This window comes from Nicotiana tomentosiformis, chromosome 12, assembly GCF_000390325.3.
Source record: "Nicotiana tomentosiformis chromosome 12, ASM39032v3, whole genome shotgun sequence".
Lineage (NCBI taxonomy): Eukaryota > Viridiplantae > Streptophyta > Magnoliopsida > Solanales > Solanaceae > Nicotiana > Nicotiana tomentosiformis.
The window spans coordinates 114,406,384-114,478,472 of NC_090823.1; the positions used below are offsets into that span (position 1 = coordinate 114,406,384).

General features: G+C 39.0%; 1 protein-coding gene across 1 annotated transcript; it reads left to right on the plus strand.

Annotated features, from left to right (window-relative positions):
• The first annotated feature begins 29,578 nt into the window (after positions 1-29,578).
• LOC104105329 (uncharacterized) lies at positions 29,579-31,501 on the plus strand. The gene has a single exon (XM_009613592.4). The coding sequence runs from the start codon at positions 29,792-29,794 to the stop codon at positions 31,268-31,270; it is 1,479 nt and encodes a 492-aa protein (XP_009611887.1). The 5' UTR covers positions 29,579-29,791; the 3' UTR covers positions 31,271-31,501.
• Positions 31,502-72,089: the final 40,588 nt, after the last annotated feature.

Below are 72,089 nucleotides of genomic sequence, written 5' to 3' on the forward strand. Positions count from 1 at the left end.
ATTTGGTTTGGGGTGGGTGGGTTGGTGGGGGATGGGGGTTGATGAGGTGTAGAATAAGGTGGGGAAGATTAAAAAAGAGTTTTGAAAAATAATTTTCCCTTCTCTTGGTAGGAAAAATATTTTTCTTTAGTTGAAGGAAAATTCATGAGAAAAATATTCTCCAAAATATTTAAGCCAACCAAATATGGAAAGATTTAAAAAATAAATCCAGAAAATATTTTTGTATACGGGTAAAATCGAACTAAGAATTTGACCGAGCATCCAACGCGACAATTTGGGATCGAGAGATGGTGATAAAATCCCGGAGATCGGTTCCTGCCTTACCAAATTAGCCATCGAAACCACCAGACTTGCCTTTGAGTTCACCTAGGTCATAACCGATCCCGGTCATTACAGTCTCAAGGAACATATTGCCAGCTTATCCAATAGGGGTCCGAAATTTCCGCAATTAACCGGACATTATGGTGAAAATCACGGAATATACCAAAAACGGAACCAACGGTCAACAAATCAAGCACCTTTTTACATTTTATGGAATAATAGAATAATACCTAAAAGGTAAGTTCTTCTAATATATAATTAAGGGGGCCTCACAATTCATGAAGCATATTGTAACATACAGTGATAAGCAATACATTAACGTTATTCTTTAAGTTCTTATTCTTATGGTATCTTGGTGTCAATCAAAGTGCATTCAACTTAAGGGTGACCAGCTTTCTAAGGCTGAAATTATCCAATTTGTGTGGTTTGCAGTTAATTTATCGTTATTTATTTCAGTTACAGTCTAATTTATCGTTCAATATCAAGTTAATCTGCATATCCTTTAAACCACTAACAAATTCAATTGTTATCTGATTTTGAGGGTAAACAATTTTCTTTTATACCAAACACACCCTAAGAAATATGAATGAATCGAGATCCTCTCCATTTTCTCAAAATAACAAACCTTAGTCTTGAAAATACAATGACAACACAAATGCATCACTACAGAGATTAGAGCACCAAAAGAAAATGTCATGACCCAAAAATCCCACCACAGAAATTGTGATGGCACCTAGTCTCTAAGACTAGGTAAATCGATTTCCATTACATTTTTAAAGCTATTTTTAAAAAATAAGTAATAAAAACTAATAGCGGAACAAATAAAAATATACAACCTCCCAAGAATGGTAGTACTGAGTCACGAACTCTCATTGAATACATAGAATGATCACGAGGACCGAATAAACAATACTGTTTGATTACAAGTTAACAATACAATGAAATGAAAAGACTCAAAGGGACTGCGACGATCAGGTAGCTCTACCTTAAATCCTTACGATCTCGCTTTAACTCTGCTCAAGTCCGTTATCTTCAATACCTGGCTCTACACAAAAATGTGCAGAAGTGTAGTATGAGTACACCACGGTCGGTACCCAGTAAGTATCAAGACTAACCTCAATGGAGTAGAGACGAGGTACAGTCAAGACACTCACTAGTCTAATAACCTGTGCAATATAATATACAAAATAATAGAAAACAAATAACAATAAGGGTAACATGAAACACCTAGCGATACACACAACAGACAACAAGAATATCATTAATATTATTCAACAATTAATAAGTACAATCACACCCAATTAAAATCAAGTCCTTCAAATAAATGTCTTTCACATATAATTCTTCCAAATAACTCTCTTTCAAATATAATTTTCTCAAATAATTATTTTTCAAATAAAATTCTTTCAATAAATCTTTTCAAATATAATTTCCTCAAATAAATATTTTTCAAATATAATTCCGAGTAATCTGAACTGTGGCTATTGATATTGTCTGGGTGGAGCGATAAGGGAGGCTATAGGAGTGATAAAGGTGGCAATAGGAGCGATAAGGGTGGCTATTGTCAGGGACAATATGTGATGATGATTTTCGTGTGATGTTGTGATTTTCTTGCGTTTATTTATATACCTTGTGCAATTTGTCTTGTTGTTGGTAAATTGATAACAATCTGATTTATGTTGAAATTGAGAGCCTGTGGCTATTGCCAGGCGGATTATAAAATAAAATGTGGGTACGAGGTGCCGTGAGTAAATAATGAGGATATTTGGCACATGAATTATCCATGCAGTTGTGATATAAAATGTGGGCATGGGGTGCTGTGATGGAATGATGATGATATTTGGCACGTGATTTGTCCGTGCAGTTGTGATATGAAATGAGGGCACGAGGTGCCGGAGAAATATGATGATTTAATTATGGGCACGAGGTGCCTTGAAAATATGAAAAATGGGCTGAGACCCGTGTTTACGAAAAATATGAAAATGGGCTGAGACCCGTATTTTTAAGAATCTCGTGTCGATAGTGCACTATAAACTGGAGCACCCCGAGTAATCTGATGTGCGGACTGAGCTGACCGACTGCTCGAGCCTCCGCTATATTGGGTCCTAGCGGAAGAGTAAAATCCACTGAACCCTCCAGATCTTCGAGACTTTTTGGCCTCCTTAGACTCCCTTTCCTCACCTAAAACATCCTCAATCTTCCTTGCAATCTCAACTACTTGTTGAAATGGTGCATCAATTTGCAACTCTCGAGCCATGCATATTTTAATATCATAATCGAGCCCCTCAATGAATCTGCTGATCTGTTCTCTGATTATGGGAACTAAGATAGGTACATGACGGGCTAACTCACTGAACCTGATAGCATATTCTGACATTGTCATAATGCCCCGACGCAACTATTCAAACTCTGCGCGCCACGCATCTAGGAGAGTCTGGGAAACAAACTCTTTCAAGAATATTTCTGAAAATTGAGCCCAAGTTGGTGGTGTTGCATCGGCTGGTCTACCTTCTTCATAGATTTGCCACCACCGATACGCTGTGCCTAAAAGTTGAAATGTAGTAAAGGCAACTCCGCTCACTTCCACAATACTCATGGTGCGTAGAATATAGTGACAAGTTTCTAGAAATTCTTGAGCATCCTCTGTAGCTATGCCACTAAAAGTAGGTGGACTATGCCTCTTAAACCTTTCAAGCCTTTTTTGTTCTTCTTCTGATGCCTCTGGCCTGACCTCAGGCCGAACCGGAATAACAGGTTGTACCGGTATTGCATCCGGAACCTGACCAACATGAACCTGCTGCTCTGGAGTTGTGATAGGAGTCTGAGCTACTCCCCCAATCTGCGAAATACTTGGTACAACAGAGATCAATCCTGCCTGAGTTAATGTACCAAACATACTCAGAAACTGTGCTAAGGTCTCCTGAAGTCCGGGGGTAACAACAGGTGTTTCTGGTATCTGTCCCCCAACTGGAGCTACTGGTGGCTCCTCAACTGTTGTTCTGACAGGTGCTCTAGTCGCAGCACATGCCCTTCCTCGACCTCTACCTCGGCCCCGGCCTCTTGCAGCCCTAGCAGTATGTGCGGATGTCTGCTCAACTAACCTGGTGGCACGTGTCCTCACCATCTGTGAGAGAATAGAGATACAAAGGTTCAAATTCCATAATCAACAAATCCGCACGACAGGAATGAAAGAAGTGGAAATTTCCTAACAGTTCTGTAGCCTCTCGAAGATAAGTACAGACGTTTCTGTATCGATTCGCAAGACTCTATTAGACTCGTTCGTGACTCGTAGAACCTATGAACCTAGAGCTCTGATACTAACTGTCACGACCCAAAAATCCCACCACAGAAGTCGTGATGGCACCTAGTCTCTAAGACTAGGTAAGCCGATTTTCATTACATTTTTGAAGCCATTTTTTTAAAATAAGTAATCAAAACTAACAGTGAAACGAATAAAAACATACAACCTCCCAAGACTGGTAGTACTGAGTCATGAACTCTAACTAAATACATAGAATGATCACGAGGACCGAATATACAATACTGTTTGATTACAAGTTAACAATACAATGAAATGAAAAGACTCAAAGGGACTGCGACGACCAGGTAGCTCTACCTTAAATCCTTACGATCCCCCTTTAACTCAAGTCCGTTATCTTCAATACCTGGCTCTGCACAAAAATGTACAGAAGTATAGTATGAGTACACCACGGTCGGTACCCAGTAAGTATCAAGACTAACCTCAATGGAGTAGAGACGAGGTACAGTCAAGACACTCACTAGTCTAATAACCTGTGCAATATAATATACCAAATAATAGGAAACAAATAACAATAAGGGTAACATGAAACAACCAGTGATATACACAACAGACAACAAGAATATCATTAATATTATTCAACAATTAATAAGTACAATCACACCCAATTAAAATCAAGTCTTTCAAATAAATATCTTTCACATATAATTCTTCCAAATAACTCTCTTTCAAATATAATCTTCTCAAATAATTATTTTTAAAATATAATTCTTTCAATAAATCTTTTCAAATATAATTTCCTCAAATAAATATCTTTCAAATACAATTCTTTCATATAATACTTTCTAAGTAAAAATCCTTCCAAATAACTATTTTTGAATATATAATCTTTTCAATTAAGAAGTAACCATGTGACACCTCAGGTCATAATCTTAAAAATACGGGTCTCAACCCATTTTTATATTTTTCGTAAACACGGGTCTCAACCCATTTTTTATATTTCCACGGCACCTCGTGCCCATAATTAAATCATCATATTTTTTCCCGACACCTCATGCCCTTATTTCATATCGCAACTGCACGGACAAATTACGTGCCAAATATCATTATCATTTCATCACAACACCTCGTGCCCACATTTCATATCACAACTGCAAGGACAATTCACGTATCAAATATCCTCATTATTTACTCACGGCACCTCGTGCCCACATTTTATTTTATAATCCGCCTGACAATAGCCAGAGGCTCTCAATTTCAACATAAATCAGATTGTTATCAATTTACCAACAACAAGACAAATTGCACAAGGTATAAAAATAAACATAAGAAAATCACAACATCACATGAAAATCATCAACACCACAACCCCACATCATCACATATTGTCCCCGACAATAGCCACCCTTATCGCTCCTATTGCCACCCTTATCACTCCTATAGTCTCCCTTATCATTCCGCCCAGACAATATCAATAGTCACCCTTATCGCTCCTATTGCCACCCTTATCGCTCCCATAGCCACTCTTATCGTTCCGCCCAGATAATATTCCAACAACCACAACCACAGTGAAATGCCACCCATATACCCACATAATATCAACAGTGAAATGCCACCCTTATATCCTCAAAATAATAATTAACACAACACAATAATATACACGGAAAATTATCACGGCAACATAACAAAATTAATTTATATCACAATTTGTCCAATGGCCACAACCAAATTCCAAAGCTACAATTAAGTCAATTAATTTCACAACAAATAGCCAAAAGCTCCAAACAATGTGTACAACACCCAAAAATAATCAATAGAGATAGAAATTACTCAACATAAAGCAAAACCTTTATTAATCCAACTAGGATAATTATATAAACACTTCTTTTTAAGCTTGCTTAATTAATTATTTACATATGAAAGTTCATATTGAAATTAATTTCCAAGAAATATTAAACTAATAATACTCACGAAATTTCATAAATATTTCAAGTAACAATAACATCAAATTGTCATAAAAATAACAGATTCCCAATTAGGATTTAGGCACGACAAATAGATGATTAAATATACGCCAACAATTATCCGATTTACTACACAATATGTCTAATACTTTAACTCAATAAACTTTACACATATAAGTCCAAGTACGTACTCGTCACCTCGCGTACTCGGCTTTTCACATATCACAAATGGCACATAAGACTCAATGCCTAAGGAGTAATTCCCCCACTCGAGGTTAAGCAAGACACTTACCTTTTTGAAGTTAGGCCGATATTTCAAAATAGCCTTCTTGCTTGAATTGACCTCCGGATAGCTCAAATCTATCCAAATTAATTCCATAACATTATTAAAATTCATCGAAAATAATTCCGGATAATAATACGTCGACTTAAAATTTTATTCCAAAAAGTCAACAAAAGTCAACGCGGGGCTCACCTCTCGGAACCCGACATAATTTTTATAAAATTCGAACACCCATTCCAATACGAGTTCAACCATACTAATTTTATTGAATTCCAATAACAACTCGACCTCCAAATCTTAAATTTTCGTTTTTAGAAGATTTTGCAAAATTCTTGATTTCTTCCATTAAAATACGAATTAAACATTGAATATAATCATAGATTCATGAAATATAAACACTTTAGGATATAGAACACTTACGCAAGTCAAAGTCTTGAAGAACTCCTCCAAAATTGCCCAAAACCCGAGCTCCAAAATCTCAATCGAAAATGACGAAATAACTATTTTTGGTCCTTAAATGTTTCTGCCCAGTTTCGCATCTGCAGACGCGTTGCCGCATTTGCGGAGCCGCTTTTGCGAACCAAAATCCGCTTCTGCTGAAGTCCACTGACCAGAGGCCCTACGCACCTGCGGAAGATTTCCGCTTCTGCGGTCACGTAGGTGCGGAAAATGCATCGCACCTGCGACCTTTCCCAAGTCATGCCCAGGCTGCATCTGCGATGGTTCCCTCGCTTCTGCGTGGTCGTACCTGCGCCCAAATTTCCGCAGGTGCGATCCCAACAGGTCTTCCCAGAAACAGCAGAAATCCGATCATTTTCAACAAGTCCAAATTCGATCCGAACCTCGTCCGAAACTCATCCGAGCTACCCGGGACCTCGTCCGAATTTACCAATAAGTCTCGTAACACAACATGGACCTACTCAGGGTTTCAAATTACATCACACAACACCGAAATTACGAATCGTGCGTCGAATCAAATTTTGAGTTTTCAAATCTTTTAACTTTTATATTTTGCGCCGAAACATATCAAATCAATCCGGAATGACTTCAAATTTTGCACACAAGTCATAATTGACGTAATGGAGCTATTCTCATTTCCGGAATCGAAATCCTACCTCGTCATAAAAACTTCATCCTTCGGTAGGATTTTCCAAAATCTTTTATTTTTCAACTATTGCCAAAATGCGTCGAACTGTCCTACGGACTTCCAAATCCGAATCCGGTCATACGCCAAAGTCCGAAATCACCATACGAAGCTATTGACATCATCAAAATTCTATTCCGAGGTCGTTTGCTCAAAAGTCAACTCTGCGGTCAACTCTTTCCATTTAAGCTTTTAAATAATGATTGTTTTTTTAATTAAATTTCGAATCTTCAGTAAATCAAACTCGACCACACCCGCGGGTCATAATACATATTGCGAAACTGTTCGAAATCTTAAGCCACTGAACGAGACGTTAATTCTTAAAAAGACAAGTTGGGTCGTTACAGAAAAATACGGAGCCATACCAGGTGAAGAAAGCAAATTACCTATTACAGAAGGAACACAACATTGAATGAAGTAGAAAACTCTAAAAAATATTTCGGAACTGAAGAAAATATTGGGTGTACACCAAATTGCCTAGAGTATTACGTTTTTATTCCGAAGGATTTGTTTTAAAGAAAATAATCAAATTAATTAATCAAAAATTCAAAATAGTGGAATATTAACCTTTAAAAGAGACAATCGATCAGATTGTAATCAGTTTGCATTAATGATAATTAGATATAGATATGTTATATAAAATTAAACAAAAGAGGCAAACGTAATATTATAAATCACAAGAAATGTTAGTATGACGGAACCAAATATTCTGAGCAAAGTTTATTCAATATTACTATTATACTTTTAATTTTTTATTTTTATAGTTAGAGTGTTAAGTTAATATTAATAATATTATTTTAATTTTTCTATTACATGGTTGTTTACTCGTAAAACGGTACATTTGAATTTATAACGTGGTTTATAGACAAGCGAATCGATTTGATCCCAAAATGATAAAGAAATTAAATAAAACTTAAGACTTAGCGTTGAAATCGAGATAAGAAAACAAACAACTTGATTCCGGGAGCGAGGCTTCTGAAGGCAGCGATAAGAATATCGATAAACTGAAAATAAAATATTGTTGAGCTTAGAATAATGTGTAATATCAGTTTGTCAGAATTTTCGTGTCCTACAATGGCTGTTGAAGCCACTATTTATAGCTATACCTAAGGAATAAGATCCTAGAATCAAGCCCCTCTTAAATGACAATAATGGGGGCCATTGATAAATATATAACGGCAGGCTATGGATGCTAAAATTCTCTGTAACAGATTGTATATTTAATACTGAGGAATACTCTTCATTGATTGTCATGTGGTGGCAAATATTCATTTGCTCCCGTTAACGATGTTCCCTTCGGAGTCTGCCCGGTGTCAATCGAAACTACTGTCCTCGGCCTTGGTTTCTACTTGCTTCGCCTTTTGTCTGTCTCCGGTTCCACGTGTTATTCTATCATTCGAGCATTTGATGTGAACCAATTTACCCCATATAGATAGTCCCCTTGCTTTCCGGTGGTATATTCTTATGTCATCGGGAAGTTGGTGAAGATTCCTTTCTTGGCGAGAAATTTTCTGATCCTTTCTGAAAAGTTTCTGACGCTTGATTAGATGCACGTTTCTCCGCATTTAATAACCTGAACATGTGTCACTCCATGATTTAGCAATATTTTCGCCGGTTCTCGAGGTAATCATGGCCACGATTTTAGCCGCCTATTTCCTTACTTATACGCCTCATTCTTCTCCTTTTACACCGCACAGTTCTATAATTCTCTTAATTTCTTTGCATTCAACTCGTTCTTGCTTTCACTCTTCTTCAATCTTCTTCTTCAAAGAACTCTTATTACCTTCTGCTAATCATGGCTTCTTCTTCCAAGAACTCAGGTTCTCTTAAAAACAAAAAACATACTGTTGATGCTGATCCCCATACGGTTAGCACCATCATTCCCAGAAGACTCAACACATTCAAGGATTTCGAAGAGAAGTTTCCTTCTACGAGTTCTCGTACATAGGTCGTTGGTTATACCTTCTTCCATCTGCCCTTCCAGCATTCCTGCTGATAAGGAGGATTGTTTGCCATGATCTGAACATCATCGCTCCCGAACTGGAGGAGAACCTCTCTAAGAAGGGTTTCATTGATGAGCGCAAAACACAATATAAAATTGATGCTCTCTAGCCAAAGATAGTATATTTATATTATTGTCTCCACATGGATTGAATTTAAATAGTGGTCAAGTAATTTCTAGCTTAACGCTATTCAGGATGATTAACAATTTGGTTGGGATGATTAATAACTAAAATTAACTATGAAACTAAAATAATTAACAATTGATCACAGAAAGACAAGAGTTGAGCAACACCGAAATATCAATGGGAGAAATAAGGGTCATGACATGATAGGTGCAAGATAGCTATTTGGGATCTAATCTAGTTCAATTCACTCTAAAGTTATAACGATTATCACGAATTCACTCGATAATTAGTTCAAACGTGTAGTTAAGACTCTTCTCTCGATTAAATCTTAATTCTACAAGGTGAACTAATATAAGCATTGTGAATATACATGCGTTAATGGATTAGTCTTCAGGAAAACGTCTCTCGAATATTATCCTAACTTGATTTAATCAACAATTCAACAAGCTATTTCGATTACTTAAAAGAATCACTGAATTAAACCAAACAAAATAATGCAAAGATAATCACCAAAATATTCCATTAAATAAACTAGTGAATAAAGTTGCAATCAATTCAAATTAAGCTCCATAAACGAATTCAAGCAAAGAACTAGAGTTAAAATCCACAAATGTCAATCAAAACACCATAGCCGTCAAACCCTAAGGTAAACTACACCATATTCATGGATAAATTCATCACAAATAAAATTGAATAATAAGAAAATATGAATTCAATCCAAACTCGGGTGTTGAGTTGAATAAAGAATGATGAATCCTTGTGCTTTGAGTCTCCAATGCTCTTCCAATCTTCTGTAGGTCAAAAGTACTCTAAAATTCGTGTTTATGATGTATTTATACCATGTAGGAACGGGCCCGGATGAAACTACCCTTTCCAAGTTGAATTTGGACAAACGGATCGGAAAAGTACACTGGCGCTGCGCCCCATGCGCCGCCCCAGGCGCCACATTAGTGAGGATTTTCAGAGAGTTGATTTTTTTAATCTGCAGGAATTTTGCACTAGCACCTCGCGCCCCGCTACGCATGGCGCGGCGTGGTAGTGCAATTTTCTTAGAGTAATTTTTTCCCTCACTTTTTGATATATAGACTTGGTCCTCGACCCCCGAACGTGATCCCCACTTAATTCCTTGATCTTTTACTTAGACTTCAAAGCTCCAGCTTGTTCAAATTAGCTCCAAATTATATTTAATAGCTCAGAATCATTTCTTGTAAGGTATAAAACATATAATAAGTGCAATACACCATATCCGTCAAACCCTAAGGTAAACTACTCCACATTCATGGGGAAACTCATCACAAATAAAGTTGAATAATAAGAAAACATGAATTCAATCCAAACTCGGGTGTTGAGTTGAGGAAAGAATGATTAATCCTTGTGCTTTGAGTCTCCAATGCTCTTCCAATCTTCCGTAGGTCAAAAGTCCTCTAAAATTCGTGTTTATGATGTATTTATACCATGTAGGAACGAGCCCGGATGAAACTACCCTTTCTAAGCTGAATTGGGACAATTGGACCGCGAATATACACTGGCGCGACGCCCCATGCGCTATATTAGTAAGGATTTTCAGAGAGTTAATTTTTCTACTCTGCAGAAATTTTTCACTAGCGCCTCGCGCCCCGTTACGCATGGTGCGGCGCGGTAGTGCAATTTTCTTAGAGTAATTTTTTTCCTCACTTTTTGATATCCAGACTTGGTCCTCGTCCCCGTAACGTGATCCCGACTTAATTCCATGAGCTTTTACTCAGACTTCAAAGCTCCAACTTGTTCAAATTAGCTTCAAATTATCTTAATAGCCCGAAATTACTTCCTGTAAAGCATAAAACACATAATAAGTGCAATACACTAACATTTAAGCTTAAACACAAGTAAAGTGCAGTAATTGTAGTGCAAACTATGACTAAAATACGAGTTTCTATCCTACCATCATTCAAGTATGTTTATACGTATCCATTTACTTTGGGTGCATTTTCTTTGAGCGGGGGATCGACCCCGTGATTTTGGAGTTGTGCCACAAATATTAGATTTGCTTGGCATAAGTGGGCTCTCCGGTGTGGCGAATGATAGTCTGTCTACAGCAGCTGTGCCAGGAGATGAAGGAAGAGCTCACTTTGGTCACATGATGAACCTCTACTCCCCCAAGATGTTCCGTAGGGGAGTAATAAACTTTAGCAAACATGGCCACCATGCTTTGCTCATCATCCTGGATGACGACAACGACAGTGGATGGATGGAGCGGTTCATTGTTATTTCCACCAAGGATATTAACTCGGTCACAACTCCATCTTTCCCTAAGTCATGGACTCGTACACGTAAGTTCAAAGCCCATATTTTCTAAACAAATGTTGTTTTATATTGTTACTGATCCTTTCTCTTTTCACTATTTCAGCAACTCGGTGGACACCACCAAGGATCGAAGACTTTGACCAGTGGGTTAAGAAGATTCTGGACATACCAAGCCTGATACCCGTTGGTGGAAAGAATCGGCCCTCAAATACGGGTGGAAGGTTAAAAATCATGGTAAGTTGACTCACAAAACTAATTTTGTCTTTATCTCATTTTTATGTGTAAGAAAATTAGTTAACTTCCTTTTCCATTGAATTTAAGTCTTCCGCAGGGCTCTGTTACCATCCCCGAGGAGGTTGTTTTGGCTGATCCCGCATGCTGCGAGGTTGCTGAAGGAGACCTTCACCCGAACAAGCACCATCAGATCTGATTCTGGTGCAAGTGTTTCCTCTTGGAGTCCGCGACCGAACAAAGGAGACAATGACCTTCATCATCTCAACAAAATGCTCAATCTTAAGAGCTTATAACCCCAATCAAGGATGATGCCCAAGCACTCTTAGGAGAGTACGACTTAGTAGAGAATGCCAATTATCCCTTTTCCAGTCCCAGCCGCTGCTCCCGGTACTATGAGGATGAGTACTGAGTCTCTTCCGTCTTCGGTTGGTGAGAAACCTATAACTAGCACTGCCTTTGCCGCATCTGCTTCTCAACCCACAACACCATCAGCTTCATCTCCTTCCACGCCAGTCATACGTTCATCACTAACAACTGCTACATCACCCCCACCGGCCGCAGACACCCAAGAGGATGATGTCACTCCTCCCTAGTCCCTAGACCATGGGAATTTGGGGCACAACTATTCGCCCCCTATGCAAATCCCTAGAGAAGGAGGAGTGTCTCTCTCTCGCTCTCTACCGAGTGCCATCTGTTGTCCCGACCGGTGTAGCTTGCCAATTACCTGAAGCTGCTGGCTTCAGAGAAAGACAAGAAGAAAATACACTCTCTTTCGGGGGAGTGTATGATAAACAACGCCATGCACAATGCAACAGCGGTACGATACTCATTCTTTTTACTGTCTGCTTTCTCTTAAATTGTTATGACATGATTTCTAGCTTGGGTTTTTTCTTTGTAGGCCAACTTCCTCACTTTTGAGGGCCTTTAGTAGTTGAACCTTGATAAAGAAAAGCTTACATCCTAGCGTGATCAACTACTGACCGAGAGGGAACAAGTTACTGCTCGCATTCCGGCATTAGAAGCACAAGCTGCTGAAGCCAGTGAGTTGGAGGCTCAATTGTAGCAGAGCGAGCAAGAAGTGATGGACCTTAGCCAAGAAGCCTCCTAGTTAAGTGTACAATTTCAAGAAGCCAAGGCTAAATGTTCTGAGGTCCAAAATGTTGTACTTGCTGCTACCGAGCACGAGGCTGCCTTTATTGAGAGATTGAATAACTTGGAGACAGCCTTGAACTCTAAAACTGAAGAGGCTGCTGCTGTTGAGCAGAAGCGTGCCCAGGTGGAGGAGAAGTATAATAGGGTCATGAAACACAATAAGGTTCATATAACCACTATCTGTGACCTTGATCTCAGCCTTAGGGACACGTGATCCGAACGGGACGACCTTTAACTGAGGTCGATCGGCTTAAATTAGAACTCCAGCACCGAGTAGATTCCCTCATTATTGAGAAAACCTACTCTATGTATAGCATGAGGAGAAAAACCTTGGAAGAGGCCAAAGCGGGCGTCATTGATTTTGATGCCGAAATCACCAAGCCCCGAGAGCTGGAGTTAATCGCTTGAAGGCGCCTCCTGGCTCAGCCCGACGCAACCGACTCTTCTGGTTCTGGTTTCGAGTTCTCGGGAATTGAGGAGGACCTTGAAGAGGATAATGGTGAAGGTCAAGATCCTGACTGCCGGCAGATCCGCCTACTTCTCTTGGGGGCACATATGCTTCTGTTCCCCTTCTGTTCCCCCGGGTTCTGGGGTGCTGTAGTTTAGTTTTTTTCTTTCTTTTTCCTTTGTTGTTTTCTTTTCGTATTTTTTGTACTTGTGCTACTTGGTACGTTTTGATATATAAAAGTTCTTTTCATTTAAGAATTATGTAAGGTTTACTTTTTTGCGTTGAATTATGCAAGGCTTCGGGTGCATTTTTCCCCAATAGCAATTGGTTCCGCGCATAAACTCTTTCGGAACCAACCCTTTACTGTGAGGGTTTTATAAGAGAGGGTGCTCTTACATTTACGGTGCTCTTGAAGAGAACGTTTCATGTTCATTCTGGCACTAGCATTTGAAGTACTTAACTTTCAAATGATAAAATTAATTCATCGTTTGGACAAGAAACAAGATAAAAATAAAAAGGACTCTATTTTATTTCTTCTATCTTCAAAAGTACACACGTATTCGTTTTGCTAAGAATAAAATTGCCATTACTTGTGGCTAATTTGTACAACTTGTTTCTATTAGGTTGGCTACGGAGTCCCCGGTTCTGATGAGATATTTTTGTTCCTGGATTTTGTAATCTTGGTTTCTGTGGCAATCAGGTTGTCGTATTCTCATATCATTCTCCCAGTGTTTGAAAGTGAAGAGTGCGAATTAGAACACTAGAAGTCTTGCTCTTTTGAGGATTTCACTAGTGAATGGTTGGATAATCTTTGGTCCGATTGCAAGCTTCATTTCCCATTAGGAAATTTGATACCGAGCCAAAAATTTTCTAACCACCCCTCAGTGACTTGTAGGGAAGGAGCACTTCGCGAACGGTCGAATAGCCTTTGGTCCGATAACAAGCTTTGTTTCCTGTTAGAAAATTTGCTATCGAGCCAAAGACTATCTAACCATCCCGCAGTGGTTTGTCGTTTCCATGCCTTGTCATTTAAAGGTCTTATTTATTCTGATGGTGTTTCCTTCATAGTATGCTTTCCATTGTTGTCTCGTTAAAACCTTGCCAGAAAAACCCAATTGGGACAAAATCTGGATGAAAGGAAAAAAGTACAACACATACTTTCAGTATAAGCGGTGCTCATCAGCAATAATACCTTTTGAGGAGTGCCACATTCCAGTTGCTCGAAAATCTTACTCTGTCTTGGTTTTCCAGTTCATATGATCCTTTTCCGGTGATAGCAAAAACCCGGTAGGGGCCTTCCCATGTTGGATCCAGCTTCCCTGTGTTGAGATCTCGGGTGTTTTGAGTCACTTTTCTTAAAACCAAGTCTCCCACTTTGAAATAACGGATATTGGCTTTTATATTAAAGTATGTTTTCGTCCTTTGTTTCTGGGCCGCAATCCTTTTGTGTGCCAATTCCCTGCATTCGTCAAGCAATTCTAATTTGACTAGCAACGCTTTGCTGTTTGTTTCTTCTTCTACCCGGAAGTATCTCATGGTAGGTTTTCCCACCTCCACCGAGATCAGGGCTTCTGCTACGTATACGAGAGAGAAATGTGTCTCTCTCATGCTCAACTTGGCCATTGTCTGGTATGCCCATAACACTCTCGATAACTCTTTGGGCCATTTGCCTTTGGCTACTTCCAATATCTTTTTGAGGTTTTGAATAATAACCTTGTCGACTCCGCTTGTCCATTTTCACTCGGATGGTATGGTGAAGATATGATTCTTTTGATTTTCAAATCCTCAAAGAATTTTGTGACCTTTGTGCCTATGAACTGCGGCCCGTTGTCGCAGGCTATCTCCTTTGGTATTCCGAACCTACAAATTATGTTCTCCTACAGGAAATCGACCACTTCGTGCTCGCCGATCTTCTGATAAGGACCTGCTTCAACCTACGTAGAGGAGTAATCAATTAAAATTAAAAGAAATCTTACCTTGCTGAGAGCTGGTGGCAGAAAACCGACTATATCCATCCCTCATTTCATGAATGGCCATGGCGATAACACTGAGTGCAATAGGTCCGCCGATTGGTGTACTAACGGCACATGGCGTTGACACTTAGTGCATTTCTGGATGAATGCCTTAGTATCTTGTTCCATTCGAGGCCAATAGTATCTTTCCCTAACTACCTTTAACACTAGCGATTCCATACCTGAGTAATTTACACAAGCTCCTTCATGAAGTTCTCTCATGACATAATTAGCCTCAGAGGCTCCTAAGCATTGGGACAACGGGCCTTGGAACGTCTTTCTACACAACTGGACTCCCCGGAAGCTGTAGCGAGTTGCTTTGGTGCGGCGTGCCCAAGATGCCTTCAGGTCTTCAGGAAGTTTGTCGTGCTCAAGGTAGTTGATGATTTCATTTCTCCAATCCTAGACCAAGTTGGTCGCATTTAATTTATAATAACCGTCCATATCTAATACCGAATGCACGAGCTGTACGGCCGTACCAGAATCTGATCTCTTCATTTCCGTGGATGATGGTAGACTATAAACCCATATTTTAGTCGCTTATTGCACTCTAATTCACTGTACTTTACTTATGTTGAGATATAATTACTAGTGTTTTGCACTTATTGTGTATTTTATGCTATGAAGGAGTGATTCCGAGTTGTTTAGATTTTATGGAGAAAATTCAAGCTATTTGGAGCTTTGAAGTCTGAGTAGAAGCCCAGGGGATTAAACCGGGATCGCATTCGGGGGTCGAGGACCAAGTCCGGATGTCAAAATATTGAAGAAGAAAAATCACTCTAAGAAAAATTCACAGCCGTGCCGCATGGGGCGGGGCGACAGTGCAATTTATGCCCAGAAAGTGAATTGTGAAGTGTTCTGGAATTGCGCACAAGCGCGCCGCATGTTGCAGAGCGGTAGTGCAAAACTGTTAGAGTATCGTCCCATTTCCGCTAAAAAAGGGTATTTTTATCTGGGGTTTATTGGGGGATGGCTTAAATACACGGGAAAATACCATTTTCGGGACTTTTGATTCATTTTCGACCTAAGGAGGCCAAAGAGGCTAAGGAGGAGTTGGAAGAACACAAGCACAAGGTTTTGATCATTCCTTCCTCACTCAAGATCCGGGTTTGGAATGAATTTATGTTTTCCTATACTTTAATTACATTTGTGAAGAACTTCTCCATGTCTATGGAGTAGATCCTTTTTGGTTTTGATGGATTTGGTGTATTGTTGATTGTTTATGGATTATACCTCTATTTTTATGTATTTGAATCGTTTTTAGAAGATTTAATTATTGCATCTATATTCACTTATTCTTGTAATCGAAAGAGGAATAACTTGTGATGTCTTTGCATTATATTGTTGGTTGAGTTCATAGATTCTTCTAAGTAATCGAAAGATTTTATTTGAATCATTGATTAAATCTAATTAGGAGAATAATCGAAAGAGGTTTTCCTAAAGACCGATCCACTATGCATTCTTATATATCTTCACAGTGCTTAAATTGGTTCATCTTGTAAGATTAAGACTTAATCGAGATAGGAGTTTTTGCTGAACGTTTGAACTAATAATAGAGTGAATTCAAGAGACTCACTTGAACCTTGGAATTGAAGTATCTAGAGTTAGATCCCGAACAATTATCTTGCACTTATTCTGTCAAAACCCTATCCTCTTCCACTGATAACTTTAATTGCTTATTCCTTGTTTTGATAGTCACTAGTAAATAGTTGTAGATATTAGATTCTTAGTTAAATTTTATTATTAATCACATAAATCTCAATTGTTGATCCTCCTGGATAGCAATCAAGCTAGAAACTACGAGAATACTATTTAAATCCAATCCCTGTGGACACGATATTATACTATACTATCTTTGACTAGCGAGCATAAATTTAAGTGTGTATTTTGCGCTCGTCAAATTTTGGCGCCGTTGCCGGGGATTGGCAATCAATAGTGTTTGAACTAGTTTGTAGTTATAATTCAGAATTTATTTTATATTTTTTTATACTTTTATTTTGTTCTTCACGGGTTTTCTCCTCCGTGTGCAGGGCAACAAGTTAAGTCCATAGTGTATGACACGATATTCTTGTAAAGAAGTAATACCTTACAACCTAGAATTGGAAAAATATCTGCGGCAACTGAGGAAGGAGAAAGAGTTCACTGTAAGTTTCTTGGGGCAAACTTCAACCCAAGAACACATGGCTAATAATGATGACAATGAGGTAGAGGCAGCTGCAAGGATAGCTGCTGAGGCAATCCATAGAGTTGCTGAGGAAACTGTCGAAGATAATAGAGGTCAAAGATTCAATCTAAATCGACCCTTGATTGACGACCAGTTAGAGAATGCGGTACCAAGACTTGGTAGAGCATTGGGTGTCTATGCCAGACTAGTCTACAATCAAGGATTGTCAAGTGTTAGACCACCTCCAATTGCAGCCAATAATTTCGAGTTGAAGCAAGGTTTGCTTCAAACCATTCAAAACAGTTGCGTTTTGATAGGGAAGATGAACGAAGATCCAAACACGCATCTTATAGACTTCAAGGAGATTATGAACACCTTTCAATACAATGGGGTGTCACAAGATGCACTGTATTTAAGGGCATTCCCTTTTTCACTTAAATATAATGTGAAGCAGCGGCTTCGAAGCTTGCCAAATGGGTCAATTAGAACATGGGAGGAAATGGCTAGAATATTTTTTGATAAATATTTTTCCTCAGCTAAGACAGACAAGTTTAGAAGAGAAAATCATAACTTCTGTCAAAAAGAGAATGAAACTGTTTTTGAAGCATGTGAGAGGTTTAAGGAGATTATTAGAAGGTGTCAACATAGCGGAATTGAACTCTGGATGCAACTCCAAGATTTTTGGGATGGATTGACACCGACCTCGTGTAGAACATTAAGCAATGCAGTTGGAGGCCCCTTTATGAAGAAGAGACTCTAGAGGAGATAGTTACAATTCTTGCTGAGTTATCCGAAAATGCTAATCAGTGGCCCTCTGATAGTGTGGAAAAAATAAAATCAACTGGTGTTCACCAAGTTGATGCTACTACATCTACGCAAGTAGAACTTGATGCTATGGCTAAAGAAATTCGAAAGCTAACTGTAGTTTCGATGCAAAATGTACACCACACAGTTTATGATATACGCGGAAGAGGACACCCTACTCATGAGTGTCAAGCCTCAACTGAGGAAGTGAATGCTGTAGGAAACTATAATTTTAATGCAATGGGTCAGAGACACCCCAATTTTTCATGGAGTTCACCTGGGGGTACTGCAAATGCATGGCAACAAAACAACCCCAGATTGCAGGAACAATGAGCTCCAGGTTTTAAATTCAGCAGAGGCAATATTATCAACCTCCACAGTCGAATCAACCCAGCATGGAAGATCTTATGAAGACCTTCATTATCAAGACAGATGAGAGGCTTGATGCTCATGATGCAGCTATCAAAGAATTGGGTACATCTTTTCGAAGCCTGGAAAGACAGGTTGGGCACTTAGCTATTCTAAAGTCTGAGAGAGCCCCAGGAACACTCCCGACCGATACAGAAAGAAATCCCAAAGAAACAGTGAATGCTATAACTTTGAGAAGTGGGAAAGTGTTGAAAGATCTCACCCCAATCCATAAAGATATGAGACATGAAAAATAAAGGGGGGAGCAACTGAAAAGTGGTGTCAAAAAGAAGAAGGAAGAAAACTCGAGAAGGGATGAACATGAGGCGAGCAAGCATATACTTGCGCTTCATTTTCCCCAAAAGCTAAGTAGAGAAAAGCTGGACAAGCAGTTCGAGAGATTTCAAGATGTGCTAAAACAGGTTCATGTAAAACTACCATTCACATAAGTGCTCTCACAAATGTCGGCTTATGCCAAGTTCTTGAAGGAGATCTTGACAAAGAAGAGAAAAATAGAAGAGACCTCAGTGGTCAAGCTCACAGAGCATTGCAGTGCAATATTGCAAAATAAACTCCCACAAAAGTGTGGAGATCCAAGGAGTTTTACCATACCTTTCTCTTTAGGCACTACTAATTTTGATAAGTCTCTATGTGATTCTGGTGCCTCAATTAATTTAATACCTCTATCTATTTATAGGAATCTGGAGAAGGAGATTGGAGACATAAGGTCTGCACCAATATCCTTGCAGCTGACAGACCAAACAACTCTAATACCCGAGGGAATAGTTGAAGATGTTTTAGTTCGGGTAGATAAGTTTGTATTTCCTATGGATTTCATAGTGGTTAATATGGAAGAGAACAAGGAGGTTCCCCTCATCCCAGGAAGACCATTCCTAGAAACGAGTAGAGCAATATTAGATATACATGAGAGAAAATTCATTCTTAGAGTGGGCGAAGAGACTGTGACTTTTGAGATAGATGTAGAAACGAGGGTAAAAAGGGAGAAGCTAGCTGCTAGTGTTGTGTGGAAAGTGAAGGGCGAGAAAAAGAAGGCTGCAGTGAGTGAGAAAGAAAAGTGTGGGGTGTACCCCAAGAAGGCCGAGAAGAAGCTATATGCATGGATGAGTGCACTAGTTCGGGCGCGAGGATTGGAGCCCAACTTTGACTCAAACCCCGACTAGATGTTCGGGGAAGTTTTCCTTACCTCTTGCTTTTATTTGTGTATCATAGAGACATGACACAATTTAAAATGTGGGGTGGGGATGTATATATGAATAGAATGTATAAATATCTATGTGTATGTGTGTTTTTGTAATTCATTTGATTGAAAATTCTAAATTTTTTGACTTTTCCCGATGATGGATGTCATTCGACAGGTTTCTTGAGGTATTAAGTTGAAAGAAAAAGACAAAAGATTTTTTTTGGTAGCGTCTGAATTCCCCCTTGATTTTCCTTTGTGTCAAAGTTCTTTTCCAAGGGTTTTGTTTGAACGGGGTGTAGTTAGTTTTATTTTTTTAGGAGTAGAAAATCTTGTGCTGTGATTTTAAATGAAAGCAATATCTCTTGACTTTATTATGCCTTGAGAATAGTAAATGCTTTAGTTGTGATGCTTATGGTCAGTTTTTGTCTCTTGTATAAGTACCTTAAATTGTATAATCTTAACTTTGCTTAACTACTTTGATTAGAGTGTCTTGATGAGTCCGATACTGAGTGAGTTATATGCCATGTGTATGTGAGGTTTTGGGTATTCTATGCAGTACATTTGATGTCTAGAACTTCCCTCGTGTGTTTGCAAAGCGAAATAGTAGTTTCATTCAGTCTTGGAAGTGATATAGGCATTTCTTTGTTGAGCCAGTTATATGTTATACCCACCTAATTGTTATATATCTTAGTTAACCCATTTGAGCCTGTAATCCTATTTCTTTGGCAACCACATTACAAGCCTTACCCATTTTACCTCTCACGAGCACTTGAATTTGTTATGAACTTTGTAAAAGTTAAAGTGCGGGGTGTTGGTTTGGCTTTTGAGTGGAACTATAAAATAAGGAGAAAGGTGCATTGTTTAAAAAAAATAAAAATAAGAGCCACTTGAATTGAAAAAAATTTATAGTTGCATTGTTATGCAATTATTCATTGATAGTGGTAACTCTTGATGTATTTGTGTTTAAAGAAGTTGGGAGTTGACGTACATTGACGTGAAGGTGAAATTATGGTTTGACATAAGTATGGAGTTTTAAATGATTAAACTGTATGTATTAAAGTGCTTAAGGAGGTGTAGTCATGCTTATATCCAAATATATCTTACCCATCCTGCAACTTATATTACAACCAAATAAAGTCATACTTGATCCTTGACTGAATGAGCTCAATTAGTAGAGTAGTACACTACGGGCAAGCTTATGGTACATTCTTTGTGGAGCATGAATTTCATTTATGAGAGTGAATTAATTCTTTCTATCCCGAGTTCCTATGTGTTCTTGAATTTTATTGTGTGTGAAACTACTCTATATTGTTATGTGAGGGAACTTGATTTATGAAGGAAAGGTAATGCCATTGACCTTTGTGTTAGAGTAAGTGAGCAGGTTGTGAAAAATGCGTTGTTCTTTTGAGTCAAAGCTTGAGGCGAGGATGTTACAGTATTGCGCTTAATCTGTTTGATTATTCTTGGTGTGATAAGTTATGAGAGTTGTTTAAAAAGGTCATGTCTATGTGAAGTGTAGTTTGATTGCTCGAGGACGAGCAATGGTTTAAGTGTGGGGTGATGGTAGACTATAAACCCGTATTTTAGTCGCTTATTGCACTCTAATTCACTGCACTTTACTGATGTTGAGCTATAATTACTAGTGTTTTGCACTTATTATGTATTCTACTACATGTATGAGTGATTCCAAGTTATTTAGATTTTACGGAGCAAATTCGAGCTATTTGGAGCTTTGAAGTCTGAGTAGAAGCCCAAGGGATTAAACCGAGATCGCGTTCGGGGGTCGAGTACCAAGTTTGGATGTCAAAATTGAAGAAGCGAAATCACTCTAAGAAAAATGCACAACCGCGCCGCATGGGGCGGCGCGACAGTGTAATTTATGCCTAGAAAGTGAATTGTGAAGTGTCCTGGAATTACGCACAAATGTGCCGCATGTTGCGGCACAGCATGCGATGCGGTAGTGCAAAAATATTAGAGTATCATTTCATTTCCGCTAAAAAGGGTATTTTCGTCCGGAGTTTATTGGGGGATGGCTTAAATACACGAGAAAACACTATTTTTGGGACTTTTGACACATTTTCAACCTAAAGAGGCCAAGGAGGCTAAGGAGGAGTTGGAAGAACACAAGCACAAGGATTTCGTCATTCCTTCTTCACTCAAGATCCGGATTTGGATTGAATTTATGTTTTCCTATACTTTAATTACATTTGTGAAGAACTTCTCCATATCTGTGGAGTAGATCCTTTTGGATTTTGATGGATTTGGTGTATTGATGATTGTTTGTGGATTATAACTATTTTTATGTATTTGAATTATTTTTGGAAGATTTAATTGTTGCATCTATGTTCACTTGTTCTTGTAATCGAAAGAGGCATAACTTGTGATATCTTTGCAATATATTATTGGTTGAGTTCATAGATTAATCTAAGTAATCGAAAGAGGCTAGTTGAATCATTAATTAAATCTATTTAGGAGAATAATCGAAAGAGGTTTTCCTAAAGATCGATCCACTACGCATTCTTGCATATCTTCACAGTGCTTAAATCAGTTCATCTTGTGAGGTTAAGACTTAATCGAGAGAAGAGTTTTTGCTGAACGTTTGAACTAATAATAGAGTGTATTCAAGAGACTCACTTGAACATTGGAAGTGAATTATCTAGAGTTAGATCCCGAATAATTATCTTGCACTTATTCTGTCAAAACTCTATACTCTTCCACTGATAACCTTAATTGCTTATTCCTTATTTCGATAGTCACTAGTCAATAGCTGTAGATTTTAGATTCTTAGTTAAATTTTAATATTAATCACATAAATCTCAACTGTTGATCCTCCTGGATAGCAATCAAGCTAGAAACTACAAGAATACTATTTAAATCCAATCCATGTGGACACGATATTATACTATACTATCTTTGACTGGCGATCACAAATTTAAGTGTGTGTTTTGTGCTCGTCAGTGGATGAGCACAGATTGTCCAGTGCATCTACTTCTGCATTTTCTTCTCTCGGGATGTGGGTGATTGACCATTCCCTGAACTGTGCAAGCAGAGTTTTAACTTTTGCCACATATTGTTGCCTGCGTTCCTCTTTGGTGTCAAAGATCTCGTATACCTGATTTACCACCAGTTGGGAATCGCATTTGATTTCAATGACATCAGAATCTAGTCCCCGGGGAAATTCAAGTCATACAATCAAAGCCTCATACTCGGCTTCGTTGTTAGTCAAGGGAATAAGTTTTATGGCCTTCCTCAGGGTTTCTCCTGTGGGCGTAATTAATACTACCCCGAGACGGGATCCTTTCACGTTGGAAGATCTGTCCATGAATAAGGTCCAAACTCCTAATGTCATTTCTGACACCATCACCGCTTCTTTGGTTGCCAAATGCAGTAGTCCGGGACTGAAATCGGCCACAAAGTTAGCCAAGACTTGTTATTTGATCGTAGTCCTGGGTTTATACTCGATGTCAAATTGACTCATTTCGACTGCCCACTTGGCTAGTCGACCTAACAATTCAGGGTTGTGAAGGATATTCCGCAGGGGAAAAGTTGTCACCATGGCTATCGGGTGGCATTGAAAATAAAGTCTAAGCTTTCGAGCGGCGACTACGAGAGCTAAGGCCAATTTTTTGAGGTGCGGGTAACGAGTTTTCGCTCCCGTTAAGATTTTGCTAACATAATAGATAGGAGATTGCGTACCTTGGTCTTACCGTACTAGAACGACACTTACCGTTACCTCCGAGACCTCTAAGTAAATTAGCAACTGTTCATCTTCCTCCGATTTTAATAGTAACCCGGGGGGGGGGGGTGATAACTATCTTTTCAAGTCTTTTAGGTCCTAATGGTGTTCCGAAGTCCATTCAAAGTTCTTTTTCTTCTTCTTCAGAAGTGAGAAAAAGTGATGGAATTTTTTCAAAGACCGGGAAATGAACCTGCTTAGAGCGGTACTTCTTTCACATTTGACAACTGATCGGGAATGTCCTCGATGGCTTTAATTTTATCGGGATTGATTTCGATCCCCCTTTGTGACACAGGTAACCCAAAAATATATCGGATCTGGCTCTGAATGCATACTTTTCGGGGTTAAGCTTCATGTTATGCTTCCTTAGGATGCCAAAGGTTTCTTGGAGGTGTTTTAGATGGTCACTTCCATTCAAAGACTTAACCAACATATCATCTATGTAAAACTTCCATTATTTTCCCTATTTACTTTTCGAACATTTTGTTCACGAGCCTCCGATTAGTGGCTCCGGCGTTCTTAAGCCCAAAAGGCATCACAATGTAGCAATATGTGCCAAAGTTCGTTATGAATGAAATCTTTTCCTGATCCTCCAGGTTCATTTTGATTTGGTTTTACTCAAAATAGACATCGAGGAAACTCATCAACTCGTGCCCGACTGTCGTATCAATCATTTGATCAATATTTGGCAATGGGAACGAATCTTTTGGGCACGCCTTATTCAGATCCTTATAATTTATGCACATGTAAAATTTATTATTCTTTTTGGAACTACTATAACGTTAGCTAGCCAGTCAGGATACTTTACCTCCCGGATTGAAGCGATATCAAGCAATTGAATTACCTCTTCTTTGACAAACCTGTACCTGGAAATACCTTGGTACTTGATAGGATTCCGATGGCTCCTCTTCTTTGTCGATTTCTTCTGGTTCGGGAGCAGGCGTTGGTTCCTGTAATTGCTATGCCGCATGTTCCTTCCCTTTACTGCTGGAAACCGAGATTGTGTTCATCTCCTTTGTCATCGGTTGATCCCCTTTTATTTGTTTAATTCCCTCTGGAGTTGGGAATTTCAATAGTTGATGGTACGTCGATGGCACAACCTTTATCTCATGTAGCCACGATCTGCCAAGAATAATGTTGTAGCTCATGTCATCGTTTACTACTTCAAACAAGGTAGTCTTCATGACCCATTCGGCATTTGTGGGAAACAGGATTTCCCCTCGGGTTGTCACACTTTCTAAGTTGAACCCGGCGAGGAGCTTTGTGGCCTAAATGATGCTTCCGGTTAGCTTAGCTTGTTCCAGCACTCTCCATGGAATGATATTGGCTGAACTTCCTGGGTTCACCAAAACACGTTTAATTTTAAAATCTAAAACATTAAGAGAAATTACCAGGGCATCGTTGTGCGGTAGTAAGAGTCCATCGGCGTCCTCCTCTGCAAAGGTAATATCTTCCCCGACGACTTCCCAGAGTCTCTTGCTATGAGTCACCGATACCTTTGGCTTTTTTGCTGCTGAAAAGGTTACACCATTAATCTCGTTCCTCCCGAAAATCATGTTGATCACTAGTCGTGGAGGATCTTCTCCTATCTTCTAGGGCTATGTGTTATCTCGGTTGTGGCCGTAGTTGTTGTTAGCCCGGTCACTTAAGAACTCTCTGAGTTGGGCGTTTCTCAGCAATGTCGCCACCTCCTCGCGCAGATGTTGACAGTCTCCACTCTGGTGGCCGTTAGTCCCATAATATTCATACTATAGAGTAGGATCGCTCTGGCTGGGATCAGACCTCATCGGCCTCAGGAACTATGCTTTTTTAATGTTCCTCATCGCCGATACCAGCTCCACCACGCTGACACTGAAATTATATTCGGATAGTCTAGGGTAGGTGGAATTCTGGGAGCCTGATATCTTTTTGTCCTGCAATGATCTGTTATTCCAGCCTCGGTCAGTTCTCCTATCAGTAACGAACCTGTCCACTGACCGGAAACCTCTATCGCGTCGTTCGGCCCTTTCATAGGGCAAAAACCTGCCCTTAGAAGATCGCCGATCTGCGTCAGAATCGTCCTTTAACTTATCCTTGTTCTTTTCTCGATCCCGAACCTTGGTTGATGCAGGAAACTGAACTAGTCATCTTCTATTCTTATCTTCGATTTATAACGGTTGTGGACATTTGCCCATGTGGTTTTTCGGAACTCGAAGGCTTTCTTTATGTTTCTGGGAAGCGTCGGAGCTCCTCGGGTTCAACCCTTTAGTGAATGCCTCAGCCTTCTATTCATCTGGCACAACCGATAGGAGCATCCTTTCATTCTGAAACCTGGCCACAAACTCCCATAGCAATTCAGACTTTCCCTGTGCGATTCTGAATATGTCGGCCTTTCGGGCATGTACCTTCCTGGCCTCGGCATGGGCCTTGATGAAAGAATCTGCAAGCATCACAAAGAAATCTATTGAATGCTTGGGTAAAAGTGAATACCATGTCAAGGCCCCCCTCATGAGGGTTTCCCCGAACTTCTTCAGCAGGACCGACTCGATCTCGTCCGAAGCTAAGTCGTTTCCTTTCACCGTCGTTGTATATGTGGTGATGTGCTCTTGAGGATCCGAAGTTCCGTCATATTTTGGTACGCCTGGCATTTTGAACCACTTCGGGATTAACTCTGGTACCATGCTTGGTTTGAACGGCAACTGGGTGTACTTCTTTGAATCTGGTCCCTTCAACATTGGCGGTGTATGCGGAATTTGGTCCATTCGGGCATTTATTTCCCTCATAAACCGCATGAGCTCGGTTTTAAAGGGACCATTACCGTTGTTGTTGTCAGATCCGCCACCGATCCCCCCGGCCGCGTCGAAGCCGACCTCACCCTTTGGGGTGTTGTTATCAACCCTTTGGGCTGTTTGATTCGCTGGAGCATCGGGAGGAACGTGACCCCTTCCCTTAACGTTGTTAAAAGCACCCAACAATGCTTGCCTCAATTCTGTCATGGCCTGGTCTTGCCGTGAGAGATGGCCCATAATAACCTTTTGTTATTCTATCAGGAGCCTCACCGTTTGCGCAACATGCTCGTCTTCAGTATCATTAGGAGTTTCCTCCCATATGTGTCATGGATATTGCCCGCCATGAATCGGCGTGGCTACGTCCTCCTCGTTGCGGGTATCACTGATCAAATTCTCATGTTGAGGTGGATTTCTTTGGACCTCAACGTTGTGTACGATGTTGTTATCGTTAGGTGTCATTTTTCACAATTTTTATGCTAAGAAACAAAGAATCAAACATATTAGTAACAGAAGCAAGGATCAATTCAATTACGCAACTGTCTAAGCCCCATGGTGGGTGCCAAACTATTTACATGTAAAATGGTATAGTTGAATTTATAACGTGATTTATAGACAAGCAAATCGATTTGATTCCAAGATGATAAAGAAATTAAATAAAACGTAAGACTTAGCGTTGAAATCGAGATAAGGCAGCAAACAACTTAATTGCGGGAGCGAGACTTCCGAAGACAGCGCTAAGAATATCGATAGACTGAAAATAAAGTATTGTTGAGCTTAGCATAATGTGTAGTATCGGTTTGTCAAAATTTTCGTGTCCTACAATAGTTGTTAAAGCCACTATTTATAGCTATACCTAGGGAACAAGGTCCTAGAATCAAGCGCCTCTTAAATGATAATAATGAGGGCCTTTGATGAATATATAACGGCAGACTATGAATGCCAAAATTCTCGATAACGGATTGTATATTTAATACTGAGGAATATTCTTTATTAAATGTCATCTGGTGACAAATATTCGTTTGCTCCCATTAACGATGTTCCCTTCGGGGTTTGCCCAGTGTCAATCGAAGCTATTGTCCTCGGCCTTTGTTTCCACTTTGCCTTCCGTCTATCTCAAGTTTCATGTGTCATTCTATCATTCGAGCATTCAATGTGAATCGATTTTACCCCGTACAATGTTAGAATTCTAATCTTCTACGAATTATTTGGGTAAACTTTATTAAATCAGAATAAGTATCGATACTTGTTTTAACTAAATATTTTCGAGAAGTCAACTAGGCGAGTATCTTAAACTTTATTTCGAGAGGCAATTAATGAAAGGAATCTACATTAAACAGCATAGATTAGCGAAACGAGTGTGCATGTGGGACCATGTGACGGCAATTTAATATACTAGTTTCCAGTACAATTTATTAAGGTTATTAGAAGTTCAGTAGTTGAGAATTCTCATATATCAAACCCATTAATTTTAAGGGTAAATTACACTCAACATTCCTATTATATACTCCTCCTTTCACTTTTACTTGGCAGGAATACTAAAAATAGTTTTTTATTGTCACTTTACGTATATCAGGAGAAGTTATTTTTTTTTCCTTTTTTACCCTTAATTCATTTACCAACATTTTTTGAATAAATAATGGTCAATTATAGCTTTCCAATGCTCAATATTGGAATTCACTGAGAACTCTTCATTATCACCCTTCGTTAAACACAAAAGTCCACTAAAGTCATCTTTTATTCCCTTGTTCTTTAGAGTATTTTTTTCTTCAGAAGTTATTTGGAAATTTGGGTTCAATTATTGGGTATCAATTAATTGGGTTATTGTAGTAAAATTATCATGTCAATCATTGTTTCTTAAAGGGCGTAAAAAATCAAAACGTGCCAAGTAAAAGTAGATATACTCTTTAACGGTATGAGGTCTTTTGCGGATAAACATGTGAGTTTAGCTCAAAGCGAGCAATATTACACTATGTTAAGAGTATCTTTGAACTGAATGAGCCCAACAATTGATATCGGAGCTAATGCAGCGAGACGAATGCGAAGAAGATGGAGTTGATGGCGTGGGGGCTTGATTTACTTTATTTACCAGGATAAAGTTATCTTGGAGAGCATGCTCACAAGAAGCTAGCTTTGGACTTTCGTAGCCATAGATGCTCGGTTACGTGAGTGACACATAGTGAATTTCAAAAATTATCCCATGGAGCGTGGTCATGGGTAAGGTGGAACTTTGTTCGAGGGGAGACCTGTCGATTATGGTGCTGGGTAACATAGAACTTGATTTAAGGAGAAGAGTAAGTATGCGAACAAAGTACCACATTGGTAATTAAAAAGATTGTAAAGCTACATATGTGGTGTAAAAATACTCTTTATTAGTGTGAGGTCTTCACAAGAAAATGGTGCGACATAGGTCCAAATCGGACAATATCACACTAAATTAGCATTACACTTGCTACTTGCTGATTCACCAATATCTTTTGGCGAAGCATGTCATTTCCAGATGAACATTTGGAAGAAAAACAAAAATGCACCACTTTGGTTAAGAAGGAGATTTCAAAAGAGAATGAAAGGCTTAAAGGTACAGGTAAAAGACATGAAACAAGAGGTAGATCCACTCTGCAACCAAAATTGTGAAATGGAAAAGCAGATGAGGGATATAGACCGAGAAACTTATCATTCAAAGTTAGAAAAAGAGGAGCTAAGTGATCAAGGAAATGAAAGATGATAGGAGCCACATTGAACCATCTGATTTCTGAAGCAGTAAATTTTATGTGCATCTTCATGCCTTTGAGTATGCTCATACTTACTTTATTCCAACTTCTTATTCTTACCCTGAAACAAAAAAAAAAATTGCTGTCTGACCAAGGGCACTTCGCAAGCTTCAAAACTTGGACCAGCTAGTAAGCAAATCTGATCACTCCAACTTGTTTTTGGCAAGCATTTCCATATAAACATTGAAGCTGTAATGAGTAAAATATGCTTGTACTTCAATCGGATTCTTAAACATATATTGATGTCCCAACCTTCAATTTTGAAGTTTCCACCAGTTAGGTACTAGGAAAAGAAAGACAATACTTTATCCTGTTGCTGGGACAGTTTCTTACTTGCTTTAGCTTATTATCAATGCTTAAGACTATTGTTTTCTTGTTTTGCTCGAGATTTGCGACTTTGTTTATTATATTATGGATTGAAACCTGTGCAGATTATGGCAATCAATTTGGTCAACTTAAATTGAGGACCTCTATATATGTTTGAGTATTATTTAAGATTTGAACAAGCTCACAATCATGTGCAGCTGTGTGTTAGATCTGGAAAGAGAGAGGCTTAATAAAGAAATGAATCTCATTTCCCAAAATCATGCTCCTTTCATCTAGTCATGGTTGCTTTCTTCTTGTTTCCTACACCAAGATTATCTTTTACTACTCCATCTTCAGAAAAGGAATTGGGATGATTTAAAGACTGAGATTCTCGGTATTAAACAGTCATGGCAAAAGATCAAACTGCCTTTTTCAGTTTTCGATCTTGTTGCTGTATTCTTGTTTTTCTCTGTGCTTTCTCACCTATTCCTCTTCTTTACTGGTCTTATTTCTTTGGCTATGGCTATTCCTACATCCAAATGACAGTGAACAATGAAAACAAACCAATTAATCTCCTTAAATTCTCAAAAGCTTGGAACCATCTTGTCTTTTCATCAAAACCACCTCAAAAACTCCTTAAAATTGCTCTGTTTGTCAAGAAATGGCCTGATGAACATCACGCAGGAGGACTTGAACGACACGCCTTAACACTCCATCTAGCCTTAGCCAAACGTGGCCATGAGCTTCATATCTTCACAGCTTCAACCTCCAACTCATCCTTTCCTTTATACCGAATGAGCAATCTCCATTTTCATATCTCGAGGCCTACTGCTGCGGGATATCTTGACCAAGCTGTTATTTGGAAGCAATTTCAAGTAGAAAACGCGACAGAAAGACCCTTTGATGTGATTCATACAGAGAGTGTAGGCCTCAGGCATACTAGATCAAATAACCTGAATAATCTTGCAGTTAGCTGGCATGGAATAGCTTATGAAACTATACATTCTGATATCATACAAGAACTTGTACGAAATACTAAAGATCCACAATCAAATGCTTTGACTGAAAGAGTGAAGAAGGTTATCGAAGAGGTAAAGTTTTTCCAAAGTTATGCTCATCACGTTGCCACGAGCGATCACTCAGCAGATGTACTTAAAAGGATCTATATGATCCCAGAAGAACGCGTTCATGTCATTCTAAATGGTGTCAATGAGGAGATATTCAAGCCTGATATTTCGAAGGGCAATGATTTTAGGTTAAACCTAGGAATCCCAAGATCAAAGTCCCTAATCTTGGGGTTAGCCGGGAGGTTGGTTAAAGATAAAGGACATCCTTTAATGTTCGAAGCCTTACAACAAATTTTCAAAGAAAACTCAACATTCAGGGACAATGTCATTGTACTAGTTGCTGGAAATGGTCCGTGGGGTGCTCGATACAAAGACCTCGGATTAAATAATGTGATGGTTTTGGGACCATTGGAACAGGCTCAACTAGCAAGATTCTACAATGCAATAGATGTATTCATAAACCCAACATTAAGAGCTCAAGGTTTGGATCATACTTTGTTGGAAGCAATCCTAACTGGTAAGCCTTTGATAGCGACGAAACTTGCAAGTATTACGGGGTCTATTATTGTTAGCAAAGAGATGGGGTATACATATGCACCTACAGTAGGGGAATTGAAGAACGTCTTGTATGAGGTTTGGGAGGATGGAAGGGTAATTCTGAAGCAGAAAGGGAGATTTGCTAGGGAGAGAGGTTTGAAGTTGTTTACTGCTACCAAAATGGCTGCAGCGTATGAAAGGCTTTTTCTTTGTATCTCAGGTGATGTAAAGCAAGCAAAAAAGCATGATAACTATTGTATTTACCAACCTCAGTTTAATTGACAGAAGGTCCTATATTCTGTATTCAGACATATGATGTGGTCTCAAAGCCGTTTTGTCAAGCAATGATTAAATCAACAGAAAATTAAACATCAGCCAATTTTCTGCCTTGTCACATTTGGAAGAAATTGCAGAACATGTAGAAGGGAAAAGCTGTATTGACAGTAAGCTGCATAAAGAGATAAGAGCTTTTCCTTATAAAAGAAATGAGTAGATTACCTTATATTTATACAATGTTTGGTTGCCATTTTATGTTTGGTATAACTAATACCGGCATAATTTAATACACAAATTGATATATTATTTTATCCCACCACTAGCATGAGATAACTCATCTATGTATAAGTTATACGGTCATAACTTTTTATAACAACGTCGTTATATAACAGTTATTCACAATAAAAGCAAAGGATTTTATGAAACAAATTTTCATACTATGTTATAGTATACGCTCTTTATAATCACACTTTGTTATAACAGCCAAATAAATCTGGAACCAATGAGGCTGTTATAGAGAGGTTTGACTACAAATAGATAAAGCAACCAAATGACAAAACTACCCTTGTATCACGACCCAAAATCTCATCACAGGCGTCGTGATGACACTTAGTCTCTAAGACTATGTAAGCCAATTATAATTATAATTCAAGCCAATTTATTTTATATATATAAACCAACAACGGAAATAATTACAAACAACCTCCCAAGACTGGTAATACTAAGTTATAAACTCTAACTGAACACATGAAATAATCTCAAGGAACGAATACTCAATATTGTTTGATTAATAATTAATAGTACAATAAAATGGAAAGACTCCAAGGTGCTGCGACGACCAAGCAGCTCTACCTTGAATCCTTGCGATCAAACTCTAACTCTGTCCGAGTCTGATATATCCAATACTTGGCTCTGCACAAAAATGTGCATAAGTGTAGTATGAGTATACCACGATCGGTACCCATTAAGTATCAAGACTAACCTCAGTGGAGTAGAGACGAGGTACAGTCAAGACACTCAATAGTCTAATAACCTGTGCAATATGATATACAAAATAATAGGAAACAAATAACAATAAGGGCAACACAAATCAACCAGTGATATGCACAACAGGGCAACAAGAATATCATTAATATCGCTCAACAATTTAATAAATACAATTACACCCGATTAAATCAAGTCCTTCAAATAAATATCTTTCACATATAATTCTTCCGGATAAATCTCTTTCAAATATAATTCCCTTAAATAAATATCTTTCAAATATACTTCCTTCAAATAAATCTCTCTCAAATATAATTTATTCAAATAAATATCTTTCGAATATAATTCTTTCAAATAAATCTTTTTGAATAAAAAATTCTTCCAAATAAATATTTTAAATATAATTCTTTCAATTAAAAGTCATCATGTGACACCTCATTTCCTAATAATAAAATACGGGACTCAGTCCAATTTCATATTTTCACGGCACCTCGTGCCAATTTCTCTATCACAATTGCACGGACAACTCACGTGCCAAATATCATTATCATTTAATCACGGCACCACATGCCCACATTTCATATCACAACTGCACGGACAATTCACGTGCCAATATCATCATTATTTAGTCACGGCACCTCGTGCCCACATTTCTCTTCGTAATCCGCTTGGCAATAGCCACAGGCCCCCAATCTCAACATAAATCAGATTGTTATCAATTTACCAATAACAAAACAAATTGTACAAGGTATAAACATAAACACAAGGAAAATCACAACATCACATAAAAATTACCAACACAACAACTCCCCCTCCCCCTTCCCCCTCCCCCCAAATCACATATCATCCCTGACAATAGCCACCCTTATCTCTCCTATAGCCACCCTTATCTCTCCTATAATAACCTCCCTTATCCCTCCGGCCTGACAATATCAATAGTCACCCTTATCGCTCCTATAGCTACCCTTATCGCTCCTATAACCACCCTTATCGCTCCTATAATAGCCTCCCTTATCGCTCCGTTTAATAGCCTCCCTTATCACTCCGCCCATACAATATCTCAACACATATAATAACAGTGAAATGCCACCCTTATGCCCGCATAATGTCAACAGTGAAATGTCACCCTTATATCCTCAAAATAATAACTCAATTAACACAACAATTTACACGAAATATTATCACGGGAACGTAACAAAATCAATTCATATCACAATTTGCTCAATGGCCACAACCAATTCCAAAGATATAACACAATTAATTAATTTCACAACAAATAGCTCAAGGCTCCACACAATGTATATAAAACCTAAAAAATAATCAACAGAGATAGAAAATAATCAGCATAGGGCAACGCCTTCATTAATCCAAATTTTAATAATTATATTAACACTTCTTCTTAAGCTTGCTTAATTAAATATTTGTAAAGGAAAAATCCATAATCAAATTAAATTCCAAGAAATATCAAATCATCAAACTCACGGAATTCACATAAATATACAAATAATAATTACATCAAATTGTCATATAAAAATAAATTCATTAAATGTGATTTGAGGCATGGCAAATAGATGATTAAATAAATACCAACAATTATCCAATTTACTACACAATATGCCCAAGACTTTAACTCAATAAATTTTGCGCATATAATCCCGAGTACGTACTCGTCACCTCGCGTACACGGCTTTTCACATTTCACAAATGGTACATAAGACTCGATGCCTAAGGGGTAATTCTCCCACTCAAGGTTAGGCAAAATACTTACCTTTTTGAAGTTATGCCAATATTTCAAAATCATCTTCTTGCTTGAATTGACCTCCGGACAGCTCAAATATATCCAAATTAATTGTACAACCTCATTAAAATTCATCGGAAACAATTTCAGATAATAATACGTTGACTTAAAAATTTATCCTAAAAAGTCAACAAAAGTCAACGCGGGGACACCTCTCGTAACCCGACATAATTTTCACGAAATCCGAATACCCATTCCGATACGAGTTCAACCATACCAATTTTATCAAATTCTAACAACAAATCGTCCTCCAAATCTTGAATTTTCGTTTTTGGAAGATTTTTCAAAAATCTTAATTTCTTCCATTTAAATCCGAATTAAACGATGAATATAACCATAGATTCATGAAATATAATCACTTTAGGATATAGAACACTTACCCCAGTCGAAGTCGTGAAGAAATTCTCAAAATCGCCCAAACACTTTAGGCGATTTTGAGATTTCGCCCAAACACTGAGGGACTGAGATTTCGCCCAAATATCCCAATCGAAAATGAAGAAATGACAAATTTTCAATCCTTAAGTTTCTGCCCAGGTTTGCATTTGCGGACAAAAACTTCGCATTTGCGATGAACAATACCTCCCATGAACAGTGCTTTCGCAATTGCGACAAATTGTTGGCAATTGCGAATGAACAGTGTTTTCGCAATTGTGACAAATTGTTGGCAATTGCAAATGAACAGTGTTTTCGCAATTGTGACAAATTATTGGCAATTGCGAATGAAAAGTGTTTTTGCAATTGCGACAAATGGTTCGCAATTGCGAATGAACAGTACCTCACCAGAAACCAGCAAACTCAAACTTCTCTGAAATAATCCGAAACCACACTGAAATTCATCCGGAACCTCCCGGACACAAACCATATATGAATTTCAATCATAAAACATGCTACGGACCTGATCGCGGACTTAAAACACTGAAAAGAGGTAGTCTTGAACCGATATTGACCATGGTCAAACTCCCAAATTTCTTAACTTTACTAGTCTCTCAACCAATGATCCAAAAATATACCCAAACCCCTCGTGACCGGTCAAATCATACCAACAAGTCCTAAAACATCATACGAACTTAGTCGAAACTTCAAATTACATCGAACAATGCTTAGAATCACGAATCATACCCCAATTCAAGCTTAATGAAACTAAGAAATTTCAACTTCTACATTCAATGCATAAACCTATCAAATCACGTCCGATTGACCTCAAACTTTGCACACAAGTCATAAATAACATAATGGAGGTATTTAAATTTTCAGAATCGGATTCCGGCCCCGATATCAAAAAGTCAACTCCTCGGTCAAACTTCCAAACTTAAATTTCTATTTTAGCCATTTCAAGCCTAATTTAGCTACGGGTTTTCAAATAATTTTTCGGACACGCTCTTAAGTCCAAAATCACCATACGGAGCTATTGGAATCATCAAAACTCTATTCCGGAATCGTTTGCTCAAAAGTCAACTCTCCGGTCAATTCTTTTTTAAGCTTCTTAAATAAGAATTGTTCTTCCAATTTGATCCTGAATCATCCGAAAATCTAACTCGACCACACACGCAAGTCATAATACACATCACAAAACTGCTTGGGACCTTAAGTCGTTGAATGTGATGCTAATTCACAAAATGACAAGTCGGGTCGTTACACCTTGTCCTTTCTCCTAGAAGTATATGAAGGTCAAGCATCTAAGGGTAATTATAAACTTATTGGTTTTTAGTTTAAAAATTAATAAATATTTTAAAAGATATCTTAGCTTGTATATCCAATTTTAATGCAATGAACTAAACAACCAATAATAAATAATTTCTACATTACGAATGCATATATTATTAATTTCTGCATACTGATCCCTGCATTATAATACCAGTATAATTTGTCGTCGAACCAAACGATGGATTCAGCAGCTCTAACATTCCAATAGCTATAAAACTCTTACAGCAAAGTTTGAAATATTGAGTCCACTCATCTGATCAATCACTGTTTAATTGTACGAGACTCCTGCATTGGCATTTCTCATCAAATTGTTATTATTATTATTATTATTATTATCTTCTTTTTGCTTTTTCGATAATAGCAGTGCTTCGACCGGTTTGTGCGCCTCTCAATTATTTTATCGAATAATTCTGCCTATTAAAATTGAGATAAAAAGAACCACGTAACAGTTTTCATCTCTGCTAACAATTTGCATTGGCTGAAGATAGCAGAGACATCTGAATAATGCAAGGTGTTTTATTGGATTTTGACTATATCGAGAGTGTGGCAAATGAGAAAGGCCGTTGACTATTGTGGAATGAAAAGGAGATCAGTAATTTTGTAATTATCAAGACAAATCAATGGTACAAAGAGTTAAGTTACATGGACTCTCCGAAATATTGCCGCACCCGTGTCGATCGGATCCTCCAAAATTGCACTGCTTTTGGAAGGTCCGACACACCCCCGACAACAGTTTTTGAGAGTCCGGGCAACACAAGAAAAAGTATAACTGAAATTTCCCGTCAGCTCTAAGATACTACAGATGTTATGGAAATGCAGAAGTGTTGCAATTACCATTGCATCTTTTTTCTCTCTAACCCTTTTAAGCTCTCTTTTTCTTGTTCAGATTTAAAGTCATCATCTCTTTACTCCCAGTTTTTTAGGTAAGCATTTGCAGTAGTTGACCAGTAGAGAATTCCCAAATCTCAAACCAATTTTCTTCTTAATTCTTTTAAAGTAAATTATACTTTAATATGATGCAATTGCCGATACATCTTTTGTATTTCAATATCATACATGTTGCGTAAGTTAACTAGCACACAATCACACACAAATCAAATAGAGAAGAAAATCAACGCCATGATTTAACGAGGTTCGGCTAAGCTTAATCCTCAGGGCAGAAGCAGAGAGAGTTTTTCACTATGAATGAAAAGAAAAACACAATACAATTTCTATATTTCCCTACTACAATCCCTATATAGAGATCCCAAATAGTTCAAAACCTATAAGAGAAAGATTTTTCAATTTGATAAGCACAGTAAATTTTCCTTTCCCCAAATCTATTAGAACAATGGGGTTTTCCAAACCTATAGAGATTATGGATTTTCTAAAAATATAAGGAAATAATTCAAGCCACAAAATAACAAATCTTCCCCTTGGCTTGAATTTTCTTCACCAACAGGGGCGTCAATATTATCATCTTGATCAATATTTTGCATCTCCTCCACTTTCTCTACTTTAGAACTACTACATGAGCTGAGCTAGTAGAGATTTAATTTCTAGCTCTATGCGGTCACTGATACCACAATCTATTTCTGCTATTGCCTTCTCCCTCTGGTTGTCTAGTGATGCAGATTCATTGAATGTTACATCCCTACTGATAATTAACCCTGGAGTCTTTTGATCTGTGCACAACTGTTACGACCCGACCGGTCGTTTTGAGAAATAACATCCTGTTTGGAGGCTTAAGGTCTCGAGCAACTTCGTGTTATGTATTATAACTTGCGTGTGTGGTCGAGTTCGGATTTCGGATTATTCGGGATCATTTTGGAAGAAGGATTCTTGTTTTAGAAGGTTAAGCAGTAAGAGTTGATCAAAGTTTGACTTTTATGTAGACGACTCCGAAATGATATTTTGATGATTCCAATAGTTTCATATGGTGATTTTTGACTTAGGCCTGCAACCGGATTTGGATTTGGAGGGCCGTAGGATAATTTGAAGCATTTTGGCAAAAAATAGAAAGTTGAAGTTTTGGAAGGTTGAGAGGTTTGATCGGGAGTTGACTTGGTTTATATCGGGCTCAGATTGCGATTCCTAGAGTTGGATTAGCTTTGTAATATCATTTGGGACTTGCATGCAAAAATTGAGGTCATTCCGAATTGATTTGATATGTTTCGGCACGAGTTTGGAAGTTGAAAGATTTGAAAATTCATAAGATCAATCCCTAGTGCGATTCGTAGTTTTGATATTGTTTGATGTGATTTTAGGCCTCAAGTAGGTCCGCGTTATGTTATAGAAATTGTTGGTATATTCAGACGGGGTCCCGAGTGGCTCGAATGGGTTTCAGACGGGTTTCAGATCGTTTGGAGCATGTTGGTTAAGGCTGGCTTTGGGCAGAGTTCTGATGTGGCTACACATGCAGACCACTGGGCGCAGGTGCGATGGTCGCAAGTGCGATGATGGAGGCACAGAAGCGAGAAAGGCTGAGCTTGGAAGGCTTCGCAGGTGCGGGAAATGGGCACGCTTATGCTGCTTCGCAGAAGCGATATGTTGGTCGCATAAGCGACTTGTTGCGCAGAAGCGACTTGGGTGTCGCACCTGCGGTTGCTCTAAAGCAAAAGAAGGTCCGTAGGTGCGAGAGGTTGGCTGTTGAGTGAAAATATGAAGATGCGGTAATTTGCTTGCAAATGCGAGTGCGCTGGTACACAAATTCTTTCTGGAAAAGCGAAAGACGCTGGGCAGAACATATATTTTGAGGGTTTGAGGATTTTATCATTTTTGGAGTTGTAGACCTTGGCTTTGGGAGAATATTCGGGGGGTTTTCAAGCAATTCATTGGGGTAAGTGTTTTTTACCTGAATCTTATTATATTTCATGAATCCATTATTATTTTTATCATTTAATTAGTGAATCGAATGAAAGAAAAAGGGTATTTTGTAAAATGAGGATTTGAATGGTGATTCAATATCGGAATTTGATAATTTTGGTATGGTTGGACTCGTATCGGAATAGGTGTTCAGGTTTTGTGAATTTTATAGGGTTCCGAGGTGCGGGCCGAGAGTTTACTTTTGGGTTGACTTTTTTGTTTTAATTAAAGATCAAAGCTTTATTATCCGAAATTATTTTCTATGAGCTTTATTTATGATTTAAACTTATTATGGCTGGATTTGAGCCGTACAGAGGTTGTTTTACTTGAGAAGGTCATTTTAGAGTAACGGTCTAGCTTCGTTGAGATAAGTATCTTGCCTAACTTTGTGTGGGAGAACTACCCCTTAGGATTTAAGTCATTTGTGCTAATTGTGTCATGTGAAGGCCGTGTACGCGTGGTGACGAGTCCATACTCGGGCTTAATTATAGAAATTTGATTGTTTAGGGCTCTTAGGTCCTTATGTTAATTATATATGAAGTTGTTTTGTCATGTTAAATTCTCCATTTACTAAATTCACCCTTATGTGTCTTAATTAGAATTAATTAATTCATGTTCTACCCTTATTGCCAATTAAACTCTTATGTACCTTAACTGAAGTTGTTGCCTCTTTTATTGCCATGCTATCTCTTCCGAAATTACTTAATCTTAAATGAAGTTATTATTATCTATTCCGTAATTGCTTAACCTTAATTGAAGTTATTATTATCTCTTCCGTAATTGCTTAACCTTAATAGAAGTTATTATTATCTCTTCTGTAATTGCTTAACCTTAATTGAAGTTATTATTATCTCTTCCGTAATTTATTAGACTTAATTAAAGTTTTATTATCCCATTCATTGTTGGCGTATTCTTATTTGGGGTCATTTATTCATGCTCTCTCTCTTATTGTCGAATTGTACTTTTGTGGAATTATTGTTACGCATTATCTCTCCCTTGCTGAGTTATTCTTGTTGAGACCATTATTACCTGTTGTGTCTTTCTTTGTGAGCTCGTTCTTCCGTTTCCTTGTGTTCCGATGTTCCTGAGTTGATTTATTTGATGTATTCTCGAGTTATTATTGTTGTTGCTATTGTACTCAGTGTTGTTGAGCCGAATGCTATGTGTGGTTGTAGTGGTAAATTGTTTTGAGGAAATGTTGTGGCATATGGGCACATGTTGTTAAAGTCATTTTATTGTGTTATTATGTTTTGGCACATGTGGTGTTGTCGAGAGGATTATCAGGGTGTTTGCATGTGAGTTGTCGATGCTGTTATTACTATTGATATTTGCACATGTGGCGTGACAAGGTGGGCTATATATGTGGGTTTGCGTATGTACCGAGACAAGGTGGGAATATTATTCTGCGCGTACGGCTAGACAAGGCGGGCATTTACTTCATTATTGCGCACGTGGCGAGACAAGGCGGGCTATGTAGGGGAATGATTTGTGATGACTTTGATGGCCTGGGGGCATTGTCATTGTTAATATTTGTGTGGTGGTGTACCGACTTTGTGTGAGTTATACCTTGTACATTTTGTGGTGATTGTTTCTTATGTGCCATTCATTGTCTCTACTCTTACTTGTTGACTTGAATTATGATAGAACACTTGCACAAGCATACACGTAGTTAATCACCCATATCAGATTAAGAAGATGAATCCTAATGATATTGACTATTTACATGTACTCCCGTTGTTACACCCCATAGTATTGTACGTTAGATTTGTCGTAAAAATAATTGACATCGGTTCAATGACAAGATTATTTTGAGGTTATAAGTATTATGCTATTTATAACAAGTTATGAGTAAATTCGTGAAGGTGAGAGGGGTAAGCGAATCGAAAAAAATGAGTTTCGTCGAAGTTTGACATTTTGAGATAAAATACGGTTCAAGCTATAATACCCCATATTTATGGACTAGTGCTATACATGGTATCATATAACCATGATAGTAAGGTGTATAAAGTGTGTTAAAAGTGATTAGTATTTTAAATAATTTTAGATAATTCTTAATTGTGTGGATAATTAGTTAATTATTGGTTTAATGGGAGATTAGCAAGATAATTAGGAATTTGTGTATAAGCCTAGAAGGCCTCCCAACGTGGCAGCAAGTGATCTTCTTAATCAAGTCAAATAAGTGACATTTTGGTTTATGCACTAGGTGGCATGATTAGGAGATGTTAGGCAAAATTCATTCTTATCAAGTTGGGCCTACAACCCACAAAGATAAGATATCTCCCTGCATCATTAAAATGGGAGATTATGGTTGCTAGGTAATGGAGGAAAAGCTTCAGCAAAAATTCATGCTAGATTCCATAATGTAATAGCAACGTGAGATGCGATTTTACGAGAACACCGTATAATCTTTCTCAAGAACATCATACGGATTTTTCCTACTTCGATCCGCCGTTATGTGTTTTTCGCAAAAGACGTGAGTTAGACGAATTGTTAAGAGAATCGGCTCAGGTATATTAAGGCTATCCCTTCTTTCCTTTTGGCATGATTCATACGATACAAACGAAACGAACAAACACACGACTTTCATAAATGACTCTATTCATAGAAGTACTAGGGGTGTCTTTGTTCTTGATTCCCCATGTGACTTATTATTATATCTTCTGTTCATGGGTCTCAGAAAAATACGTAGTTAATAAAGTTTATCCGAAGACATATTGATCTTATGACATTTTGAGAAATTTTATTAGCGTACTTCTTATGCATTTCATTCATTTATACATGTATATTGACCTATGACCAGATGGCGTTATATACGCGTATATTATATATATATATGGGATATGGAAAAATGTTACGATGTTATATACACACCACCACCTGATCAGCTGGTATATGTTGATGATTTTGCCCACAGTGGCTGAGATGATATGATGGGATACCCTCAAAGGCTTGATGATGTTATGTGCACATATACCTATGCATGATATGGCATTTATATTCATATGCACGACATTATAAATATTAAATGATTCACAGAGCTATTCAGGCTTATATGTTAAGTCCTTTACTCCATGTTTCTCTCATGTCTTTTATTTACTGATTTTTATTCCTTACATACTCGGTACATTATTTGTACTGACGTCCCTTTTGCCTGGGGATGCTGTGTTTTATGCCCGCAGGTCCCGATAGATAGGTTGAAAGTCCTCCAAATAGGCTATCAGCTCAACGGAAGGTGTTGGTGCGCTCCATTTGCTCCGGAGTTGCTTATTTGGTCAGTATGATTTGGACATGTATTGGTTGGTATGGAGGGGCCCTGTCCCGACCTTTATGGTATTTATCTACTCTTAGAGGCTTGTAGACAGTTGTCATGTATATGGATACTTGTATGGCCTTGTTGGCCTATGTTTTGAGTACATAAAGGATCGTGCCGGCCTTATAGGCTCATATGTCATATGTATAAGTCGGTACATTATGTTGGGTCATCATATGTCGAGTACTTCCTCATGTTTTATTCTAGTTATCTCACGACAGCCTTTCCAGCTCATTTACCTATGATAGCATGATACGAAATATACGTTACGTTGGTACTCGGTTGAGTAAGGTACCGGGTGCCCGTCACGGCCCATCGATTTGGGTAGTGAAAAAAGTGGTATCAGAGCAGTTCCGTCCTAGGGAGTCTACAAGCCGTGTCTAGTAGAGTCTTATTTGTGGGCGTGTTGTGCACCTCACTTATAAGCAGGAGGCTACAGGGCATTTAAGACTTCCACTCTTTTTTCTTACTGTAGATCGTGTGGTAGAGCTCACTTGTAAGAATTCAAACCCCTAAATTCTATTTTATTTGTAATAAGACGATACCTACTTCCAAAGGACAACTGGTAAGATATTGCATGTGGTGGTGGAATAGTTGAGTTAGAGAAACTCGATTTTGCATCATTCTTATGATGGATAAATGTGAGGTTTTCAGCAGAACATGTGGGTACTAAGACGTGTAAGCCTCCTGATAAGGAGTCTTAAGGCAGGAATATCTATCCACCCATATGGTGAAAAGCAATAAGAGAATTTGAAGATAGATAGAGTTTCAACAAGTAAAAGAAGCAAGGTAAAGAAGGGTACGAGGTACCCAGTTAATGAAGATTATCAGTATTACAATTCAGGCAGAGAAATATAAGCATTTTGGGTTACCTTTAACAGTAACAGATGTATGTACAATTGGCCACACCGATCTCAGTTATGCCATATGGGAGCTAACATATATGGCTTAAGAGAAGGACGGGATATCAGGATCCGGCTGGGGTTAGAGTAACCCAAAATGGTGGATGGATTGTTAGTGTTAGTTGACATTTCCGAAGGATAGTGCAAATGTGGTAATGGATCTCCTTGTGAGACACCCAGATGGTGCACTCTAGAATAGTACAGCTAGATATGAATACTAGAATGTTCAAAATAAAAGTATTTTACAAAGATAGGCACTGAAAGCCTGGAAAGGATTAATATTACCTTATTGTGACTCCCGTCCCTAGTAGAGCGAGAATGTTAGGTAATCCAAAGAGCCAGGGGATGGGTCAAGGGGAGCTAAAAGAAAAAGAATGTCTTGTTGAAGTTTTCAGAATAAAGTGATAGACAGAGATGTTAGAAGGGAAATAAGAAGAGAGTTAATGAAGCATTATGCGTAAGATGTGATAGATGGATGACGACGGTAGATAAAAAAAATGGCAGTATTACAGAGTCTATAGTCAAAGGAAGGAAAATATGAGAGATGACATGCCTTGAAACAACAAAAGAGTATAGGCCATAAAGTCATATCCTCATTTCAAGAAATAAGTTCATGATTCCCGTGTGACTACCAGAAGTAAAAGTTATACCCCAGAATAATAGAAATCGGTATGGGCTGGTGAACAAGATAAACTAAACATGAATTATGGACTGAGTGATTTGATAATAATCGGCATCATGAGAAATTCAGAGATTGAGTTCCGGCGATAATTGAATGGACGACAGAAGAATAACCCTTAAAGGTCATTCAGGAAGACGCTTCCCTAAAGCAAACAATGTGAGCAAAGTTAAGCTTAAGGGACTGTATGTGCCAGTTACACTAGGTATCTCCCTCGTGAGTAAGGAATTTTGTTATCCTTGATACAAAAGGATTACTGCAAGGCGATTAAGGGTCATCGATGATGTGAAAAGGCACCAAAGATAAAGAGGTAAAATATCTATAGGTAGATCGTCGTAGCGCTAAATCTTAGTACTCCCCTAAAGTGGGGAATAGGGAATGATGTAGCATTGGGTCAGAGTTAAGTAGTTCTAGTAACTATGGAATGATAAAGGAAGAATGCGATAAAAATAAGAAACTGATGAGATTTCACTTCTCCAAATCCTACAGATATGCTACCATTCCAGAACATTATGCAAGCACGACGTCAAGGAAAGGAAGTAAGGTTTCCTTCCTGGGATGTTATTAATAAATAAGGAGCTACTGTGAGAGGTAAGTTAACACAAAGTAAATAACCCAAGAAAGATTACACGAAATATAGATATGAGTATGGACCAACGAGTAGTTAGTAGTTAATTCAGCAAGAGCCTAGTTATGGAGAGACAAGAGGATACAGACAAATCAGCAGTTTGTGCAAGATAAACATAGTGAACCCCAACATAGTGAGTCCAGTCTCACAGATAATGATATCGTGATCCTTGGGAAGACAGTCAAAATATTAGTTCAGAAGCAACCCTACAAGCACAAGAGCATGGAGATAAGTAACTACGGATAATTATAGGCGAGGAAGAACATGAAATATTCCATCAAGTATACGATGTGATAAGCTCGCAGCTTTACAAAAGTAAGAGGATCCTCCCTAAGTACTACAATGAAAGACTAGCTGAGAAAATAAGGAAGAAGGCTTCAACATAAGCATAGTAACTTGAAGAAGGAATGGTCGTGTATCGTGTAAAAACAGTCTCACTACAACATTGTATGCACTCCATAAGAAAGTGGCACCTACCGTGGCTAATGAACGTGAAGTAAAAATCAAAAGTAATATTCGAGATCATATGAGTTGCACAAAAATTCTGGCATGCGTGGGAACTAAGATAATCTAAGTATGCACGCAACAAAGGGGGCAGAAAGACCAGAAAAAAGTAATAGCTTACGTTTAAAGAAAGCTGAGAAGGAACGAAAGGAATTATTCGATCAATGATCCAGAGTTATTTACGTTATGAACGCACTTAATATTTCATAGTATTATCCATGCAGCATATATGTTGACAATCAAACAACCGTAGAAGACTCCGATATAAGTTAAAAGAAAGAATTGAGTCCAGGTCATAGACAAAGGATTGAATTGTTAGAAGATTGTATCATAGATATTCCATAGCATCCATGAAGGGATAAAGTAATAACTAATACCATGAGCCACAGATCGGAAGATAGCTTAAGCCTACATAAAGGTTGATCAGAGGGAAGAGGAACTAAAGAGTTACATAAACTAAGTAAATCAGTAGTCTGATTATTGGACCCAGAAAATTATAGAAATCATGATTGAGAATATTGCATAATCACTCTTAATATCAGAGGTACAAGAGAGATAGTACAACAACCATATTATATAACGGCTCTACGAGAAAGCTAGTTAGAAGAGTACCAGCCTTATAAGAAGTCAGTATGAAGCTCCCACCGGATTGTGTATGCACCAGAGGTGCAAGTATTATAATAGAGCTTCAAGTTGTGGATGTGAATTATACCTATGTGGAAGGGAGGTCATGAAAGAGATAGAAGAAGTGATGCGCGATTTTAAGGTAAGTAAGGTAAATGTGAACAACTTACGAGATACTCAAATACAGAAGGTTGTGAATAGTCCATACTTAGGATAGAAGGCTAGAAGCTTTGGGATTCAATATCCAGGAATGATAGCGGCGTTGTCAGTGGCATATTTTCCAGCCTATGGTTTCTAGGTATCGAGAGGTCTAGTTAAGAGAGTATAGAAAAGTTAGAGATGATGTGATGTCTCGCCTGATGTTCCAGAATAACATAAGGAAATATATGGTGCAAGCAAGTTGAAGGAAGGTTGTGAGTAGTATAAATAGATATGTGTAGGTCGCAAGCTAAAGTATGGTAGAGCGACGAGGTTTTAGAAAGACATTGGTAAGGATAAGGAAAGACGAGTGAGAAGGTGACGAGAATGGATAAGTCCTCGTGGTTAAGCCCATGAAAACAAGAGAGCTAATGGTTTCTCCAAGTTATAGAAAGCTCAGTATAGCCTGAATGAACTCAAATGAGTCTAAGACTAATAGAATTTAGAAGTGATAGAATCCTGCCCTAGTAGTAGAATAATGGTGTAATTGTGATAGATAAAGGATGATGTTTGGGCCTTCGATTGAGAAATGATTTGAAGAAATGACACGAGATTATAATACCCCTAGACATAATCCCTAGTGACAATGTATTACATAAGAGATTTCAAGTTATCAGTGGTAGATTGTAGATCAACATTGAGATGAATCAACAATGGATGGATAAAAGTTACAAAGTATGAGATAAGATTACGCCATCATTCTTAAGATAAACAGTAATGAGAAATCATTAAAGGACTTAGATTTATACATTTAGGATAAGCAATGAAAGTAACCTGGAGTTTGGTAGCAGACCTCAGTAACGGTAAATCGAAATAAGAGTTATGGTATAGTATGACCTACTTATAAGTAAAGCCATAGACGCCCAGAGGGACAACTTGCCATAACTCTATATATGTTCACAAAGTGAGGCCTAGAGATTGGCTAAAGAGTGGAGGAAAAAGGAGAGAAGAGTCGCATAAGCGCATATACAAGGACAAAGTCGTACAAACTGCATGATAAAAGGTAGCAATAGTTACGAGAATGGAAGAATTCCGACCACAAGTCGTGGTGTGAGAAAGAGGCCTAAAGGGGGGAATGCCCTGGCCTTTGGATTTATTCACAGAACAGTTTCCTAGATGGTAAGGACAGTATAAAAACCATCCGTAGGAGCTATCCGGTTATAAGACAGATAAGTGCATCAACCAACATTCGAGGACGAATGTTCAAAATGGGGGAATGATGTTACACCCCGTAGTATTGTACGTTGGATTTGTCGTAAAAATAATTGACATCAGTTCAAGGATAAGATTATTTTGAGGTTATAAGTATTATGCTATTTATAACAAGTGATAAGTAAATTCGTGAAGGTGAGAGGGTAAGCGAATAGAAGAAAATGAGTTTCGTCGAAGTTTGACATATTGAGATAAAATACGGTCCAAGCTATAATACCCCATATTTATAGACTAGTGTCATACAAGGTACCACATGACCATGATAGTAAGGTGTATAAAGTGTGTTAAAAGTGATTTGTATTTTAAGTAATTTGAGATAATTCTTAATTATATGGATAATTAGTTAATTATTAGTTTAATGGGAGATTAGGAAGATAATTAGGAATTTGTGGATAAGCCTAAAAGGCCTCCCGACGTGGCAGCAAGTGATCTTCTTAATCAAGTCAAATAAGTGACTCTTTGGTTTATGCACTAGGTGGCATGATTAGGAGATGTTGGGCAAAATTCATTCTTATCAAGTGGGGCCCACAACCCACAAAGATAAGATATCTCCCTACATCATTAAAATGGGAGGTTATGGTTGCTAAGTAATAGAGGAAAAGGTTCAGCAAAAATTCATACGAGATTCCATAATGTAACAACATCGTGAGAAATGATTTTACGAGAACACGATATAATCTTTCTCAAGAACATCATACAGATTTTTCTACTTCGATCCGCCGTTACGTGTTTTTTTCAAAAAGACGTAGGTTAGAGGAATAATTAAGAGAATCGGCTCAGGTATGTTAAGGCTATCCCTTCTTTCCTTTTGGCATGATTCATACCATACAAACGAAACGAGCAAACACACAACTTTTATAAATGACTCTATTCATAAAAGTACTAGAGGTATCTATGTTCTTGATTCCCCATATGACTTATTATTATATCTTCTGTTCATGGGTCTCCGAAAAATACGTAGTTAATAAAGTTTATCCGAAGACATATTGATCTTATGACATTCCGAGAAATCTTATTAACGTACTTCTTATGCATTTCATTCATTTATACATGTATAATGACCCATGACCAGATGAAGTTATATATGCATATATTATATGTATATGGGATATGGAAAAATGTTACGACGTTATATACGCACCACCACCTGATCAGCTGGTATATGTTCATGATTTTGCCCACAGTGGTCGAGATGATATGATGGGATGCCCTTAGAGGCTTGATGATATTATGTACGTATATACCTATGCATGATATGACATTTATATGCATATGCACGACATTATAAATATTAACAATTCACAGAGCTATTCAGACTTACATGTTGAGTCTTTTACTCCATGTTTCTCTCATGTCTTTTATTTGCTGATTTTCATTCCTTACATACTCGGTACATTATTTGTACTGACGTCCCTTTTGCTTGGGGACGTTGCGTTTCATGCCCCCAGGTCCCAATAGACAGGTTGAGAGTCCTCCCAGTAGGCTATTAGCTCAATGGAAGGTGTTAGTGCGCTCCATTTACTACAGAGTTGCTTATTTGGTCAGTATGATTTGGACATGTATTGGTTAGTATGGCTGGGCCCTATCCCGACCTTTATGGTATTTATCTACTCTTAGAGGCTTGTAGATAGTTGTCATGTATATGGATATTTGTATGGCATTGTCGGCCTATGTTTTGAGTACATAAAGGATCGTGTCGGCCTTATAGGCCCGTATGTCATATATATATATATATATGCCGGTACATTATGTTGGGTCATCCTATGTCGAGTAGTTCCTCATGATTTATTGTAGTTATCTCACGACAGCCTTTACGGCTCATTTACCTATGATAACATGATACGAAATACACGTTACATTGGTACTCGATTGAGTAAGGTACCGGGTGCCCGTCGCGGCCCATCGGTTTGTGTCGTGACAACCGTTTACTTGCCTTATGTGTGAGAGTCATTCTATTGGCACGTGAGTGGTCCGTGCGGTCATGAGTCATTGTTATTATTGGCATGTGAGTGGTCCGTGCGGATATTAGATATTGTCACTCTTTTGGAATGTGAGTCGGTTGTGCGCTTGTGAATTGTAATGTGGGCACAAGATGCCAAGTAATTAGGGTTCATGAATCGAGACCCATGATTTGCGATTATGAGGTCTGGTACCTCGTGGAAATTCTTGAATAAATCTGGTATGAAAGTGGTTGATCTTATTGAGTTGTTGCTTGATTTTCTTTATTTGGTTTCACCGGACTTAAAAATTGTGTTCAGCTTACTCTACAACGTTATTACCTGTTGTTCCCTGTTGCTAATTGTTGCTCTTTGTTTCCTATTACAAGCATTGTTTTGTTATCGTTATCATGTTTAGCTCTATATTGATATTGTCCCCTGCTAGTTTACATTTATACTTGTTCAGGTTGTTTAGTCCAGTAGGTGTCTTGACTTTCCCTTGTCACTACTCTACTGAGGTAAGTCTTGATACTTACTGGGTATCGATGTGGTGTACTCATGCTACGCTTTCTGCACATTTTTGTGCAGATCCAGGTATTTCAGAGTTGGTTGATCACTAGCTAGTTGTTTGAGTTAAGCTGTGGAGACTCAAGGTAAATCCGATGTCGCGTTCGCAGGCCATAGAGTCACCTTATGATATTTTACTTGTATTGTCTAATTCTATTATGAAACAGTTGTATTTAGGGATTTTCTAGCAAACTTAGTAGAGCTTATGACTTGTACTACCTGTTTTGGGGTATTGTATTGCGCTTAGGATCATTGATTTTACGATAGAAATTTCAGTTTCATGCTTCATAGTTGTTCTCGTTAAATTCTGTCTTTTAATTCAGTAAGTGTTAGGCTTACCTAGTCTTAGAGACTAGGTGCCATCACGACATTCTACGGAGGAAAATTTGGGTCGTGACAAACACAACCTATAACCTTTCACTTCAGTTACATACCCTAGATATATGCACTTTTTTTCCCTCAACTCAAGTTTTCCATCCCTCACATGAGCATAAGCAGAACAACTAAATATCCTTAAATTTAAATAATCAGCAGACGAGCCGGACTATACCTCAAAATAAATTTTGAACTCAATAGTTGTGGATGGAGATTTGTTTATCAAATAACAAGATGTATTGATTGCTTCAACCCAAAAATCCCTGCTAACACATGAGTGTGAAAGCATTCTTCATGCCCGATCACAAAGCGTTCTGTTCATACATTCTGCAACACCATTCTGTTGTGATGTTCCGACATAAGTACGATGTCTCACTATAACCTCTTTGCTGCAGAAATTGTTGAACTCATAATTGCAAAATTCCAACCCATTGTTTGTCCGAAGACGCTTAACACTTCTTTCCATCTACCTCTCAACCATCGTCTTCCATTTAACAAATGTTGGAAATGCCTCATTTTTTGTTATCAAAAAATACACCCACACCGTCCTTGAGTAATCATCAATCAAAGCCATAAAATACCTTGAAGCACTTATGGAAGGAACTTTGTTTGGACCCCACAAGTCTAAATATTTATAATCTAACTTGTCTCTGATCTTGTGCTCGGCCTTCTTGCTAAACTTTACCCTTGTCTGTTTACCAAACACACAATGCTCACAAAAATGCAAAACTTGATTTTTGTACCCCGTCCAGCAAATTTTGCTTACTCAACAAATACAATCCCTTATCACTCATATGACCAAGTCGCAAGTGCCATAACTGAGACTGATTCGAATCATTTTTCCCAGAAGCTACAACAACTTCCCCTTCAACTACACGGGCCTGAAGATGATACAATTTAGAATGCAATTTACTCTTCATGAGTACCATGGTGCATTTACACACTTTATGTATTCCATTCTCAAAGTGAAATTATACCCTTGATCATCCAAAGTCGAAAGCGAAATTAAAATTTTCTTTTTCCGAGGAACATGCCAATCTGTTGTCACCAATTTTCTTTTCTGATAATTCCATCGAACATTCTCAATCTGTTGTTACCAATTTCCTCTACTGGTAATGGATTATCATCTCCCATGTAGACAGTCCCACTCATCTACTTGTAAGTTGCAAATAAATTCATATGTGGACACATGTGGAAAGTAGCACAAGAATCAAGAACCCATAAATTCTGCCCATGACTAGAACTCATGGCACAAACTTCCCCTACATAATCACTATCATCAGAATTATTGCCAGTGTTAACAATATTTTCCAAATTATCTATTTTCTGCTTCCCTCTTTTCTTTTTCAGCTTGGGGAAATCTCTCTTATAGTGACCTTGCTCCCCGCACTCATAACAGTTCTGCTTCATTGCTCTAGACTTCGATCTGGTGGTTGAATTTTTCTTGTTAAAGTCCTTTAGTTGTGTTCTTCCTCTACTCACAAGACCCTTACCCTCAGTTCTGCTGTCTAGAAAGCTCTTTTTCAATTCTTTAGATTTTAGTGCATTACTAACATCTTTCATTGAAATACTATCTTTCCCATATAGCAGCGTATCAGCAAAAATATCATAAGTCGATGGTAAAGAACATAACACAATCAAGGCATGATCCTCACTCTCAGTTTTGATATCCACATTATTCAGGTTCATTATAATTGAATTAAACTCATCAAAGTGAGTTTTAACATGTGTACCTTCGTTTATACGGAGATTGTATAACATCTTTTTTAGGTAGAGGCGGTTTGCAAGCGATTTCTTAGAATACAGATCTTCCAGCTTCTTTCATGTTGTTGTTGCAGAAGTTTCTTCAGCAATTTCCCGAAGAACGCTATATATAATGCTCATGAAGATTGCACTCAAATCCCTCTCCTTCAGGTCTGCCTTCTTTGTCTCTTTCATCTCTTCAGGAAAATCCTCATCAGTTGCCTTCCATAACCCTTGTAACATCAGGGACGATTTTATCCTAATCTTCCATAGACTGAAACAGGACCCCTCGTCAAATTTCTCTATTTCGTATTTTGTTGAAGATGATGAAGTCATCTTAACCCTAGAATAAATGTAGAAACTCGAACCTTGCTCTGATACCAATTGTTGCATAAGATCGTAGGTTAACTAGCACACAATCATACACAAAGCAAATAGAAAAGAAAAATCAACACAAGGATTTAACAAGGTTCGGCTAAGCCTAATCCTCGGGGCAGAAGCAAAGAGAGTTTTCCACTATGAATGAGAAGAAAAGCGAAATACAATCTCTAGAATTCCCAACTACAACCTCTATATATAGATCCCAAATAGTCTAGAACCTATAAGAGAAAGGTTTCCCAATTTGAGAAGGACAATAAGTTTTCCTTTCTCAAATCTATTAGAACAATAGGTTTTTCCAAGCCTATAGAGATTATGGGTTTCCTATAAATACAAGTAAATAAATTTGTATAGGATAAAGTATGCGGCCGCTTAAGAGAGTTACACGTGGAGCCTTAGGCGGGGGATGGTTAAAACCGAAGGCAATTGTTCCGTTTGTCACCGAAAATAATGACATTCATAAAGATGCAATAAATACCCTCCACTCGGTAGCATTTAATGAAGAATATTCCACATCATATAGTACACTGCTCATTATAGAGAATTTGTCATTTTTTATTCACCGTTACACCTTCTTCAATGGCCCTCATAATTGACATTAAAGAAGGGCATGATCCTAGGATCTTGTTCCTTAGGTACAACTATAAATAGTGAGATTTGTTATTATTATAATGGACACGACTTTTCTGGAAAACGTATGCTATAATCGATTCAAAGTTTTGTACAATTTTATCTTCTTACTCCTTGATTTCATTGTTGTTGTACCTGGAAGCCCTGCTCCTGGAATTACTGTTTCTACTATTTTGTCTTCAATTCAAGGCTAAGTATTACGTATTTACTCAATTTGTTTTTATTATTTCAAGATCGAATTAATTCACTTGTCTAGAAACTATGTATAAATTCAATTGTACTATTTACGGGTAAATAATTTGGCGCCTACCATGGGGCCTAGACTGCTGTGTAATTAAGTTGATCCTTGCCTCTTTTACTAACATGTTTTGATTATTTTTCTTAGCAAAAAAATCACAGAAAATGGTAGATAACAGTGTTAACAACACACACAATCTTGAGGCCCAAGGAGACCAACCTTATCACAAGGATTTAGTTAGTGACACCCGTAATAAGGGAAATAATGCTACGCCGGGCACGACAGGTGGTACCCACGATATCTACGGGAGGAAACTCCCGATGATGCTGAAGAGGAGCAAGTCGTTGAAGCGGTAAGGGTCCTGCAAGAGCAGTAATCGGCCATTCTAGGCCAACTCACTCGACATGTTAAGGTTATGACGGAGTTTAAGCAGGTGTTGTCGGGGGCTTCTAATAATGCGAATGGACGAGGTCAAGTTCCTCCCCATGCTCCCCTGAATCAGGCAACGCAGAGGGTCGACAACAACACCCCCAAGGGGCGAGGTTGGCTCCGATGAGGCTGGGGAGAGCGGATCCAGCCCCAACAAAGAGAACGATCCCTTCAAGAGTTAACTCTAACGGTTTATGAGTAAAGTGAATGCCAGCATGGACCAAATCCTCAGCGCACTAACGGTGCTGAAAGGACCGGACTCAAAGAAATATACTTAGTTGCCATACAAACCGAACGCAGCACCACAATTAATCCGGGAGCGGTTTAAAATTCCCGACATGCTAAAGTATGATGGAACCTCAGACCCACATGAGAATATTACCACCTATACAACGGCGGTGAAGGAGAACGATTTAGCTCCCCATGAGATCGAATCTGTTTTACTGAAAACATTCGGAGAGACTCTCACGAGGGGAGCCTTGACTTGGTATTCACTTTTACCTGAGCATTCCACAGATTCCTTGGAGATACGCGCGGACTCTTTTATTAAGGCACATGCCTAGGCCAGAAAGATGCAGGCCCGAAAGGCCGACATATTCAAAATTGCACAAGGAGAGTCCGGGTTGTTGCGGGAGTTTGTCACCTGGTTTCAAAAAGAGAGAATATTGCTCCAGGTTGTTCTGGATGAATGGGCGGCTGAAGCATTCACTAAGGGTCTGAATCCGAGAAGTTCAGACGCTTCTCAGAAACTGAAGGAAAGTTTTCTTGAGTTCCAAGCGATGACTTGGGCAGATGTCCACAATTGGTACGAGTCTAAGATAAGGACCGAAGATGATCAGGTTGGCTTCTCGTCGACGGCAAAAGGACGAGAGAAGAATAAAGAAAAATTAAAATACGATTTTGACACAGATAGAAGGTCTTCGAGGGGACGGTTTTTGCCCTACGAATGGGCCGAGGGACGCGGTAGAGGTTTTCGGTTAGTAGACAGGTTCGTTACTGATAGAAGAACTGATGGCGGTCCAAATAACAGATCCTTAGAGGACAAAGAAGCATCGGGTACGTGGGATATTTCCTACCCCATGCTATCAGAATACAATTTCAACGTTAGTGTAGTGGAGTTGGTATCGGCTACGAGAAATATTAAAGAAGCGCATTTACCGAAGCCGATGAGGTCCGATCCCAACAAGAGGGATCCCAACATATGGTGTGAGTACCACGGGACGAATGGCCACCAGACTGGGGACTACCGACATCTGCGTGAAGAAGTGGTGACACTATTGAAGAATGGGTATCTCAGAGAATTCTTATGTGTCCGGGCCAAGAACAACTACGGTCGCAACCGTGATAACGCGAAACCTTCAAAAGTAGGAGAAGATGCCCCTCACCAGACGATCAACATGATCTTCAGGGGGAACGAGATCAACGGGGTCACCTTCTCGGCAGCAAGAAAAATGAAGGTATCAATAACCCATAGAAAGAGACTCCGGGAAGTCGCTGAAGATGACTTCACTTTCACGAAGGAGGACGCAGACGAATTGTTGCTACCATACAATGACGCATTGGTAATTTCTTTAAATGTACTAGATTTTAAAATCAAACATGTTCTAGTGGATCCAGGAAGTTCGGCCAACATCATACAATGGATGGTATTGGAGCAAGCCAAACTCACCGGAAGCATCATTCCGACCACAAAACTCTTCGCTGCATTCAACCTCGCAAGTATGACAACCCGAGGAGAGATCTTGCTTCCCACCAATGTCTAAGGAGTGATAAAGATGACTCTTTTTGAAGTGGTGGACAATGATATGGGATATAACATTATTCTGGGAAGACCGTGGTTGCACGAGATGAGAGATGTACCATCAACGTATCATCAGTTGATGAAATTCCCAATGCCTGAAGGAATCAAATAGATAAGGGGCGACCAACCGGTAGCAAGGGAGATGAATACAACTTTGGTCTCTAGTAACAAAGTAAAGGAGCACGCGACATAGAAACTACAGGAACCGGTGCCCGCTCCCGAATTGAATGAAGTTAGCCAGGGGGAAGAAGCATCGGAATATTATCAGGTGCCCAAATATTTCCAGGTACCAAAAGAGATGGATGCAACAAAATCCACAACAAAAGAGCTCGAGCAAGTTGCATTGTTTGAAAAGTTATTAGAAAGGAAATTCCACTTGGGGACAAGACTTCACCACGAGCTCAGGTCTGACTTTATTGAATTTCTTAAATATAAAGCCGATTGTTTTACGTGGTCGCATGCGGACATGATAGGTATCCCAACGGAAGTGTCAATACACAAGCTAAGCTTGGAACCCAACATCCCTCCGATAAGACAAAAGAAATGCCCTATTGCGGAGGCTAGGAATAAATTCGTCAAAGAAGGGGTAACTTGCATACTTGATATCGGTTTGATCCGAGAGGTAAATTATCGAGACTGGCTGGCTAATGTAGTAGTAGTGCCTAAAAAGAACAATAAATTTTGCATATGTGTAGATTGTAAGGAATTGAATAAGGTGTTACCAAAAGACTCGTTCCACTGCCAAACATCGATCAAATGATTGATGCGACAGCGGGGCACGAGTTAATGAGTTTTCTCGATGCTTATTCCGGGTACAAACAAATTAAGATGAACCCGAAGGATCACGAAAAGACTTCATTCATAACGGATTTTGGTACATATTGCTATAATGTGATGCCCTTTGGGCTAAAGAACGCCAGAGCCACTTAACAACGGCTCGTAAACAAGATGTTTGAAAAACAGATAGGAGAAACTATGGAAGTTTATATAGAGGATAAGCTCATTAAGTCTTTGAAAGTAGGTGATCATCTTAAGCATTTGCAACAAACTTTTGACATCCTAAGAAAGTATAACATGAAGCTTAACCTCGAGAAGTACGCATTCGGGGTCAGGTCCGGCAAATTCTTAGGATTTTTGGTATCAAAAAGGGGGATTGAGGTAAATCCCGATAAGATCAAGACATTGAGGACATCCCAGACCAGCTTTCAAGTGTGAAAGAAGTTCGAAGGCTCACAGGGAGATTGGCAGCTTTGAGCAGGTTTATTTCCCGGTCATCAGAGGAATGCCACCGTTTCTTCGCGCTGCTCAAAAAGAAAAACAATTTCGAATGGACCCCGAAATTAATGTCTGCTATTTTGTCTTTTTTTCAAGGCTAAGTATTGTGTATTTCTTCAATTATTTTATTATTTCAAGATCGAATTAATTCACTTGTCTAGAAACCACGTATAAATTCAACTGTACTGTTTTACTGGTAAATAGTTTGGTACTTGCCAAGCCCCCTGTTACTTTCAAAATTGAAGGAAGGTGAAACACTGTTGGTTTACCTCGCAGTCTCGGAAGTAGCGGAAAGCACAATTTTATTCCGTGAGGATGAAGGTATGCAATCTCCCATTTATCACGTTAGTAAAATTTTAACAAGAGCAGAAACTCGCTACCCGCATTTGGAGAAGCTGGCATTAACTCTCGTAGTCGCCGCTCGGAAGTTGAGGCCTTATTTCCAATATCACCTGATAGCTGTGGTGACCACCTTTCTCTTGCGGAGCATCCTCCACAAACCCGAACTCTCGGGTTGATTGGCCAAATGGGCCGTCAAAATAAGTGAATTAGACATAGAACATAAATCAAGGACTACGATTAAGTCACAAGTTTTGGCCGACTTTGTGGCCGATTTCAGTTTGGGATTGTTGCCCCTAGCAACCAAAGAGGCAGTAATAGTGTCAAAATCGACATCAGGAGTTTGGACCTTATTTACGAATGGAGCTTCCAACGTAAAGGGGCCCGAGCTTGGCATAATATTAACCATTTCTTAGGGAGAAATCCTAAGGCATGCCATCATAATGGTCCCTTTAACTAACAATGAACCATAGTATGAGGCTTTGATTGCAGGACTCGAACTGGCTCGGGGACTAGATTTCGAGGTCATAGAAATCAAATGCGACTCCTAGTTGGTGGTAAATCAGGTCTATGGGATCTTCAAAACCAAAGAGGAGCATATGAAACAATACGTAGTGAAGGTCCAAGCTCTGCTGGCTCGATTCGGGAGTGGTCGATTACTCATATCCCGAGGGAAGAAAATGCAGAAGCAGATGAACTAGCTAACCTTGGTTCGTCAACGAAAATAAAGGGGCTGGATTCCGGGATGGTAGTACAACTCATGCACCCGGTCTTGCACGCGGATAGTTACTATGAGGTAAATACGACTAATTTGGTCTAGGACTGAAGGAATGAGATCATCGATTATCTTGAGCATGGGAAGTTGTCCGAGACTCCAAGGCGTCCCGAGCGTTGCGCACCAAAACAGCTCGATATAGCTTCAAAGGAGGCCAACTGTACAGGAAATATTTCCAAGGCCCGCTAGTCCGATACTTGGGAGCGTCCGAAGCTAATTATGTTATGCGAGAAGTCCACAAAGGGATATGCAGAAACCATTAGGGCGTAGGTTCTTTAGTGCTAAAACTGGTAAGGGTGGGATATTATTGGTCCCAAATGGAACAAGACGCCAAAGTTTTCAGGCAAAAATGCAATAAGTGCCAACGCTACGCACCGCTGGCACATCAACCAGCAGAGCCAGTACATTCAGTTCTGTCTCCATGGCCGTTCTTGAAGTGGGGAATGGACATCGTCAGACCGCTGCCTCCGGCTCCTGGTAAGGTAATGTTTCATTTAATTTTAACTGACTATTTTTCTAAGCTGGTGAAGTAGGTCCTTATCAGAAGATCGACGAATGTGAAGTGGTGGATATTTTGTGTGAGAACATAATTTACAGATTTGGAATACCAAAAGAGATATCATGCGATAATGGGACACAATTTATAGGCACAAAAATCACAAAGTTCCTTGAAGATTTGAAAATAAAGAGAATCACATCTTCACCCTATCATCCGAGCGCAAATGGTCAAGCAGAATCAACGAACAAAGTGATTATACAAAATATCAATAAAAGGTTAGAAGCGGCTAAAGATAAATGGCCCGAGGAGCTACCTGGAGTGCTATGGGCGTACCGAACGACGCCCAAATCGAGCACAGGAGAAACTCCTTTTTCCATTGTGTACGGAGCAGAAGCCTTAATCCTGGTGGAAGTAGGAGAGCCTACCTTAAGATATTTTGAGGTAAGCGAAGAGACGAATAACAAGGCGATGTTGGTCAACTTGGAGTTATTTGATGAGCACAGGGACTTGGCACATATAAGTTTGGCAGCCCAAAAGCAGAGAATGGAAAGATGTTATAATCGAAGACCCAACCTTCGTTATCTTAAAGTGGGAGACTTGGTTCTAAGGAAAGTAACTCAAAACACCCGGGAACTCAACGCAAGGAAGCTAGGTCCAACTTGGGAAGGACCCTACTGGGTTTCAACTGTCACCAGGAAAGGTTTATACAAGTTGGAGAATCAGGATGGAGAAAAGTTGCCAAGCAACTGGAATGTGGCATACCTCAAGAGATATTATTACTAACAAACATCACTTGTACTGAAAGTATGTGCTGCACTCTTTTTCCCTTCGTCCAGTTTTTGTCCCAATTTCATTTTTCTGGCAAGGTTTTTAACGAGGCAGTGAGGGAAAGCATACTACGAAGAAAGTTTCAACAGCAGCAATAAGACCTTTAATAGCAAGGGACACAAGCGAAGAACCACTCCGGGACGGTTGGATAATCTTTACCCGACCATTCACAAGTGCAAACCACTAGAGGATTGTTAGATAGTCGTTTTATCGATAGCATGAATTCCTAAGGGGAAGCGAAGTTTGTTACCGAGCTGAAGATTGTCTAGCAATTCATTAGTGAGATCCTCGAAGGTGCAAGAATTATAGTGTTCCAATTCGCATTCTTCACATTTAAACAAGAGGGGGGGGAGGGGGTGATATGAGAATACGGCAATAATGATTGCCACATCAACGGGAACCCAAAGATTGGGAACATAGCTGTATAATTGGGACTAGGGACTGCGCGGCCAGCCCTGTAGAAACTAGTTGTACGAATTAGTCACAAGAAATGGCAATTTCTGTTTAGCAAAAGGAATGCTTATGTACTTTTTGAAAACGGAAGGAATAAAGTAAAGTCCTTTTATTTTCCATATTGTTTCTTGTCTGATCGATGAATTTATTGTATCATTTGAAAGTTAAAGAAGTACTTCAAATGCTAGTTCCGTAATGAACATGAGACGTCGTCTTCAAGAGCACCGTAAACATAATAGGTCCCTCTCTTATAAAAACCTCATGACAAAGAGTTGATTTCAGAAGAATTTGTTCCCGAAATACAAATGCTTTCAGGAAAAAATACACCCAAGGCTTTACATAATAAGATGCAAACAGTAAAACTTGCGCAAAACACTTAAGCAAAAAAAAAAAGAATGCAAAGATTAAAACTTGCATAAATGTTCAAACGAAAGAAAAACTCAGGCAATAATTGAGCAAAAAGAAGTCTTTATTTACAATAATGTGCCAAAGCGGCACAAATACAAAAGTTGGAAAAAGAAAAAAAAAGCTAAACTGCTGCATCTCCGGAAATCGGAGGAAGAGAAGTGTCCGCGCACCCAGGGGAAGTGGGTAGATCTGCCGATGGTTCAACATCTTGGCTCTCATCAGTTTGGCCTTCAACATCTCCACCTTCCGTTTTCTCTTCAGTTCCAAAAGTTTCAAAATCGGAAGCATCAGGCTCTGCAGGGAGACCCCTTTTAGCTGCTAACTCAAGCCCACGGGCCTTAGCGATTTTGGCATCAAAGTCAAAGATACCCGGTTTAGCCTTTTCCAAGGTATTTCTCTTCATGCTGTACATAACATAAGTTTTCTCAACAACGAGGGATGTCGCTTGGTGCTTAAGTTCTTCTTTGAGTTGTGTTACCTTGGCAGAAAGGTTTTCCCGAGCGGATCTAATGGATTTGAGGCTAACATCAAGGTCACGTACAGTTGAGCTAAAGCGCCTACTATGCTCAATAGTCTTCCTATAATTCTCCTCCAACTAGGCATGTTTCACCCCCGTAGCAGCAAGCTCTTCAGTTTTGGAGTTCAAGGCTGCCTCTAAGTTGGTCAATCTTTCAAGGGAGGCAGCCTCGCTGTCGGTTGCAGCAAGAACGATATTATGGACTTTAGCCCAAGCTTCGTCAAATTTAACCCTCGACGGGATAATCTCTTGGCTAAGGCTTACCACTTCTTGCTCGTTTTGCTGCAAATGAGACTTCAATACAATAGCCTCAGTAACTTTGGCTTCAAATTCTGAGAGGCGAGCAGCAGTTTGCTCCCGCTCAGCCAAAAGTTGATCCTGTGCGGAGGTAAGTTCTTTTTCCTGTATCAACCTTTGGAGGCCCTCAGAAGCAAGAAAGTTGTCCTACAAAACAAGAAAGGCAAACTTACGATATTTTCAGGCAAAAATAGAAGAAGTAACAAAGGAAGTAAAGAATGTACCGTTGCGGCATTGTGCATGGCATTGTTCAACAAGCACTTTCCCGAGAGAATCTATATCTTTTCCCATTCTTTTTCTGAAGCCAAAGGCTTCAGATAGTTAGGAAGTTCCACCGGCCGAGATAGCAAATTGCATCCAGTGGATACAGAGAGAGTAACGCTCCTCCTCCTTTGCGGATCTTCAGAAGGGGAGCATAGTTTTGCCCCAAATTCCTATGAACTAGGGACTGGGGGAGAAGGACACCCTCTTCTCGGGCAGATGCAACTGGTGGAGATGATGCAACAGTTGTTGGTGGTAGAGTTGACGAAGGTCGAGATGATATAGCATTTGTTGATGTTGGTGAAGATGGAGATGAAGCTAATGGTGTTGAAGGGTGAGAAGCAGTTGTGACAAACGCAGTGTTGGTTGTTGGTTGCTCGTTAACCGAAGATGGAAGGGACCCGGTACTCAGACCCAAAATACCGGGCGGAGTGACTGGGACTCGGAAGCGGGAGTTGGCATTTTCCACCATTTCTTACTCCCCCAGAGCGCCGAGACATCATCCTCGGTTGGTGTAACTAACTTAACAGATTGAGCGGTCTATTGAGTTGAGGAAGGTCATCGTCTTCTATGTAGAGAAGCTGCCTCTTCGCTAGCTTCTTCATCATCATCAATCATCACAGTATCTTTGGTCGGCCCAGGTGGAGGGATCGTCACCACAACTTCCGGAGACAACTCGGGGGCAGCATTCTTCACCTTCTAATTCTTTCCCCCGGCCGCAGAGGAACACATTTTTGGTTGCTTATTCTCCGGCTAGGGACTCCGAGAAAAAGCACTTGCACCAGAAGCTGGCCCAGAGACGTCTGTATGTGAAAAAGCTTTCTGCAGCAGCCTAGCCACATCCGTAAGATCAGCCAAAATATCCTAGTCGGGGACAACAACTGAGCCCTGGGGTAGACCTATATTCATTAGGGTAAAGGAGTCAGATAACTTTCTCATAAGAAAAGGTATGGACATAATGAGTTAAACTTACCATGATTTTTGGTCTTCCACCCGTATTTCAGGGACAACTTTTTTCACGAGCAGGTTTCGGGCGTGGTAATGTCCAAAATCTTCTGAACCCATTGGTCCAAGCCCTCAACCCTAGAGGAAACCCAACGAGCTTCTAAGGAAGGAAAAGGAGAAGGAAAAGGAAAAGGAAAAGGAAGAAAATTTAATAATGATGAGGAAAGGATCTTTAACAAGGATCGAAGCATATTGTATACTTACGAGTGCGATTCCGCAGTTCCGGGAAGGAAGGGGCCGAGGCTAGGATAATGTCACTGGTGGTAACTGAAACAAACAATTCCATCCATCATCGATGCTGGATAGCAATGCATTGTGGCCCCGCTTGCTGAAGTTGATCATCCCCCCATGGAAGATCTTGGGGGAATAAAGGTTCATCACATAAGCGAAAGTTAGCTTCTCCCCCATTTTCTGGCACAAGCGCCAAAGGCAAGCAATCGTCCTCCACACTTAGGGACTCACCTGTGCCACACACTTGATAGCGGAGGCAAAACTCCTCAATGAAGGAGTCAAGCTCTTCACTCAGAGAAAATGTCTCCAAGGTGAAGGGATACATATAGAAGTACATAAAATCTTTCTTAGGTAAGGTTACCCGCTCCGACAAGTCGGGAGAGATAATGTCTACGTCCTGGCAACAACAATCTTCCCTCACAGCAGGAATGCTGGAAGGACAGATGGAAGAAGGATACCTGCTAACGGCCCATGTACGAGGGCTAACAGAAGGAAATTTCTCTTCGAGTCTTTTGTTCTAACAAGACTTTTAGGGATGATGGTACTCACTGCTGGAGGAGTAGCATCCTCGGCTTTGTTCTTGTTCTTTGAGGAACTAGTATTATTTGAAGAAGAAGACATTATAGTTAAGGAAGAAGGACAAGCTTTTTCGTTTGAAGAAGAGTTAAAGAAAGGTTGAAGAACAGGATACAAGTTGAATAAAGAGAGTTTTAAAGAGTTTAGAAAATTATGGTGTATGAATGAAGGAGGTTGAAGCGTATAAGTAAAGGTTTAGGCGGCTATATTCGTGGTCATGATTACCTCCATAACCGACAAAAGTTATGCTGAATCATGGGATGACCCGTCGGGGCATTAAATGCGGAGAGATGTGCGTCTAAACAACCGTCAGAAGCTTTTCAGAGGGAATCATTGTAATTCCCGCCAAAAATAGTGTTTTTACCATCTTTCCGGTGACACAACGTTATGTCACCGGAAAACAGGGGGACTATCTATATATGGTAAAATATGCTATGCTAAGTGGCCTCTTAAGAGAGTGACACGTGGAGACTAAGGCAGGGGATAGTTAAAACCGAAGGCAACTGTTCCGTTTGTCACCGAAAAGAATGACACTCGTAAAGATACAATAAATACCCTCCGTCCGGTAGCATTTAATGGAGAATATTTCACAGCATTTAGTACACTCCTCATTACAGAGAATTTGTCATTTATGCTCACCATTACACCTTTTTCAATGGCCCTCATAATTGACATTAAAGAAGAGCATGATCCTAGGACCTTGATCCCTAGGTACAACTATAAATAGTGAGCTCTTTTATCATTGTAATGGACACGACTTTTCTAGCAAACTTATGCTATCATTGTTGTTGTGTCCGGAAGCCCTGCTCCCGAAATTACTGTTTCTGCAATTTTGTCTTCATTTCAAGGTTAAGTATTGCGTATTTCCTCAATTATTTTATTATTTTAGGATCAAATTAATTTACTTGTCTAGAAACCACGTATAAATTCAACTGTACCATTTTATGGGTGTCACGACCCGAAATTCCCACCTTCGGATCGTGATGGCGCCTAACATTTCACTTGCTAGGCAAACCAACGTTAGAATAATATTATCCATTTAAAAATAATTTTTAAATTTATTAATAACAAAGAAATAAATGCGGAAGTAAAGTCTGAAATGTAGTGAATAATCCATAAAAATAATGGTGTCTAAATACCATGCCAAAATTGGTGTCACAAGTGCATGAACTTCTAGAATAATACAAATAAAGTTATGAATAAAATAAAGATGTCTGGAAATAATCACACAGCTATAGTATAGTAGACGGGGACTTCAGAACTGTGGACGCCGTGTAGTTATACCTCAAGTCTCCTCTGGTAGCTGAAATCCGAGCAAGTCTATGGAACGTCGCTGGGACCAACTCCGAAATCTGCACAAGAAGTGCAGAGTGTAGTATCAGTACAACCGACCCCATGTACTGGTAAGTGTTGAGCCTAACCTCGACAAAGTAGTGAAGAGGCTAAGGCAGGTCACTTACATTAACCTATACGCAATAATAGTAATAACCACAATAATAGAGTTAAATTAGGTAGCTCATTTTAACAGTTGAAACCAATTCAACAGTCATAACCAATTATTATTTCCATCAATTTCTGTTGCAGCGTGCAACCCGCTCCCACAACATATTCATTTGCATTCCTCCCATATATTTATTCTAATCAAGTATATATAGACGTTCAAATAAGTCTGTTGCGGCGAGCAACCCAATCCTCAATATGGACTTTTAAACAAGTCTGTTACGGTGAGCAACACGATCCTCCAATATGAACTTTTTAATAAGTCTGTTGCGGCGTGCAACCCGATCCTCCATTATAGACTTTTTAATAAGTCTGTTGCGGCGTGGAACCCGATCCTCCAATATAGACTTTTTAATAAATATGTTGCGGCGTGCAACCCGATCCCTCAATATATTCATATCGATCAATTCTGTTGTGGAATGCAACCCGCTCCTCCAATATATACATTTACCAATTCAATTCTATTGCGGCGTGCAATCCGCTCCTCCAATATATTCATTTATCAATTCTCGTAGAAAATATTTCCCCAATAAATACAACAATTAATATAAAACTATAAGACACACAAGCATACAATAATTATGATTTAATTATGAAACAAACAATGACAAATAACAAGTTATTATGAAAATCAGGGAGAAAATAGGCAGTTTAATATTTAATATGCTAAATGTCAAATAACAATTAAGACACATAATTCAAATAGCATGTAACAATTAATACAGGAATTCAAGAATTAATTTTTGACAAAGAATAGGAGAGAAACAATTATTATAACAATTAATTCATGATTTAAAATAATTTATGATTTTTCAAGTAAATAGGCAAACAATTAATTTGACGACGTATAGACACTCGTCACCTCGCCTATACGTCGTTCACATGCATTTCACATAAACAAATAATTTAAGGGTTCTATTCCCTCAAGTCAAGGTTAACCACGACACTTACCTCACTTTGCAAATTCCAATTAATTACTCGACCACAGCCTTTCCTTTTAAATTTGTCTCCAAAAGTTTCAAATCTATTCACAAACAATTCGATATACTCAATACGAATCATAGGAATTAATTCCATATGAATTTACTAATTTTCCGGATAAAAATACGAAATTTATTTAAATATTCGACAGTGGGACCCACGTCTCAAATCTCGGAAAAACTCATGAAATCCGAACACCCGTTCCGCTACGAGTTCAACCATACAAAAATTATCCAATTTCGATATCAAATGGGCCTTCAAATCTTAAATTTTCGTTTTTGGAAGATTTTATAAAAATCTGATTTTCTTTCCTAAATTCACGGATTTATGATGTAAATGAGTATGGAATCATGAAATATAATCAATATAGGATAAGAAACACTTACTCCAATAATCATGCTCTTAATCACCCATCATTACCCAAACTCGAAATTGAAGAATAGGGGTTAGAACCTTACCTCTTTGATGAAGAACTTGCGGGATTTCTTGTTGGATTTCAAGGCCTGGACTAGAATTTGATGAACAAGACACTTTATCTACTTCATCTCTCTAGAACACTCTCACTTCTCTCAAAAATCATCAGATAATTGCCCCAAAATATGCCCCAAAACCTATTTATCCAAATGGGGTCGGGTTATGAAAATAGGTAAATGGATACTCCGAATTCAGGTATGCGGTCGCACAATGGACTGCAAAATCGATGCCGAAACCTGGGCTGCGCTTCTGCGGTCGCACATCTGACCGCAGAATCACATTTTTTTAGCCTTTGATAATTTGGTCATAACTTATTGTATGAGTGTCCAAATAACTAACGGTTTGAAGCGTTAGAAACTAGAGTCAAAGATATTTCATTTGATAGGTAGTAAACCATATAACACTTCGTATCATGAGAATAATGCTCATTTGAAATTAGATCTTGTGCGAACTCACTTAAAACTTTAGTCTTATGAAATTTCCAACTTCTACATTCGATGCTGAAACCTATCAAATCTAGTCTGATTGACCTCAAATTTTTCACACAACTCATAAATGACATAACGGAGCTATGAAAAGTTTCAGAACTGGATTCCGACTCCAATATCAAAAATTTAACCCCGTGGTCGAACTTGAAAATCTTTAGCCTTTAAATTACTAGCTTCCGTTAAATGGTCATAACTTGAGCTACGGACCTCCAAATTAAATTCCGGGCATATGCCCAAGTCCAAAATTATGATACGGACCTACAAGAACTATCAAAACACTGATCCAGGTCTGGCTGCTCAAAATGTTGACCAAAGTCAACTCAATGAGTTTTAAGGCTCTAGTTCACATTTTAATCCATTTTTCACATAAAATCTTTTCAAAAAATTTTATGGACTGCGCACGTAAGTCGAGGAGTGAAAAATAGTGCTTTTCGAGGTCTTAGAACACAAAATTAATTATTAAATTTAAATATGACATTTTGGGTCATCGCATTCTCCACCTCTAAAACAAACGTTCGTCCTCGAACGAAGTTAGAAAAAAAAGTACCCGAGCTGGTGATTAAGTGTGGATATTTACTCCGTATGTCGGACTCGGACTCCCAGGTAGATGCCTCTACCGGCTGACCTCTCCAGTGCACTCGAACTGAAGGATAACTCTTAGACCTCAACTGTCGGACCTGCCGGGCTAGAATAGCCACCGGCTCCTCCTCGTAAGTCAAATCTTTGTCCAATTGGACTGAGCTGAAATCTAACACATGGGGCGGATCACCATGATATTTAAGGAGCATAGACACATGAAACACCGGATGAACCGCTGATAAACTAGGTGGTAATGCCAGCCTATAGGCTACTTCACCCACCCTTTCAAGAATTTCAAAGGGTCCGATATACCTAGGGCTCAACTTGCCCTTCTTTCCGAACCTCATTACACCTTTCATAGGTGAAACCCGGAGAAATATTATTTCTCCAACCATGAATGCAATATCACAAACTTTACGGTCGGCATAACTCTTTTGCCTAGATTGAGCTGTGTGAAGTCGATCATGAATAACTTTGACCTTATCCAAGGCATCCTGTACCAAATCGGTACCCAACAACCGAGCCTCTCTCGGTGCAAACCAGCCAACTGGTGAACGACATCGCCTTCCGTGTAATGCCTCATATGGAGCCATCAGAATGCTCGACCGGTAGCTATTATTATAAGCAAACTCAGCAAGTGGCAAGAACTGATCCCAAGAACCTCCAAAGTTCATAACACAAGCGCGAAGCATATCTTCCAATATCTGAATAGTGCGCTCTAACTGTCCGTCTGTGTGTGTATGAAATGTTGTACTTAACTCAACCTGTGTGCCTCACTCACGCTGTACAACTCTCCAGAAGTGTGAGGTAAACTGCGTACCTCGATCTGAAATAATAGACATGGGCACACCGTGAAGCCAGACAATCTCACGAATGTAAATTTCAGCTAACCTTTCTGAAGAATAGGTAACTGTCACTGGAATGAAATGTGCTAACTTGGTCAACCTGTCCACAATGACCCAAACTGCATCAAATTTTCTCTGAGTCCGTGGGAGTCCAACAACAAAATCCATAGTGATACGCTCTCATTTCCACTCAGGAATTTCTATCTTCTGAAGCAAACCACGATGTCTGATGCCCGTACTTAACTTTCTGACAATTCAGACACCGATATGTAACTATATTCTTTTTCATTCGCCTCCACCAATAATGTTGCCGCAAATCTTGATACATTTTGGCGGTACCTGAATGAATAGAATACCTGGAACTGTGTGCCTCTTCAAGGATTAATTCATGAAGCCCGTCAATATTAGGCACACAAATACGACCCTGCATTCGCAGAACTCCATCTTCACCCACAATAACCTGTTTGGCATCACCATGCCGCATCGTGTCCTTAAGGACAAGTAAATGAGGATCATCATACTGTCGCTCTCGGATATGCTCATATAAAGAAGACCGAGCGACTGTGCAAGCTAGAACTCGACTGGGTTTTGAAACATCTAACCTCACGAATTGATTAGCCAAAGTCTGAACACATGCAGCTAACGGTCTCTCACAAACCAGAATATAAGCAAGGCTTGCCATACTCACAACATTTATACTCAAAGCATCGGCCACCACATTGGCCTTTCCAAGGTGATACAAAATGGTGATATCATAGTCTTTCAACAACTCCAACCATCTTCTCTGCCTCAAATTAAGATCTTTTTATTTGAACAGATACTGAAGGCTACGATGATCAGTAAATACCTTACACGATATACCGTAGAGGTAATGCCTCCAAAATCTTCAGCACATGAACAATGGATGCCAATTCTAAGTCATGAACAGGATAATTCTTCTCGTGAACTTTCAACTGCCGCGATGCATATACAATCACCCTGCCATTTTGCATTAACACTGTACCAAGCCCAATGTGATATGCATCACAATATACCATATACGATCCTGAACCTGTAAGTAATACCAACACTAGCGCCGTAGTCAAAGCGGTCTTGAGCTTCTGGAAGCTCAACTCACACTCGTCTGACCATTTGAATGGGGCACTTTTCTGGGTTAGTCTGGTCAATGGGATTGCTATAGATGAAAACCTTTCCACGAACCGACGATAGTAACCTGTTAAACCCAGGAAACTCCGGATCTCTGTAACTGAATTAGGCCTAGGCCAATTTTGAACAGCCTTTATCTTCTTAGGATCCACCTCTATGCCTTCTGCCGATACCACATACCCCAAAAAGGCAACTGAGCTTAACCAAAACTCACATTTTGAAAATTTAGCATATAACTGATTATTTTTCAAAGTATGAAGCACACTCCGAAGATGCTGCTCATGTTCCTCTCGACTGTTGGAGTAAATCAAGATATCATCAATGAATACAACCACAAAATAATCCAAATAGGGCTTGAACACCCGATTCATCAACTCCATAAATGCTAATGGGGCATTTGTCAACCCAAATGACATCACTAGGAATTCGTAATGCCCATATCGAGTCCGAAAAGCTATCTTAGGGAGATCAGATGCCCTAATCTTCAACCGATGGTAACCAAATCTCAAATCGATCTTTGAAAATACCTTGGCACCCTGAAGCTGATCAAATAAGTCATCAATTCTTGGCAGCGGATATTTGTTTTTAATAGTGGCCTTGTTCAACTGCCGATTATCTATACACATCTACATAGAGCTATCTTTCTTCTTTTCAAATAGTACTGGTGTACCCCAGGGCGAGACACTAGGTCTACTGAATCCCTGATCAAGCAAGTCTTGTAACTGCTCCTTTAATACTTTCAACTACGGCGGGGCCATACAGTATGGTGAGATAGAAATGGACTTAGTGCCCGGAGCCAAATCAATACAGAAGTCAATATCTCAGTCAGGTGGCATTCCCGATAAATCTGCAAGAAATACTTCTGGAAATTTACGAACAACTGGTACTGAGTCCATAGAAGGAACATCCGCACTGGGATCACGAATATAAGCCAAATAGGCTAGACACCCTTTCTCTACCATACGCCGAGCTTTCATATAAGAAATAACCATGCTAGCAGAATGACCAGGAGTTCTTTTCCACTCTAATCGATGTAACCCCGGCATGGCTAGGATCACTCAAATTTCTTGCGGAATTCCTCTCTCAGTGTAATAGGAAGGAACTTCTCCAGAAAAAGCTGAGAGAATTGCTCCCAAGTAAGTGCATGCGATCCAACTGGTCTGGTCAATGTATAATCTCTGCACCATCTCTTAGAGGAACCCGTCATCTGAAATATGTCAAAATCAACCCCATTGGTCTCAACTATACCCATGTTCCGCAGCACCTCGTGGCAGCATTCAAGATGATCTTGTGGGTCCTCAAAAGGTGTACCACTGAAGTGAAATGGAAAGAGCTTAGTAAACTTATCCAGTCTCAATAAGGCCTCAAAAGACATGGCGGGCCTATCACCGGTCTGTGCCACAACAACTGGCTGAACTACCCCAACTGGTGGGGCTGCTGGAGCCTGATTCTGGGGAGCCATCTGTTCCGGAGCGGGAGTAGTGGGAGTTTGTGCTCCTCCCTCAGCCTGTGAGATGGCTGGTGCCACTGAAAATGTACCACTCTGGGCCACGTCCTCCAAAAGACTTACTAAGCGGACTAGAGCATCCTGAAGTTTGGCTATGAATCCTTCCGAGACCTGAACTAGACCAACTAGTACATTCTGAACTGGAACCTCCTCCTGAAGGTCCACCTGAGGTTCTACAAGATGTGCAGCTGCTCGAGCTCTGGACTGAACTCTACCTCGGCCTCTAGCACGACCTCGGCCTCGACCTCTACCCCTGGCCATAGTTTCCACCGGGGGTTCTGGTCCCTGTCCATCGGTAGATGTATTACGTGTTTTCACCATCTGCGAGAGAATAAGAGTAGAATGGTTCAATCATCGATGATAGAATAAATTCGTACAACGGAATAAGAAATAAGTGATATTATTCCTAAACTTCATAGCCTCTGAGAGATAAGTACAGACGTCTTTGTACCGATCCTTCAGATTCTACTAAGCTTGCTCGTGACTCGTGAGACCTATGTAACCTAGTGCTCTGATACCAACTGTCACGACCCGAATTTCCCACATCCGGACCGTGATGGCACCTAATATTTCACTTGCTAGGCAAACCAACGTTAGAATAATATTATCCATTTTAAAACAATTTTTAAATTTATTAATAACAAAGAAATAAATGCAGAAGTAAAGTTTGAAATGTAGTGAATAATCCATAAAAATAATAATTTCTAATTACTATCTTAGAATTGGTGTCACAAGTACACGAACTTCTAGAATAATACAAATAAAGGTCTGAATAAAATAAAGTTGTCTGGAAACAATCACACAGCTAAAGTATAGTAGACGGGGACTTCAGAACTGCGAGCGTCGTGCAGTTATACCTCAAGTCTCCTCTGGTAGCTGAAATCCGAGCAAGTTTATGGAACGCCGCTGGGACCAACTCCGGAATCTGCACAAGAAGTGTAAAGTGTAGTATCAGTATAACCGATCCCATGTACTGGTAAATATTGAGCCTAACCTCGACGAAGTAGTGACGAGGCTAAGGCAGGTCACTTACATTAACTTGTACGCAATAATAGTAACAACCACAATAATAGAATTAAATCGGGTAACTCATTTTAATAGTTGAAACTAATTCAACAATCATAACCAATTATTACTTCCATCAATTTCCTTTGCAGCGTGCAACTCGCTCCCACAACATATTCATTTTCATTCCTCCCATATATTTATTCTAATCAAGTATATATAGACTTTTAAATAAGTCTGTTGCGGCGAGTAACCCGATCCCCCAATATGGACTTTTAAACAAGTCTGTTGCGGCGTGCAACCCGATTCTCCAATATGGACTTTTTAATAAGTCTGTTACGGCGTGCAACCCAATCCTCTAATATGGACTTTTTAATAAGTCTGTTGCGGCGTGCAACCCGATCTCCCAATATATTTATTTCGATTAATTTTGTTGCGGTGTGCAACCCGCTCCTCCAATATATACATTTACCAATTCAATTCTGTTGCGGCGTGCTACCTGCTCCTCCAATATATTCATTTACCAATTCTTATAGAATAAATTTTCCCATTAAATGAAATAATTAATATAAAATTATAAGACAACAAGCATACAATAATTATAATTTAATTATAAAACAAACAATGACAAATAGCAAGTTATTATGGAAATCAGGGAGAAAATAAACAGTTCAATATTTAATATGCTAAAATTCAAATAACAATTAAGACACATAATTCAAATAGTATGTAACAATTAATGCAGGAATTCAAGAATTAATATTTGATAAAGAATAGGAGAGAAACAATTATTATAACAATTAATTCATGATTTAAAATAATTTATGATTTTTCAAGTAAGTAGAGAAATAATTAATTTGACGACATATAGACACTCGTCACCTCGCCTATACGTCGTTCACATACATTTCACATAACAAATAATTTAAGGGTTCTATTCCCTTAAGTCAAGGTTAACCACGACACTTATCTCGCTTTGCAAATTTTAATCAATTACTCGACCACAACTTTTCCTTTTAAATTTATCTCCAAAAGCTTCAAATCTATTCACAAACAATTCGATATACTCAATACGAATCATAAGAATTAATTCCATATGAATTTACTAATTTTCGGATAAAAATATAAAATTCATTTAAATATTCGACAATGGGACCCACATCTCAAATTTCGGAAAAACTCGCGAAATCCGAACACCCGTTCTGTTACGAGTTCAACCATACAAAAATTATCCAATTTCGATATCAAATGGACATTCAAATCTTAAATTTTCGTTTTTGGAAGATTTTATACAAATCCGATTTTTCTTTCCTAAATTCACGGATTCATGATGTAAATGAGTATGGAATCA

Coding starts and splice junctions, on each gene's coding strand:
- LOC104105329 (XM_009613592.4), top strand. CDS start 29,792: ATGGCAAAAGATCAAACTGCCTTTTTCAGTTTTCGATCTTGTTGCTGT.